Raw genomic sequence first — 64,867 nt, 5'->3', positions numbered from 1 at the left:
TTTTAGGTTACTTTTTTAAAAATAGTCGCTGTCGCTGGGCACCGTTGGTGGCCAATGACTGTTACCTATTCGCAACTGATCTAAAGTTTTAGCAATCATGGTGATTTATCTTTTCAGCGCATTGATAAAGGAAACATCACTTGATCGTCGAAGCCTATGATCAGCAGTGCTGGAAGGATATTACGGTTCGTTTTAGCAACGGAAGGGGGAACCATTAGAGACCCTAAATAGGGAGACTGGTCTAAGCTTGCTAAATCGATCTGGCAACCTATGTTTTGAGCATGGCAACACTGATAAGTTTTGCTGGGCGTAAAGGCAAATGCTCGTTTGGATACGTCAAACTCGTGTCTGTTTGGGTACGTCAAATTCACTTCGACCAGTCTCTCATTTAGGATCTCTAGTCTCTCATACTAAGTTAGTCCAATGTTTGAAAACAATATAGGGGAAATATACCCATTTTGCCGTTTTCCGCTTTTAATTCAACATTTTTAGATGTTTGCTCATTTTTATTGCTTTTATTGCTTGCTCATTTTTATTTGAGCTATTTATTACTTTGGGGCAGTCAAAAACATTTTATTTTAGCTGTAATTCATGATCAAAGTGCCGATAGGCCGATAAAAGAAATAGGCTGAGAAAGGTTATAGTTTCCCTAATAACTAAAATCTCCATCCAAACTTTGGAGAAAACTATTGAGCCAGGATAAAATGTTATTATCGTAAAAAAATGTTGACGAATTTGAAAACATGGTTTGTTTTTGTAATCGATGACATTTTTCAAAATTGAAATCAATGGAGTCGATTTTAAAAACAAAGAAGCCATTTTGCATCATTAGTTTGCCCATATAACTTTCCATACAAATTTGGCAGCCTTCGATGCAAAAATGATACATGAAAATTCAAAAATCTGTATCTTTTGAAGGGTTTTTTTTGATCGATTTGGTGTCTTCGGCAAAGCTGTAGGTATGGATAAGGACTGCACTGAAAAAAATGATACACGGTAATTTTTTTTGATGTTTTTTTATTTTACTTTTTGTTAAATACTAAAACTTGATTTGTAAAAGAACACTTTTTTTCTGATATGTTTCAGGGGACATCAAATGCCAACTTTTCAGAAATGTTCAGAACCTGGGTGCTGAATAGTGGTTCGCAAAACGAACTGTCAAAGTGGAACCAATTTACTGTTCGCCAAAAGTAAAGAGTATTGTTTTCTGCAGGATTTTTTTAATGAGTGGCTTTTGGAACCTGGAGTTGAAGTCAAAAAATCTTGAGAAAGTTGAAGGAGCGATCGCCATTTTTTATGATTATGAATGGAAATTGTTTATGGAGTCGATGCGGTTGTATCTATCCAGAAGCTGTATTTATTTGATTCCGTTTTGAAAACCTACTGGTTTAGTGACAATCTTAGCTGTTTGTTGGATCAGCTTTGCTAGAATTAGCGATGTGTTATCGTTGGACCAGGAAGAGCTGCAGGATTCCAAAATCAGCCAGGGAATTTATCTGCGACATCGCAGAATGACATTCTCGCCACAGTTCTTCGTCACCCGTAAAAAAGAAAAACCTTTTCTAACTACACCCAAAGGAAAAATATATCTCAAAATCTGCATCAGTGGATTTGCTGCAGAAAATGTCACATTTTATAACATTTTTTGCAGCAAGCCCGTAGATCATTTTTGCCCGCGTGTAAACATGTCAGCGATCTGCAGTTCTCACCAACACATATAATGCTGGTGCGTCCCCGAGCAATACTCCAAAAAGAAGGATATGTTGGTGCTCTTTCACTTACATTTCATCAAGCGTCCATGGCGTGGTGGTAGCGTGTCGGATCAATAACCAAGAAGTTGGTGGTTCAATTCTCGTTCTGTTAAGGGTTTTTTTGTTGTGAAATACAACAAAAAAGCCGTCGGTTATGTCGATAATTGTTGGTAACGGGCAAAAATGTCATACCCCTATATCGCAAAAAATGCATGAGGACAGTTTTCATGCAGATTCTGATATACTTTCATGCCGCCATGCATCACAATCATGCGACCGCCGTTTGGGTGTAATCGAAACTTGAAAACACACACACAATTTTTTAGCAAAAAATGTCAAAAAATAGACAAAATAAATCACATACTACTGGTTATAAAACAGCCCATTTATCAGTATTAAATAAGTCAGGCTTGTGCTTAAACAGACTCCTAATTTGTAGATGTAAACAAAGTGGGATCATTCGAAAATCACGTTACGCATTCTTTCTATTCACCACCCAGTTCAGAACAAGCAAAAAAACTTTGACCATGTTATGATTGTTTGAATAAATGCTGATTTTTTTTTCAAAAAATCTGAATATTGATAGCAAACATTTTTTTTACTTCATGTTTAGATGTCAAATCGAATTTGCAATCAAAAAGTAATTACGTAAAATTTTGAAAAATTTTTAGGTTACTTTTTTGAAAATAGTCGCTGTTATTTTTTTTTTAAATTAGTGTCCATGTTTGCCCACCTTTGAAAAAAATATTTTTCAAAAGCTGAGAAAATTTTCTACCTTGCTTTTTTAAACTTTGTTGATACGACACTTGATTGCTGAGATATTGCCATGTAAATATTTAAAAACAGGAAAATAGATGTTTTCTAAGTCACACCCAAAACCCACCATGTTTTGATGTCGATATCTCAGCATCAAATGGTCCGATTTCAATGTTAAAGTATGAAAGTAAGCAACATCCGTGAAATTTTCTGATCTTTTCGAAAAAAAATAGTTTCATTTTTTTAAATCAAGACTGACAATTCAAAAGGGTGTGATATTGGATGTTTGACCCTTTTGAAGTGTCAGTCTTGATTAAAAAAATGGAAAATATTGTTTTCACAAGGATGCCAGATACAAAGATTTGTCTGTGTTTCACAGACATTTGAGCTTGTGCCAGACATTTTTAGAGGTTCACAGACTTTTAAAAAACTTCATTAAATTAATATTTAGAAAAAATATCAACCGAAACTTATTTCCTTAGTCTTAAAATGCTTGAAAACGCAATTTCTGATGGAATTCCAGGACTATAAATTGATATATTTGAATTTTAGGCAAAGGCACAGACTTACACAGACTTTTTCACAGACATTTTAAAAAACCTTGTGGCATCCCTGTGTTTTCATAAAGATCGACATTTTAAGAATCCACTTACAGACTATCTTTATGTGTATCTCATACATAGGGCTAGTGATTTTTAACGGCTCAAAAATTTAAATTCCGTGGCATGCCAACAACAAAACAATGGAATTTCACGGCAATTTCACGGTACTCAAAAGTCTGCTTGAAATAAATACAAGAATATGTTATTTTAGTATTATTGTATAGAGGAAAGCTACTTTGATAATTAAAAATAGTTCAAAAAACAAAATATTACCCCCTGACACAACATATTCACTGCTATTGTTGTATGAGTTCAATTTTGTACAGTTTTACATCTGAGAGACTTTAATTTTTTTTCTCTCAAAATGACAACAATTCTTAATTAACCTAATTAACATAAAGTAAAATAATAATATTAGATTATTTTGAATAAGTTTGGGCAAAGCTCCATTTATAAAAGTTTTTGCAGCATTTGGTTTTGAGAACAACATAAAATTAAAACATTTAAAAATACTTTAAAAATGCCATTTTTATCTACATATAGTATATTTTGAAATTTAATTAAACGACTTAATTCCTACCTAAAATATTCAAATCACTATGATTTTTTGCCTACGTTATACAATGCAACTTATTCATCGTTATTTTCTAAATTTAACATAGATTTAAAAATAAAATAGCTCAAACTGGATTGTGTTTTCTTTTATTGGATCATGGCATGTTACAATCAAAGGTCATTTCGCTGTATATTTACATTTTAAAAAATGAGATAAATTAATCATGCAATATTTTTGAAGTCACTGATTCGAAAATTTACTGTTGTGGTTTGTTTCAATTCAAAAATCAAATTTAAACACTGAGGAGCAAATTTTCATGTGATTTTTCGAATTTTGCGATATTTTACGGTGTTGACCAGATTTCACGGGCAAGGGCAAATTTCACGGACTAAGCGGCTTCCATGAAATCGCGAAAAAATCACTAGCCCTACGTCATACATCTCTCAATTTCACTTTTTTAACTATCCTGTAATTTCCCAGCTACAGAATTCCCGTCCAGTTTGATCTCTATTCAGACCACCAGCGTTCAATTTACACCCCAACACCTCACAATTAGCCTTTATGAGGTGACATAATGCGAAACCGTTCCAGCCCAACTGGTTCTACGAGATGCCACCGGGCTAACATTAACTCTCTACACTCGGCTCCATCATTATTATCCCACATACCTACTTCCACAAAACCTGCCTGGTGACGCCTGGTTAGTAATGATATCATCTTTCCCTACAGCATCTCTTCTCAATGTAGATTTCATGCCAACAAGAAGAAAAAAAAAATGAACAAAACACATTAAATACGCGCATCGTTGTCCCATTTATCGAGCTTTGCCACCGAATTTAGGTCATTTCAATATTTTGTCGGACAATAACGTGGAAGCGCGAACCCCCTAATAACGGTGTCTAGTATAGTGGCGAGGACCATCTTCCCGCGAGGGACGAGCCTCTTTGCTTTTACACCCTTGTCCAAACTGTCAGCGAGATAAGGAGGTTCGTCGCCTGACGTGTCGCCGCGCCCATTGAAGTCACTCGCCTTGTTTCCTCGTTTTCCTCCGCCGCGGCTTATGAATGGTAATTTGAGTTGTTTTTCGCCTCATCTTTCACCTCTTTTATCAACGTAAGAAAGATGAAAAAACCCAACTTACATATGAATGGTTAATGGCACATGCACGAGGCATTAATCTATGTTATGACGGAACCGACCGTCCCCCCCCCCCTTCCCGATTGTTCAAAGTCGAGGTCATCTCCGGAAGGTGGCGCGGTGGTCTTTTCAAGAGCTTCTCGAAGTATTTTTTGTTGTCTTTGATGTTTCCCAGCGGAGGAGGATGGGCGTGAATTGGTGCTGCTGAAAACAAATTTGAAGGTGATTATTTCGACAAATTAAAAGTGAGTGTGGCGAGTGAGTACAATGACACCCGATATGGGACCGTTGATTGACGAGACAGTCAATCACCTGTTGGCAACAGGTTGAGAGGCTTGAGGTGATGAAGAATTTAACATTTTTGTTCATAAAGTGTTTCCCACATTATAAATGGAACATGGTTCGAATTTGAATTTTTGACCTCTTCTTAGTGAAATCGTCTTTTAAAAATTGATATTTTTCAAAAACTATCACAACATCAACATTAATCGGTTTCTAAAAGGATGTTTTTTATTTCTCCATTTAAAAAAGCAAAAAGAACAATAGCAATGATTCTTTGTTTCTTTTCAAGCGTTAGTTTTGAAAATAGTCGGAACTTATAATCTGAAGCTTTTTATAATCGATACGTTTTCTAACGCGGGTAGTTCTTGATGCGACTCCAACTCCGATTTTGACTCTGAAAATGTTGTTACTCCGACCCCAACAACCTTGTAACATTAAATCAAAAAGTACAATTTCAAGATTATTAAAAAATACACTCACTTGGTCACTTTTACGTCAAACTAAAAAGTGACAAACTGTCACTTTTTACGCGGCGCTCACGCACACTATCAAAACAAACGTTTAGTAGTGTGTGTGAACTCCGTGTAAAAGGGGTGTCAAACTAAAAGTGACCCCGTTCGTTTGACAACAGTTGGTGTCAAACCATCGGGGTTTGAGTGTAAATAGCTTAGCAATCAAAACCATCTCGATAGTTGACCATAGTGTGTACAAGTTCTTTTGTTATTGAAAATTTATATTTGTAGCCTTTTTTTATTTTATTTCCCCTGTTTCTATAAAAAAATATGGTAGGGGAAACGAGAAAACGAAAATGAAAAAAAGTGCGACACTTTGATTGGTTTTGTCTTCATTGCCTATCAGGGACTGATCCAGTTATATCAGTTATAAACCCACCGTATGATAACTGATGCCGATCGATTGGAAATCGAATTCGACTTTCCATTTGATTAGTCAACTAAAACAATCTAGCCCTCAGAGCACAAAATGGGATTTTACTTTCACTAACTAAACATAGCCAAATTGTGTGCAAAAAATGATTAAAAATAAATTTCAAAAATTGCCATTGTTAAAAACTGGGTGCAGAATAGTTGTCCGCAAAGCGGCCTCAATTTAGAACTGTCAAAGCGGAACCAATTCACTGTTTGAAAAATGATACCAAGAAGTGGCAAGTATTGTAATCGATCTATGATTTATTTTTTTCAGGAATAAAAAAGTCGAGGGCGTCGAGCTTTTGAGGTATTCGAAGTCAACAAATTTTTAGAAGAGGGTTGGAATTGAGATTGGCATAATTTGTCGCTAACATTTAAATAAGCGCTATGTCTCACGCAAAACCTATAAGGTTTTTTGAAATGTTAGCGATGAATTATCAATAGCTATAAATGGCACCAGCTAAATAATATTGAATAAGCTTACTCCGACATTATCACTGCGCTTTAATGATACAAAATCACGGAACTTCCATTCGGTTGCTCTTCAGATTCATAAAATTGCACCCACTTCTGACGCAATTGTTCGTCACGTGGAAAACAAAGATTGACTCTTTTGGCCGCCCATAATTAAGTCTACAAACAAAAAAAGCGCAAATCACTTAATTTTTCAGCGAAAACTTTAAAATCAACAGATCCAAAATGTTTCAAAACAAGTCACTTCAGCAGCAAAAAATATGTCACGCTTGAGCTTAAACCTAGCCTTCTACTTTGTTTATGTTTACAGCTGTAGTGCAGTTGTATTAGTGAAGAGCAGTAGGGATCATTCGGAAATCACGTTACGCATTCTGTCTTTTCAGCACCCAGGTTAATAAAAATTGTGATTGTAGCATACCAAACCAAAAATTATTTATGTTTTTTCCCTAAAATCATTTAACTATAATCGTTACTTATAAAATCCACAAGTGTAGTTGGAGCCTTCCTCACATAACTAAAAGATCTCGTAACAATTTCCATCTGAATTATATTTTTTTGGAAAGTACATAATGACATGAGACAGGGTTGCCAGATCTTCAATGTTTTGAACTCATTAGGAAGGTCCCTCGATTATCTATCCAACCATAAGTCGGATGATGGATCCGGGTATTGTTTACATATACACACAAAAAAATATTTCCGAAAGTTACAACATTTATGATGTAACTCTTTTGCACGTCATTAAACGTTTAAATTTAAATGCAATTTTATGTAAGTTTGCAACAAATTATACGTAAAAACATAATTTGACGTGTGATTCAACCGTTTACGTCGAATCTCAAGTTTACATCAACTGAGTTTTCATGTGATTCATTTTTTCCGTGTCGAGTAAATTCACATTTTTTTTTTCTGTGTAGATACGTGAGATCCGGCATCTTAAAAGTATTTAAATATCACTTAACTGGTCATAATTTGAGACAGGGTTGCCAGATCTTCAATATTTTGGACTCATTGGAAAGGTTTTTTGACATAGTTTACATACAAATAACAAGAGACAGGGTTGCCACATCTCCAACGTTTTGGACACATTGGAAAGATCGTTCAATTACCAACCCAACGATTTATAACATGGTGACATTTGGTACGATTTCAGTTCATTTATCTAACATCCGGATTTATGCGAAAACATTATTGACAACACATAAGGTTAAAGTTCCCCTAATAAAATCAACAACAACAATTATTGACAACACAACACACAGACGAACAGACATTTGTTCAGTTTTCGATTCTGAGTCGATAGGTATACATGAAGGTGGGTCTGCGTGCTTTTTGTAAAGAGTTCATTTTCAGCGCAGGATTATAGCCTTACCTCAGTGGGGAAGGCAAAACGTTTTCCATTTGCAAAAAAAAAAAGAAATAAGGAGCTTTATTATTAAAAATGCCGCAAAAACACTTGATGAACCAACGAACGGGCCCGAAAGTGATAACAAATTGAGTTTATTAAATCTGTTTCACACCTCTTTTCCTACGGAATTAAGCGTTTTTTTTTGTGTGTGGCTGGCAGCTCCTTTCTGTTTTATTTCGGGCGGGGTGATACAGTAACAAAAGGCGCCAATCTATGCCGGAATAAATGGGAAACAATCAGCAGCTCCTCAACCCGCTGAATAGCACTTGAATGAAATGTTGAATGTCTGTTTGTATGAACCGGTAAGTGGATTAAACGAGAGTACAGACGAAACAAAACAAACGCGTTTATCTTTATGATGGTACGTGGTTTATATATAAGTTTGTTTGAATAATTGAACTGGATTTTCAAGAAGTTTCTTTTAAATTAAACACTTTTACCCGGCCTATAAAGGCATTAAGTTGCACCAAATCGACGCTGTCGTGCTATCTTGACGTACCCGCCATTTCGACGTTCCGAGAAAAATGCGTTTTAATGTTTGTCTTTGAATACACAAAAACGAAACCACGCAATGTAAACAATAACAAACACGTTTTGTTTGGCTGACCATTATTGTCCCGAAGTTTAGTTGAAGTTGATTGCTGGAGTCCCGAGTTATAATTACAAATGTTTACGCTAGTCTAACTTGTAAGTGCGTCAAACGCGTTCTGACCTGAAATCCCTTTGGCCAGTTGTCGCATTTACATTAATTTTCAGGTAGTGACAAGATTGAAACTTATTTCATATGAAGAGCGACAACAATGCACGAAGTTTTTTGGTTTACATTGAATATCTCAGGAATGAAATCAAATTTTGGGGATCTGTGAAGGGATCTGTTGATATGGATCGAACAACGATAAACCTCTCATAATTTCTACATTACGAAAACAACTACACCAACTGTTGTCAAACGAACGAAGTCACTTTTGAGTTTGACACCCCTTTTACACCGAGTTCACACACACTACCAAACATTTGTTTTGCTAGCGTGTGTGAGCGCCGTGTAAAAAGTGACAGTTCGTCACTTTTTAGTTTGACTTTGACCAACCAACAAACTAAAAAAGGGTCAAACGAACAAATGGCCAACCACCGGCGGTTTAGTGTAAATGGTAACGAAAAACTTTTAACGCAGGATTGTTCATTATATGGGACATTCCATCCCAACTGTGCACGAAAAAGTGCAAATTTGAAAATTACCCTCTCCGATCCTGCTCAAATTTGGCAGGGCTGTTGATACTATCAAAACATGTGAGAATCCCGAATTTCATCCAAATCGAACCACCCCTTCCATTTTTGTACCTCCCCAAAAAATCGATTTTTTGGCGATTTTGGAGCGAACCTCCTAGTTTCAAACGGCGATAGCTCAGGAACCACAAATCTTAGAGGGTCGGTCTTAGACTCAATTTTGGACGTAGAATCCATTTTCAAGATCAAAATTTTGATTGATTTATTTGTTCTACCTGTATTGCGCAATTGACTTTGAATGGCCGTATCTCAAAACACGACAGAAATGAATATGTTTCGTTCCCGAGATATCGAATTTTTAGTATTTGAGATTACCTACATCAGCTTCATTTGCGCATCTGCTAGAAGCATACAGGCGCGCTATTCAACAATTACTACCTGGTGTTCTGGAAGATGATTAATTTAATTTTTACACCCAAAACTGGCAGCGCTAGTCCGAGAGAATGATGGTCTCGAGTCGAGAGAATAGTGGTACCATTCACGGACGCAGAGAACACAGCTCGAGATGGGCGATAGAACTATTCTCTCGAGGTTCATTTGCAAAAAAAGTTCATCCGCCAAACAAAAAACCAAAAGTGTCGACAACGGGAATCGAACCAGAGACCTTTGACAAACCAATCCAATGACTTAGCTGCCTCGGCCACCACAGCTTGGTGACCATGGAGAAGTCAGAAGTCGATGTATGACACTTGTTGGAGATTTATGGATTCAACTAACGAATGAACTCATTTGTTATGATGGTGTGAGTTGGTACCATTATTCTATCGATTTTGGCACTGAGCCCTCAATAAATTTTGAGAGAACGATTATCTCGACTCTGAATTTTGGGTGTATTGCTAACCGTTTTAGAATACTCCCGAGGCCATGACTAGGGCCTTTGTCATGGGCGGTAGCAAAATAGTGCCATTCAGCAAAAACCCCAAAATCTGCTTTATGTTTTTAAAGATTGATCATATTAAATCATATTAAATCGATTTTTATATTGTGAGCCAGCTCCATTTGATTAAAAGATGATTTTGGTCAAGATACATTTAATTAAATAAATCCTTATACGTGTGGACAGCAGCCGTATTGTGTTCAAAGAATCCAAGAATGATAGAAAAAAAAACATTGTTGTTCGGATGGTGTCGCAATCATCGCAACTAAATTTGGGGAATTAGACGCTTCGCCGCAGATCAAACTTTGTGATTTTCTAACATTGTTCAGATGTATACTTTCTAGAAATCCTTTTCCTACTCCTTGTGATCGTCCTTCAATAGAATACAACGTATCAACAAATTTTATTCATTTTAATTCATATGTTTTACTCAATAATGTATCGTGCACTCGATCCGTCGGAATCCAATTCTGCCCTTTACTGTGTGTTGTTATTGCTCTGTCCTGTAGGTTAGCACAGAAATTCACTTATTTTTTTTAGCAGATAAACATTTGCGATTAAACTCCAGTTTCCTACAGTGTTATACAGTTAATTTTTGCCCAATTTGATAAAGATAATTTATGATGAATTATTATTCAATAAATGACCAGGTAGCAGTTATTGATCAGACCGCCTGTGTGCTTCTAGCAGATGCGGCGAATGAAGCTGATTAAGGTAATCTCAAAACCTCAAAATTTTAAAATTCGATGTCTCGGGAACGAAACATATTCATTTCTGTCGATAAGTGATTCCTATGTAAAATTGGCCGGGGAATACGATGATGAGGTCAAATAAAAAAAATAAGTTGGGGTGTTTTGAGATACGGCCGTTTAATGTTTTCAATTGCGCAATACAGGTAGACAAAATAAATCAATCAAAATTTTGATCACTGAAATGGATTCTACGTCCAATTTCCTTCAAAATTGAGTCTAAGACCGACCTTCTATGATTTGTGGTTCCTAAGCTATCGCCGTTTGAAACTAGGAGGTTCGCTCAAAAATCGCCAAAAAGTCGATTTTTTGGGGACGTACAAAAAATGGAGGGGGTGGTCCGATTTGGATGAAATTCGGGATTCTCGCATGTTTTAATAGTATCAACAGCCCTGCCAATTTTGAGCAGGATCGGAGAGGGTAATTTTCAAATGCTGTTCCGCTTCAAATGGAATGACCCATAAGGCTTTCTAGGCCCAGTGAAATAAATATAATTTAACTCAAAAATGACGAACTCCTCGTCATAGTGTCCAGCTGTCATGTAATCATACTTTGAATGTGTTGGTGAATTTCTGACTAGAAAGCCTTATATAAGCTGGACGTTTGTTTGCATCAGGTTTCCTATCTCTTTCTAGCAAAAAATTTTTGTCAGGCGATTTCTAGCTGTTTTTTTTTTTGACTGAGTGCCCGATATTAGTCTCCAACATACTTCACAGGGCTGTGACAGCTACAGCTCGATCATTGTTTGCATCAGGACACTGTGACGAGAAGTTCGTCATTTTTGAGTTAAATTATATTTTTTTCACTGGGCCTAGAAAGCCTTATACCAACCAACCAAACATATTTTTAGAAAATATGGTGGAATTTAATAAACTCTACCTTAAATGCCAATCGCAGCTTAAAATTTACCCAACCCTAAGAGGGGGTGACATTGGGTCAAATGAAACTAAAATCAAGTTCAAACACACACGGAAAGACCGGCCAGGGCAAATCTAAGAAAATCTTGGTTAATTTAACCAACCATATTTTTCAATTTTAAAAATTTTATTTTTCGTTGTATCAACCGAAATAGTTGTGCATGCAGCAAATTATTAGTGGTTTTTAACAAAACATTTCTTAATTAAACATAATTTATGTTAGTGTCTATATATATTTTTATTCATTTAACGATACAGGCTGAGCCGAAATTCTAGCTATATTTTTAACTTATGTCTAACTTGAATACAGAAACATATTCGTACATGTAGTCAATAATTAGCTGATATTAGCAATTTTTTTTATTGAATTTGCAGTAAATTTTATAACAATGCCTCACAAATTAATGCTGGGTGTTTTTATATTCGCATTTGGCGTCATTCATATAGTACGTACGCTCTTTGGGGGGGAGGGGGGTTACCATAGGTGTGACAAGATGTGACGAAGGGGTTTGCGAGACTGTGACGTCACGCTAGGTTTTTTTTTATGATTGCATAATATCAATTTCAATTAGGGGCAGGGGGGGGGGGGCAGAATGGCCCGCCTAAGTAAAATGAACAAAAGCCAAGACACCCTAGCAGTACGCAGCCAGTTCCATACCCACACGATTGCTACCCACAAGAAGGAGTCTTCAAGGGAAACCGACGTTGGTAACTGGTTGGTAGCCGATTGGTAGCAAGGATTGACAGAAGTCTGGTTGGCGGCAATACCGTAGATGACTTGCGAAGTCAAGAACCGGGAATCGGTCTATTTGCCCGAAGGACCCGTAACCAGACAGACCGGCCTAGAAGTCTGTCGGACAGCAGGTAATTGCCGCCGTAAAACAAAGTGTGACCCAGTACTAATGTGTCCTGTGAAAAGGACCCCTCAATGTTTGACCCTTAGTGTCATCCTTGGCCGACGGAGTGCCGTCGGAGCCGGACGTTTCGGACGCTTCCGTGATGTTCCTGTGGAACCCAACAACCTCGATGTGTCCACGTCCTTGGTGCTCGATTACGGGCAATGTTCCGGCCAACCGTCAACACCGGCCGAAGTCCCAATCCGTCACCATATTGGGAGGAGCACAGGACGTTCGGACGGGTCCACCAGAAGCCACGCACATCAACCGCTACCGAGTTCCAGGATCGGGAACCGTGATCCGTGTAAGCGACCGGAGGTTGCGTAACCGTCATCCGGAGGAGATTGCTGAAAGAAGGAGAAGCTGGAAGATCGTCGAGCTGCTGGGGCCCCAAGAAACCAGAAGGAACAGGTCAGATAGACAATAAGAAAGTGGGAAAATTTAGGTTAGGAAAGGTGAAGGAAGTTAGTAGGAAGAAGTGGGAAAATAAAAGTGTGCACAAAAGATAATAAAAGTGGTGTTTCGTTTGGTAGCTCAAGTGTTTTTCCTGTGTCCGATTAGTCTAGTGTGGATAAGCGTGCCGACCTTGAGGTGTTTTTGTAGAGTCCCTGCATCGAGAAAGGTCTCGGCTGAACCACATGTTACATAACATAGTTTCCATGAAGTTAAACCACTTTTATGAAAATAGTTACTTACCAAAACAAACATTTTTGAAAATAGTTTTAATATGTTGAAATAAGACCCTATTTTTACAAATAAGCATCAAAACAACTAAAAAACCAACTAATGTTGCATTAAACGTGATTTGTGAACCTACCAGGAGCGAAATAATCCATTTAACCAAAAATTCATAACTTTTGATTGTTTTTATTAGGCACGAAAAGGGTGGTCCATTCTGCCCCCAAGTGGATTTTAATTTAACACTTCCACCACCAAGCCTCTAATTGATTTGAAGGTTCCGTTGTTGTTTGATTACCTTCGTAATAGCTCCTGGTAACATTATAAACATTGACCAAAGTTTTTCAAACAATCTAACTTTCGATCAATCCGGTGAAGTTGGTGTTTAATTCGGAGCCGGTTGGAACGCGGCGGAGGGGGGCGCAACGTGCAAGGTGGTTGAACCAGGTGGAGGAAGATCTGGAAAGTGTGGGAATTCCTCAGCGGAATTGGAGAGTAGCAGCCCAGGACCGAGTCCAGTGGCAGCGCATCTGGAGACAGCTCATGACCCGGTTGTTTGTACTAGCAGTTAAAGTAAAGTAAAGTAAGTACTTTATGGATGACGATGAGGCAGCATAACCTAAAATTTTAACTTTTTGTACTAATTTGTTTTTTTTTTTTCATGAAGTTAGGGGACCTCGTGGCGGCTTCGGCTGCCGATCCCTAAGTTGCTATGGGGCGCGGTCACAATAGAAGGACAAGAAAAGTAAATGTTTTCAAATCGAAATTGAAAAAAGGTTGACTCGATGTTCGTGCTATTTTTATGTTAGAACTTAACAGGTATCTAGTATTTTTAAAGCAAAAGTTATAGTGATTATTTTTCTTTTAAACAAAGGGTTGGAAAGAACCCCAATGTTGACAAGCGAGAAGTTAGGGGGAGGAAGTTTTGATAGAACCGAAAGAACGCTGGACCACGTGCATTCGAGATTTTAAAACACGAACCGCAAGGGCGAAACAATATGTAATGCTGGATTTCTTTTTGTTCTAATTTAGTTGAAAAAAATGTGGTTTATTCAAAGACGGTTTATTGACTATTTTTACAATATGTACACATTTTTGGTTATCGCTTACCATTGTTGAAATAAATAAATAAATAAATAAATATTAGGGATACGAAGACGGAGCAGTTAAAGAATAAATAATAATAAATTATTCTTGGGTATCTTACATAACCTTCAAGTTGACCTAAAAATCTCGACACACAGCAGATTCTCAGCAGACAACACAAGTAGAGCCACAACAAAGTTTGTATGAGATATTCATTAATCGTTTCAAAACGCACCAATTCTAACAGTTTTTTTTCCTTTCTATGCAACATTAACTCATTAGTGTGATATAAATGATTCCAAAACGCATTCAAATTTGATAACATTTCCGGTCTCGCAAACCTCCTCACCTCGTTGCGCTGTGAACGACCGTCAGAGCATCTGTTGCCGACCCATCATCTCCTGCTTGGCGTTGTGCAAATGATCAAGTGTTTTCAATTAACACCTAATCGTTACCGAAATGGAGCCCGGTTGAAGAGAGAGAGAGAGAGAGGTGTTTTGAGAAAGGGGCAACAACTGCTCGATTGGGTGTTTTATGCTTGTTTCTTTGCCTTAATTACACAACTTGAGTTCGATTCGTTTGTTGGAAATTGCCAAATATTTCTATTCATAAGTATTTAGAAACCTATCATTTTGGTTGTTCGATTTCCCTCCGTGCTTCTTGATCTTGATAAAGTTGTTTACACTTGAGTTAGTTTTGGCAATGTTTGGAGTTGTGATTTATTAGCTTTATCAATTGTTGAAGTTTGTAATCTTTTTCCTTCCTCTGTTTTAGCTGGAAACGATGTGCCAAATTTGCGCTTCTGCAAAAGGAAATTCCATCCATTACCGACCCGTTTGACTACTTTTTCTTGCACGATGTCGGTTCGTTCCTGTTTTCATCTTTCATGCATGTTCCTGTTTTTCGAGATCGAGCTTTTCCTCACTTTTGTTTGATATGTTTCTAGCACACAATGATGGTGATTTCCAAATTGCCGCTCAAAATGAAACCGGACAAAGAAAGCAAAAAATCGAGTCGATGACTTGAGGCTTGAACTAAAATCGGGCACAAGTGAGTGCAGCAAAATAGGTTGGGACTATGAAAAAATTTATCATAAGTTGAAAGGTTATTGACCTTTTGAAACGTTTTAAACTTCTCCCAAAGACAAACCTCTACAAACTCGTTAACTCTACTTGTGTTTATTCGTGTTGACGTTTGCCATGTTGTATAGACTTCATGTAACACATGTTTTAAAAATGTTTTTGCTTTCGCTCCACAAAAACAACTGTTTTCTGGTAAATTGTATGACCCTAACTCTCTTAACAAACAGCCTTAACAATTAACTCGTACCAGTTTTGTCTGATTTTTCTTCTTCAACTCTTCTTTTCATTTCACATGTTGCACTTTCATTCTTAAATATAATTGTGTGTATGTATTTAAAAAAAATACATTCGTTGTTCCTGTTTGTGGTGGAGCGCGCTTCCACACCTCATCAGTTACTGACCTCGTTTCGAGCGCGCGCGCGGTTCTGCACAATTTGCATTGCACCTGCACTCTGGTTTTGCGTTCAATTCGATTTTTTCCTTGTTAATTTCGTTGTTTCAAAGTGGCCGGAATTTGGGTGGGGAATTACGCTGCTTTCTAACAGGGCTTTCTCTGCGTCACACGTTCAAATCTGCAAGTAGAATGGAAAGAAGGAGATTGTTTTAGTACAGGTCATATTTGACAAAAAGAAAACTAAACTATCTTCTTCTCCAGTTTATGTATTTTTTTTCTAAACTAAAAAAATGCATTGAAATCGAAAGAGGTGTGCGTTCACGTAAGCACATTTGGTTGATCTGCATATTAATAAGTGTAGTGACTTCACACCCTGACACCACCCTCACCGGCACTGGCAAACAAATAAAAAAAACTCAAATCGAACCGTCGAGACTTGGTGAAATTAATGGTGGTTTGCACTCGATAATTTATGGGATCGATTCCGGAAGAGCGACAAAAGCAGACACAAAAAAAAAGGTGTAAACAAACTTGCCGGCGTTCGTCACCACATGGTCAAAATGGAAAGTGTGATACAAAACAGCGTGTAGCGACATAACGTACGCTAATTTTTTGCTTCATTGGAGCCGGTGACTTGGGTTGGGTAATTGGAATTAGGTGACGAACCCGTGATTTAGTAAATTTTAATTTGGATACGCTAATTTGTTACATCTTAAAATACAATGCTAAACTCGAAAGAATAATGATACCATCTCACACTTTCAAAACAAATGCGTTCATTCGTTATGAATTGAAAAAGTGAATCTCCAACGTAGACAACTTTTTTTTAATGAACTCTCTGTGTGAAATGTGAAAAACATACAAAAAATTAAAAAGTGGCTGCAAAAACATTAAAAAACTAAATAGACTACAAGTAATTATATGAGGTGGTAGAGTAAGCCAAAAACTATCAGAAAGAAACATAAACTTAACAAGATAAATGCAACTATAAATACTAAAAGTGAAGCAAGAAAAACATAAAATAAGAGAAGTAAAGTTTTTTTTTTCGTAGAACAAAAGTTGCCCAAAATGACTTCCTAAATACGGAAAAAATTTAAAAAAATTGGGCAGTAGAGGGTTAATAGAAAGAAAATAATACTTATTTCGTTTTGAAAGTCAACCTTCAGGCGAAATCTTCTTAAGCGCGATTGTCGTTTGTTGATTTTATTAGGGGAACTTTAACTCTAAGGGACATTCGCTCCCGTGAGCTCGATTGTAGTTATCCCAAATCAGGACCAACACGAGATTAAGGCCGAAAAGCATTTTGGCAGTTTGAACAATTTTGTATATTCCTAGACAGGTAACTTTTTTTTACAACACTCGAAGCGTAAATTTTCAAAAAAAAAAACTTTTCAGGATATCTAATTCATGAATCCACGTAAAATCAGCAAGATCAAGATGAAAAGTGTTCCGATTTGGCACAAATGTGGCATGGGACTCATCCTGCTCTGTGCCCGTATTTTTTGTTTGTTTTGCGGTTAGGATGGTTCTATCCTAAATAGGGTTGTCCCATAAAAAATGCGTTTTAACGACTCTTGCATAAACCAAATCGAAAAACTAGAGCGTCCAATTTCCCGGGAAACGGAAAATTTTCAACCAATTTCCCGGGAAAAATTTAAATTTATTAAAAATTGTTCTGATTTTGGTTCTAATTAATATTTTGCTACAAAATTGTATAGAACTTGTATAGAACAGTGCTTTTAATGGTTAAAATAAGTCAGAAGATCAATTGACAGCTTGACTGCATATAAAAAATCATACAAGAACAAGAAAATGTATATTTTGTTTTAATTTCCTAAATCGTACGATACAAAAAAAGTATCCAGGTATTTTTTTATGAGAAGTATTTTTTTATCACCGTTTTTTACAGTGAGTAAAAATGAATCCATACTCCACAACAATAAAACTTATTTAAAATTGTCTTCGTTGTTCAGTTTGAGAGAGTGTTCAGTAGTTATGTTTTTCATGACAAATTACTTTCCTAAAACAAATCATAATGGTTTCAGCTCTTGAACAAAATGGCAAAGCTTTTTAGCTTTTTTAAATCTTTAAAATGTTTTACTTCCAACAGCGACGACACGAATGCCATTGCAATGGTAAAGTGTATTTAATAAAATTAATAATAATTACTTGAAACAACTCAATGTTTTCAAAGTTTCAAGTTTTAAAAATATTTTCTGTATTTTTTGGCACCTCTCAAGCAATAGAGAGTTGTTTTTCAATGATTTTTTATGGTTTAATTTATGTCACATGATTTTTCGGTTTATAATTGACTTTGGTTGATTTTTTTTTCCAAAGCACATGAACATGATGTAAATTCTACGATAAATTAACATAATTTTAAAATCAGTCTTCCATTTTTTACTACTTAACACTCTAACACCCATTTTTGCACCTACTACCTATCTTTTACTACCTCCATATTCTTTCACTTCAAATGGTAATTTCTTCAAAACTTAGGTATTAAACGAATTGAAGTAATTCTTCATGCATAAACCTATTTGAAATATTTAACGATAACAATTCGATATTCATCTCATTTGATCACGGTAAACAAAAACGAAATAAAATCTACACTTTATATAAAATGTAAACTGCCGCTTGAATTTCGGGAATTCTATATTTTTTTTTCGGGAAATCCCGGGAATTCCCGGGAAATTTTTTCCCGGGACGGGAAATTGGACTACAAAAAACAAATCTTACCTTCGGAAAGGCTGAAACAATTTTAACTTGTCACGTTTCAGAAGAAAGTTGGGGTTTTTATGAAAAATACTGAGACATTTTGAAAAAATAGGAGTTACATACATGTAAATCGGCAAAAATGTCACAGGTTGATTGAGCAAACATTTGAACTTTTTTAAAAATCTGTTTTCAGGGCATTAAGATACACATTTTCATCTACTAACCAAACAAATTTGAAGCCATTTGGTTGAACCGTTGCCGAGGCAAGGGGTAGGACAGTGAGTAACTGAGTGACTCAATTTCTCAATGTTACTCAATCTTACTCAAAGTTACTCAATTTTACTCCTGAGTAATTTGAAGACAGGTTACGGAATTTTCGAATGCTCATTTTGACAGTTCAAATCGTTGAAATGTTTACAAACAGTAAAGCTCAGAAAAGATAAGGAAATTGGTTGATTTTGGTTGCAGTTTTTTGTGCTAAAAAATAATAATTGCACTAGGCTGGGAATGCGACATGCGTCCAAAGACGACAAAATTGCTGATCTATAAAAAAAACTGCCAGGTTCCATGATATGATAGATCTGTTAGATGCACAGAAGGAGAACCAGGAACTTGCGATGTGCGGGTGGCGGCTTATCAGAAGACTTGCACCGTTCCCGGACGGAATTTTCCTGCTAAAGAACACCTCGTACGGTTCTTGTGTGGATGAGATGGCCTTTAATCTGCTCCAGCTCAATATCCCAAAAAATATTCTCCCCAAATTCCGGGAGGTTTTCAGGCCGCTTGTGTTATTTTCTACAGCAAACGAAAAAAATCAAGCCAGATTTCAGTGACTGGAACCTGCGTGGATGAAATGAACTGGTTTTTTTCTAGATTCGCGAGGTATTCTGAATTAGAACAGCGGGTGGGACAAGACTCCAGCGAGATTGAAGGAGGGACTCAACGGGATACGGAGAATAGAGTAATGCAATAAATGATAAACAAAACTAGACCAATTATATTTTGACTAAATTTGCTCAGACCAATACAACAAAAGGCATGCCCTAAAACATACAGCTCTTGCTCGAAATTTGATTGTTTGGCCTTTGGCGTGATGCATTTTCAAGGATTGGAAACCCAGTTCCGGATGGACTTGCTGATGATCGACGAAATCGCACCTTCGTCCTCGGCGTCCTAGATGTAAATTTCCGCCGCAAATCTTTGTCCCCTAAAGAGAAACTTCCCTGTCCCCCAACATCTTTCAGGGCCGCAATCATGGGGCTATGTTGAGTGTTTTCGTCTTGCTAATAATCTCAAACTGCATGTTGAGTTCAATTTTTGGAACCATTTGATCTTTTGTTCTTAGAGCACCTCTTCCTTCGGAACCTTTTTGTTGTTGTGGTGATCTGACTGGGCGGGAAGCTCTTAAAGTCGCGGTCATTCAAAACTCACAAACTCAAGCCGACTTTAGCATCACGTACTGGCCACCACTTGGGCCCGACTTCAATTCCTGAACCCGTGTATCCGCCGCCAGCCTATTTTCAATCCTGGTCGTTTTCGTCGGAACATGGCTCGGTGCAACACTCCAAGGTGCTTGCTCACGGGCGGTCAAATATTTGGTCCTACGCACTGACCCCCAAGGGGAAATAGAAAGGGAAAAAGGATGAAGATTTTTCATGGACCAATTTTACACAAAATTGAAAACTTTGGGCCGCCGAAACACGTTTTCTGCTCTTTATGTTTTTGACAATCATGCTCGGTGACAAATGTCGATCCAAACGTCAGTGTCAAAGCGGGTTACGTCGTTCGTGAAAAACTGAACAATTTTGAGTAACGAGAGTGGCTCAATCTGACTCAATTTTTTTCAAAATGTCTCAAAATTACTCACTGTCCTACCCCTTGTGCCGAGGTATAGCTATTTGAAGTTAGCAGTTTCAAAAAACGGGTGCCATGATATCTCAACACTGCTCTGCCCAAATCGGATCAAAATTTTGGCGAAGACTCGTCAAACTATTCCCGTGTGCATGACGAAAGCCGATTTTCAAAAAGTTTATTTTAAAACAAGATAAAAAATACTTTTATGTTTTTCATATAAATAATCGTCAGCATTTGATTTAAAAAAAAAAGCCAAATTTCAAAATCGGGCTTCGTCATGCACACGGGATATGTCTTGAGAGTCTTCACCTCAAATTTCAGCCAATTTGGTCCATTCCATCTCGAGATATCGTGGCACCCATAAATCAACTCGGTGTTTAGAGGAAAACGCTAACAAAGTTTGACAGTCCGCTTTGCGCATGGCAAAATTTTGATCTTAAATCGTCTGTTACTCAGTTTAATCATGAAATACAGTCGACTTTCTGGTTGTCAATATCCAAGGGACCGTCGAGAAAGAGAATCATCAGTTTACAGAACGATGCAAAACGAAGACTCGATTGAAATTTTTTTCTTGATACCCAGCTATGGGAGAGAATCATGGCAACGCCCAGCAAACAAAAACAAATTTATGTCAAACACCCTTCAAAGCTTCGTTTCGCGAAAAAAATTTCTATGCAAGCCATGAGAAAGTGAAATTACTGACAACCGGAAGAGATTTTAAAAGCAAACAGAATCCAAGGGACCGTCGAGGAAGAGATCCTTCAAGCAAGAGAAAATATCGAGGAATGAAGAGAATTGGAGTATGCAGATTGAAGGGACTAAGGAATTCATCGATGGATGGAGCAATATTGATATCGAGAAGATCGACAGCCAGAAAGTCGACTGTATCTTCATAAAACTTTCAGGAGTGATTGAAAATCATCATTTTAGTGGATTCAATAAATTTTCTGCAAAATGAAATTTGGTGATTTTCTACATGTATGTAACCCCTTAATACACTTACAGAACAAATGGATACTTCTTTTGCTGCTTGTTAGGTCCCGGAACAAAGGGATTTTCAGGATGTTTCACCTGTTTTGTTCTCAAAGTACCATGCTTCTTCTAATAAATGAGTTCCCAGTATATTTTGCTGGAAACGCATGGTGCTTTATTTTCAAATAATGTACCGAAATACGATATTTTTTCAATTAAATTATATCTCAGAATCCTGTTTATGGATGTTCACAATTTTTTGGATATGTTACGTAAAGTGAGCTTTGAGCTTGTCCCTAGACCTTCAGCAAACAAATTTATCATTTGATTTGTATGTGTATTCAGCTATGGTTTTAACATGTCTGAGAATTTTCATTAAAAGTCCAACTAATGATCTTTCTTTTAAAACGTGGCGAGCTAAAACTGGTTTAGCCGTTCCGAAAACACGATTTTTGCGAAAATCGACGAAAAACGTTTGGTTACCACCCTCGGTGGTCGAATCGAACGATCAATGTTTAAAATTCAACTGAGTAAATATGGAATTTTTGAGCTTTTTACAAATTAAAAATTTCAGAACACAAATTGAAAAAGACGTACAACTTTGTAGGACATTTTTTCAGAGATTTATTGATATTTGAAAATTGTTCAAGTTAGTACAACTGCAATTATGTGTAAAACATTTAGTATCATGCTAAAAATATAGAAAAATAGTCTTGAAATTGATATTAAGTTTTTGCTATTTTTGCAAAGAGTGCACAAAAAACTCGAAAAATGTTAGCAAAAAAATATTTTTCTAATTTTTTTATCGAGAACTGCGTCTGTTTGAAAGAATGCACATTAGAGTGACAATAAAAAAATCGACATCAGGGATACCCCCTGAATCGTTCCTTAGGCAAAAATAAGTAACTGTAACTTTTTTTAGCGGAATCGGTTAAGGGATAAGCACTGACGAACTGACGAGCCACGAGCAAACCACTTTTGACCGCAGTTGTCTTCATCTTGTTTGGCGTTTTTGCTTCTAGCGAACAATCTGTCAACCGAATTTTCTCTCTTCCCTCTCTTCACTAGCTCTCTTCTCTCGCTTCGCGCCAATGTTTACATGCAATGTTTTGTTGAATTCAGCATAAACTGACACACGCTTTCGCCGAAACGAACAGCGCGCTCCAAAATCGTTCTGAGCGCATACTTTTTTGAAACGACGCAGATTACAAATTTAAGCATAGTCGCAATATCGAAAACACGTGTGGGAGAGAGAATTTGTTCAGCGAACCTGAAGATAGATGGAGTTGGTGTTCGCTGGAAAACTTGCGGTCAGAAATTTCTCAAAACTATGTATGGGGTGGCACGTCAGTTCGTCAGAGGGATAAGGGTCGCTTTTTATCGTTGAGGTTGGTGCAAAAAAACTCTTTTCATACAAAAACGTCTTCTTTAAATCGTAAATAAATCGTCAGGGTTAACTCGAATCGTTTTGCGGTCTTGCACAAAGTTGTTTGTCACAAAATTTTACACAACATTTGGCGTAATTTTTAAATTTTAGCTTCACCTCAAATATTTTTTCCAATTTTCCAATACAAACTTCAACGGTAAAAAGCGACCCTAAATCGATATGGCTCAAAATTGGCACAGTTACATATTTTTACCTAAAGAATCGAGCCAGGGGGTATCTCTTTCGATTTTCCAAAACTTTAATTTTTTCTTGTCACCCTAATGCACATAGACAAAATACATAGAAAAAATAATTTAAAGATATAATTGTATTTCTGGAGTACTTTTTCAAAACAACCAATGCGGCGGGGTAACCAATGTCGTAGAACCTTTTAAAAAAGTAAGAGAAATTAGATTATGTCACTTCAGGTGTGGGCTCCGGTGGTATCGCTGGCGGCGGTTGGACTCGCATTCCAAGGTCGTCAGTTCGAACCCTGAGGAGGAAGGTTCTTGGAGTAGAAAGAGGTTTGGGTGCTCTCCCCAATTCAAGCTCCTAGGTTCGAGCAGAAATTATGCAATATAGACCAATGGGGGTCGTTAAAGTGGATGGTTTGATTTTGACAGTTCCTTCATAAAGGCTTTTAGAGTTTTTTCATAGAAAGTAAGAAAAATAAGTATTTTTGGTCAAGAAACTCGGTTGGTGTTGTTTCAACACAAAGCTCAATGAGCACCAAAGAAACCAATTCCACCGTGCTCAACCCCAACCCAGACGTGCGGAACGATCGCTCTACTGAAGAAAGACTTTAAATTTCAGTGAAAAGCTGCAAATAACCAACCGTAACTGATGCATATTGCGGCGGCTGCCTTCAGCCAAAATTATGGTGATTTTATTTAGGGCAGCCATTAAAGAGCCATCCCCCACTGCTGGTCTGGTCTGGTCACTGACTGGAGTTTTTTTATGCTCTTCATGTAATGACTCCATAATCAGCCGGGGGAAAATGCCCCTCACATGGTGAGGAAAATGACTTAAAGCCGTTAAATGCTCGTTAATGGGAAGTGAAAAAGGTGCCGCTTACGAGAAGTCATATGTGGGCAGAAGGAAATTTGGAGGAACTTGGGTCGCAATTACAATTAGACTAAGTATAGGAAAGTCATAAGTGCGTATCGATTTCACCTAAATGAACCTACAATTAACAGTGTAGGAGTTAGGTAAGTTGTCAGAAAAGTTTTTTGTTATTTATCTGAGCAATCAGTTTAATTTTTTGATTTTTAAGGTATAACATTTGAAAATAGATAGTTGATTACATGAAACAATAAAAAAAATATAAACAACAAAAAATGTACTATTTAAATCAGAAAATCTTTCTCGTGATGAAGTAAACACAACATATTACACATTTTCCCAGACAACAACACTGTCGAACTAGTTCATGGTACTACTTTGCCTGACATTGAGACTGGCTGCTTCAATAACCCACATTTAATAACAATTCTCGGAAAAAGTCACACATTTCCACAATTATATAAGCAAGAGACCGATGTGGAAATGTGTAACACGCACGCCGCTGGCTTTGATTAAGTCGTTTGCCCCAGAACAACAACACAATTTGAGTGTGAGAAAGCGTGCTAAGGCTGTGTTGGTGCACCAAGGGGAGGTTGTGTTGTGGTATCAAACACCTTTGCGTGACAACATAAGTGGGTGATAATGGGAAAAAGAGACGCTTTGCGTGAGAGCACGGATGAGGAGGATTGAGTGGATGTCTTTTATACTCCGGTGAAAATGGCATTTAATTGACGTTGAAAGATGAGGTGAATTTAGATACACCGAAGTATTCTAGGTCATTTGCCCTGATTTAAAAACAATTTTAAAGTTGATATCAGTAAACACTTCCATTTCTTCGAGATATGATAGATTTGATATCCAATATCCTTCAAAACCTGTTCTAAATATAGTCAGAGATAGAATTTTTAAAGTTATCAACATTTTATGTCTAGATCTAACTAACAGTGACTAAGTGTTTTAAACGGAGGTCGGATGATGGATCCGGAAAGAGTTTTCTTTAAAGATAAGTGAGATTCAGCTTTAATAAAGCAAGAGGGTGTTGTGTCCTATCCCTCGCTTAGTCTATCCCAAAGTTCATGAAATCTGTCTGACCAAAACTGTCAGACCAAAGAATAAAGAGTAAACAATCTTGGTTTTTGACGTAGGGGAAATATACCCTTTCTAACCGAACACTTATCTTTGTCATATGGAGAGTTTGATGCTCGATTAATGCTTCAAAATACTATTTAGGCAGTACACATACCAGCAACAGCACCGCCTCGAGTAAGCATGCAAATTTATGCCTTTTACTGATCAAAAAGATCAAATTTAATGCACTTTTGAACATAATTTCTATTTTGCGAGACCATTTCTCATCATTTTGGTGGCACACACATCCACACGTAAGTTGAGAGGTTAACTGCTTAACGAAAGTCGCCATCAATATCTTTTCACTTGCGCTAACGATTTCAAAGCGCATAAGATATTAAATTGCTTCCAACTACCGGCAACATGTTCTTTTGCACATTAGTTAATCACTCACTTGAAAAATAATCCCGAACACATGTAAATAATTAGCAAGCGCCATCAAAAAAACAAACGCGACCCATTCCAATCGAAGGCTGTTTTTTTTTTTTAATTTATATTTATTCAAATTTCTTTTCCATGTACATTCATTCAGATAAAATATTATTGAGTGTCCAATCACAAACGATGACTTTTCACCTCAATTTTAAATACTAGCAACTTTCATTTATTCATGAAATATTGTAGCTTTCGCTATTCAGTGATTTCAAATGTAGGAGGTCCTACATGTACAAAAGGGAAAAGGGATACCTTAAAACTAACTTATAAACTATATAAAGAGCGGATCAATGCAGCTGAAGACTGCAATGATTTTTGTCGAAATGCATCAATTATCTTATTGGACATAACATCCAAAGTGTCAACTTCGGCTAATTGATGAAGTTCACTGGTGCTGAACCAGGGAGGAAGTTTCAGAATCATTTTCAGAATTTTGTTCTGAATCCTCTGAAGTTTTTTCTTCCTGGTTAAACAACAGCTTGTCCAGATCGGCACAGCATAAAGCATGGCAGGTCTGAAAATTTGTTTATAAATTAACAGTTTATTCTTGAGACAAAGTCTAGAATTCCTGTTTATAAGTGGATACAAACATTTAATATATTTGTTACATTTAACCTGGATACTTTCAATGTGATCCTTGTAAGTAAGGTTTTTGTCAAAAGCAAGTCCAAGATATTTCACTTGATCCTCCCACTTTAAATTTACCTCATTCATCTTTATAATGTGATGACTTTTGGTTTAAGAAAATCAGCCCTTGGTTTGTGAGGGAAAATAATAAGTTGAGTTTTGCAGCATTTGGAGTAATTTTCCATTCTTTCAAATAAGAATTGAAAATATCCAAGCTTTTGTAATCTTCTTGTGATGACACGAAGGCTTCTACCTTTGGCGGAGATGCTTGTGTCATCAGCAAAAAGTGATTTCTGACATCCTGGGGGCAAATCAGGCAAGTCAGAAGTAAAAATATTGTATAAAATTGGACCCAAAATGCTTCCCTGAGGGACGCCAGCACGTACAGGTAGTTGACCAGATTTGCTATTCTGATAACATACCTGCAGAGTACGATCCGTCAAATAATTTTGAATAATTTTCACGATATAAATCGGAAAATTAAACCTTTTCAATTTCGCAATCAAACCTTTATGCCAAACACTGTCAAATGCTTTTTCTATGTCTAGAAGAGCAGCGCCAGTAGAATAGCCCTCAGATTTGTTGCTTCGAATTAAATTTGAAACTCTCAACAACTGATGAGTAGTTGAATGCCCAAGGCGAAATCCAAACTGCTCATCAGCGAAAATTGAATTTTCATTAATGTGCGTCATCATTCTATTAAGAATTATTCTTTCGAATAATTTACTAATAGATGAAAGCAAACTAATGGGCCGATAGCTTGAGGCTTCAGCAGGATTTTTATCCGGTTTCAAAATCGGAATTACTTTGGCATTTTTCCAACTACTGGGAAAATATGCCAAATCAAAACATTTGTTGAAAATTTTGACCAAGCAACTTAAAGTTGCTTCTGGTAATTTTTTAATTAAAATGTAAAAAATGCCATCCTCACCAGGGGCTTTCATATTTTTAAATGTTTTGATAATAGATTTTATTTCATTCAGATCCGTATTAAAAATTTCATCTGATGAAAATTCTTGTTCAACAATATTCTGAAATTCTATTGAAATTTGATTTTCAATAGGACTCAAAACATTCAAGTTGAAATTATGAGCACTCTCAAACTGCTGAGCAAGTTTTTGAACTTTCTCCCCATTAGTTAATAGAATATTATCACCATCTTTTAAAGAAGGGATGGGTTTTTGAGGTTTCTTAAGAACCTTTGAAAGTTTCCAAAAAGGTTTGGAATAAGGTTTAATTTGTTCGACATCTCTTGCGAACTTTTCATTTCGCAGGAGAGTGAATCTGTGGTCAATAACCTTTTGCAAATCTTTTGAATTCGCTTCAGTGCAGGATCACGAGAACGTTGATACTGTCTTCGGCGAACATTTTTCAGACGAATCAGAAGCTGAAGATCGTCATCAATAATGGGAGAATCAAATTTGACTTGGACTTTAGGAATAGCAATATTCCTAGCATCCAAAATTGCATTAGTTAAAGATTCCAAGGCTGAATCAATATCACCTTTGGTTTCTAAAACAAAATCATGATTTAAATTATTCTCAATATGATGCTGATACCTGTCCCAATTAGCTTTGTGGTAATTAAACACAGAACTATTGGGTCTGGTAATTGCTTCATGAGAAAGTGAAAAAGTTACTGGAAGATGATCAGAATCAAAATCAGCATGAGTCACTAAAGGACCACAATACTGACTTTGATTTGTCAACACCAAATCAATTGTTGATGGATTTCTAACAGAAGAAAAGCAAGTTGGCCCATTCGGGTATAAAACCGAATAAAGACCAGAAGTGCAATCTCTGAACAGAATTTTACCATTGGAATTTACTTTTGAATTATTCCAAGATTGGTGTTTGGCATTAAAATCACCGATGATCAAAAATCGAGATCTATGCCGAGTAAGTTTATTCAAATCCCCTTTGAAATAATTTTTATTTTCCCCAGTGCATTGGAATGGCAAATATGCAGCTGCAATCATAATTTTCCCAAAAGAAGCTTCAAGTTCAATGCCCAAACTTTCAATAACTTTTAACTTAAAGTCACGTAACGTGCTATAAGTCATACTACGGAGGATAACTATTGCAACTCCACCGCCATTTCGATTCATTCGGTTATTAGTTATAATTTTATAATCTGGATCACTTTTCAAATAAGTGCCAGTTTTTAAAAATGTTTCGGTTATAACAGCAACATGCACGTTATGAACTCGTAAAAAGTTGAAAAATTCATTTTCTTTCGCTTTTAAAGAGCGAGCATTAAAATTCATAATATTGATGGAATTACTTAGATCCATGATTAAACTTCAGGGTAAGAACAACATCATTCGCAAATTTTAATCCAATCTGGATTGCTTCCATCATGGATGTAGCATTACTCATTGTTTGAATCAAACCAAACAGTGAGTTTTGCAAAAAAGTCATTTTTTCAAACGTAACATCGCCGAGATCAGAAGATCCCAAAGCGTTGCCAGCAGAAAAATTTTCAAATGAGATTTGAGGTACCTGCCCAATTCCAGAAAGATTGGTAGAGGATTTAAAATTCGTGGATGAACCCGAAACGACGTTAGCATAAGAAATGCCATTGTTGTTACCTAACTTTTCCACGGTAGGGGTATTTCTAGAATTGTTCGAGTGAGACAGCACGAACGTTTGATTTAAAGATGCAGGTACAACCTGACTTTGAGAAAATTTCGGTTTGGATTTCGGCTGATGCTTAGCACGAGAATCCAAAACCTTTTTCTGATGGGGCAATCCCAGAAATTTGATTTGTGATTTCCACCACAATTTGCACATTTAAATTGGGTGACTTCTTTCACGGGACAATTGTCCTTGTCGTGAGAAGAATCCCCGCAAACCATGCATTTTGGAACCATGGCGCAATGATCAGTACCGTGACCGAATGCCTGGCAACGCCGGCACTGGGTCAGATTCTGGCCATTACCGCCATGTTTCTTAAAATGCTCCCACTTTACCCGTACATGGAACAAAAACTGAACTTTGTCCAAAAGTTTCAAATTGTTGATTTCATTTCTGTTGAAATGAATCAGATAAAATTGTGAAGTCAAACCAAAGCGAGAAATATTCCCGTTTGATTTTTTCTTCATTGGTATTACTTGGGATGGGGCAAAGCCAAGCAACACCTTAAGTTCGTTTTTGATCTCATCCACCGACAAGTCGTTGGAGAGACCTTTCAAGACCGCCTTGAATGGCCTAGCATTCTTGGTCTCATACGTGTAAAAATTGTGTTTGTGGCTTTTCAAATAACCAACAACAGTTTGGTGATCTTGTAAAGATTCCGTCAACAAGCGACATTCTCCTCTTCGACCAAGCTGGAACGAAACTTTCAAATTGCAAGTTTCCTTGCAATTCTTCAGTTGCGTTCGAAAGCTGGCCAAATCGGAGACGGAAGTCACTACAATTGGCGGAGCCTTTACTCGTTTCTCGACGGCAGAAGGCTCAGTACGAGGAGAAGGTTCCTTGTCATCAGTTTCGGATAAAACACCGAAACTGTTTGTCAATGGAATTGGAGGATTGACCTCACATTCAGAATCAGAATCAGACCTCAGAAGAGGCTGTTTCCTTTTCTGTTTCCGTTAGCCGGTTTAGCGTTCAAACGCTTCACCGACGTAACGACCAAATCTTCAGAAGATTTGCGTTTACCTTTGTTTTGACGCATTTTGCAAGCAAAGTTCTCTTAAAAAGATGGCTTCGTTTGTAAAATACAACAAAATTTCAGGCGGGGTTAGTCTTGAAAAGACTGTTTAGAATTTTGGAAAATAACTCAGGTAGTCTTTAAAAAGACTGTGAATTTTTTTTTTGAAATAACTCTGAGCTTAGGTAGTAAAAAATACCGCAGCTCTAGTGTCCGTTCACCACGAAGGTTCGCAAGACACTGAATGACCAATCGAAGGCTGAAGAAAACCGAGCTAGAAGCGAAGGCTAATAAAGAACAGAGGGTGGCCACCAGCAGTGCATGTTGGAGTGAGCCAGTGATGCCAGGAAATTTTCTCTATAAATGCTACCTTTCGTGAGTGTTCGCTTAATATTTCATCAATTTCGACCCAAAAGAGAACTAAGTTAAAAATATGAAAATGGGCGTGGCCCAATGCACTCGGCTGATTAGAATGCATTTGGGAAATATTTTTTTTTTAAATGCTTGTAAAAGGAATAGCATAACTTTTAATAAAAGTGTAAATAAACAGAAATGTTCACTAAAAGTTGCTCTACTCGTTGGTTTACTTGGTTTTAGTAAATTTAAGGAACACTCCAAATCATCCAGCATCATTCAAACATGACTGCTTATTAGGCTTAAAATGGGTTTATTTCACCTAGGTGCAAACGGACCATAAAAAGACATTTTTTTCAATTCTTTTCCCGGTTTTGAGTTGCAAAATATTGTGTAGATCAGAAAATGATCAAATAATTCGGTGTCCTGTACACAAACAGTTAAATAAGAAGATAAGAGCCTTTTGAGACCACTTTAATTTTTGATCGCGTTATCGGTATTCATCTGAATAATCTTGAAATTAATTATGCAGATTTGCGATTTTCCTGATTGCATCATTCACTTGTAAACAAGTACATAAATATCATTTAAGTAGTCATAACTCGCGATTCGTTTTGATAGCATCTCTATTACCCATACATCGATAGGTTGGATGATGGATTCGGACATTGTTTACTTACAGATTACTGATGTCTGGCTTCAAAAAAGTACAAGTGTTAAGTTAAGTCGGTATAGAGACAGGGTTGCCAGATGTTAGGAATTATAAACTCGTTTGAAAGGTCCCTGGATTCCAATCCAACGAGAGGTTCAAAAATAGGTCTAGACATTGTTAACATAAATATAGAGGAGATCCGGTTTCAAAACTGTACATTCCGTAAACTGAAGCGAACCGAGACTATAGTCAGTCTGAATATGGACAGCACGTTTAAGAGCACTTAAGAGCTTCAAATTTGAAAAAAGATGCATACATTTTGTTGCTCTGAATCTGGTCTAACCAAAACCACTCAAAAAAATCAAAATATTAGGCCGCAATATTGCTAAAACTGCTGTCCCAATTCACCCCATGTGTCCCGATATCATTAAATGAGTAATCAAATTTTAAGATAGGGTTGCCGACTATTTGGACTCGTTTGGAAGATATCCCAATTTCATTTCCAAAGATGGATTGGATGATGGATCCGGACAGAGTTTGCAAACACGTTATTTTTAGGTATTCAAAATACTTTTCTAAAACTACTCTGCCAATTGGGTTCAAAAAATAAGCTTAAATTTGTGATACAACAATAGTTCACAACGATAAAGTATATTTTTTTGAGTGCAATAACCATTTGTACCTACGACTGCAAAGGCAGCATGAGCATGAGCATGAGCATGAGAGATCACCCATGGTTGCCCCTCCGTTGCTGAACAGAACCGTAATATCCTTTCAGCACTACTGATCATAGGCTTCGACGATCTAGTGGTGTTTCCCTTATCAACAGCATGTATGAATGCGCTGAAAAGATAAAACACCATGATTGCTAAAGCAAGATCAGTTGCGAATAGGTAACAGTCATTGGCCACCAACGGCGCCCGCCATGTCAGTTTGTAGATCTCGATTTTAAGGGACGGGAATGTTAGTTAGCGCAGGTTGCTACTAGGGCAGCTGATTTACTCTGTGCTTACACCCCACAAGCGCCAGGAACCTGAAAATTGGTTAGTAGGATAGGGTGTTTGGTCAGGATTCATCATAGAAGATGATGATGCGACCCAAAATCATAGTGTTTGTTGAAAGGTATTATGTTTTATTCTCAAGGCAAGCAATCGGATGCTGCGGATGAGACATTTCCCGTTTAACTGTTGTTAAATTTTTAATGAAATGGTTTAATCTTAGACAGCCGGCTGTGGAAAGATAAAACCAAATAATATTTGTTTATAGTATGAGGTGTTAAACGCAATGCTGCAATGATAGCGTAGTCTGATTTTTAATTATGTAATCATTTAGTTCATGAATTTGTTACGGAATAGACGCGACGAACTCAATCATCAAGTGCCTTCCTATCTTCTTTCTGTTAGCTAGATTAGGTATTGATTTTCGTTGCCTCTCGAGCTACGATGCTATGGAGAGGGCTTAACACACACACAACCGACGTCGAGCCCTCCGAGCTACGGAGCTATGGGAAGGTCTTTTCAACACAAAAAAGACTAGCGACTTACGCGATAAACCTAACGAACTCGGATCGTTTTTATCGAAAACTATATCACAATTCACGACAAAAATGCGAAACAAAAGGCACACACAAAAAAAATCACTTTTCACTCCGAATATTTTTTTACGACCACGCGCTCCCTTTGCCAATTATGCACTGATGCGCTGCATTTTCAGAGGGTAATCTTCTCCTCGCAGCGCACAATTCACGACAAAAATGCGAAACAAAAGGCACAAACAAAAAAAAAAAATCACTTTTCACTCCGAATATTTTTTTACGACCACGCGCTCCCTTTGCCAATTATGCACTCCCATTTGTACCTACGACTGCAAAGGATTTAAAAAGGATTTTTAAATCAATTTTAAAAAATTGACCTAACGGCCCTTCTTGCCGCAACAGATCCTACTTGACAGCTCGTTCATGGGGACCATAGTTTATCCATCGAGAAAAGGTTGTCTTGTGAATTATTTTTTTTTTTTGCATAAAAATGAAAATAAGTGATCAGAAATGGTTTTTAATCGTAATTTTTACCGTTGTACATCTGGGTGCTGAAAAGACAGAATGCGTATCGTGATTTCCGAATGATCCCCACTGCTCCTCACTAATACAACTGCACTACAGCTGCAAACATAAACAAAGTAGAAGGCTTTGTTCAAGCTCAAGCGTGGCATATTTTTTGCTGCTGAAGTGAATCGTTTTGAAACATTTTGGATTTGATGATATTAAAGTTTACGCTGAAAAATTAAGTTCTTCGTGCTTTTTTTGTTCGTAGGCTAAACAATGGGTGGCCAAAAGAGTCCTTCTTTGTTTTCAACGTGATGAAAAATTGCGTCAGAAGGGGGGAATTTTGTGAATCAGAAGAGCAACCGGATGGAAGTTACGAGATTATGGATTTGAAGCGCAGTGATAATACAGGAGTAAGATTATTCAATGTTATTTGGCAGGTGTCATTCACAGTTACTGATAATTCGTCGTAAACAATTCGTAAGCATAGGTTTTGCGTGAGACATAGCGCTTATTTAAATGTTAGCGACGAATTATGACAATCTCGATTTCATCTCTTTTCTAAAGATTTGTTGACTTTGAATACCTCAAAAGCTCGACGCCCTCGATTTTTCTGACTAAATAAACTATAGATCAATTACAATACTTGCCACTCCTTGGCATCATTTTTCAAACAGTAAATTGGTTCCGCTTTGACAGTTCTAAATTGAGGCCGCTTTGCGGACCACTATTCTGCACCCAGTTGTACATAAACATTTTCTTAGAGAAGCTATAAATACGTTGAACTTTATCAAAATTACATCATTTTTTTTGTCATTTTTGGTATGACCTGTGCATCATTGCTTATGCCTCAGATTTGACAACGAAATTACCGGTTCTGTAAAGGCCACACTATGGGGCATTAAATATTGTACACAACCGCGATATTAACTAAAGTAGCCCAAAATCCACGTGTGACAACCTACTCACTTTTAAATTCGTCTTCCAAAGTCCGCTTTCAACAGTGAAATGCAAAGTGATCATGGATTTATTTATTGCATACAATCGTGTTAGTGTGTACATTGTTCGAAAAGTTGTTAAATCACTTTCAATTTTCATTCCAGCTGAAGAAAATAAAAACAGTTTCAAAACCATAAACGAAAAAGCTGGAATGCGGTTTTCTTTGACCCAAATCCATCGGCGCTCTTTTGAGCAGAAGTGAACCGTTTCACTTTTAGTTTCGTTCCCGCAAACCACTAAACTAGATCCATTTTGGTCCAATAATCGCGCATCAAATTAAACAGGCCCGTCATAATGTGCCGATTGTCGAACGAATCGGATTAAGAGAGCCACCGCCACCGGAACAAAACCGGAAGTTTTTTTTTCGACGGTGGTGGCGCCTCAAATTCGTTGCACTCTGACAAAAAACTAATCAATTTTTCGATTTTGAACTTGCGCGCGCTCGTACTCGTACGTCCGTATATACGGTACGGTTCATTGGATAACCGTTTACGTTGCAAATTCGGAATTTACTTGCATAACTTGCTCGCGCCATTGTGGCATTTGGGGTATCAATGTCTGATTGCTGGGTATAGCAAACGTCCGAATTCCGAATTGGCGGAAAAACCCCCGCCTCTTTGCTTCGATTCGTGTGTGTTTATTGAAATCAAAGTAATTGACCGTACGGTACATTTTATTTTCATTCTCTCAGTGCACTCCGAAGGGGCTTACACGATTGAGATCAATAACATGCTGATTTTCCACGTGTCGAAGAGTGTAGAATCGATTGGACACGTGAGAAGTTCTTTGAAAATGATGACGAATAAATAGTCTAACTTGAATCATGTTATGGAAAATTTCACATGCTGTAAAACGCATTAATTCTTAAAAAAAAACACTTAAAAAAGTTTTAAAAACTCAACTGTAAATTTTTTTGGAACATGTAATTTTAATAGAAATTTAATGTACTTTTCGAATCTACATTGACTCAGAAGGGTCATTATTTAAAAAAAAATTTGTTTTAAAATGTGCAGAGTTAAAAAAATATCGTGTTTTACGAAAAAAAACGTTTTGAAAAGTTGGTCGTCGTTGATCATGGCCGTTCATGGTCACCCGCGACAGACATGGACGACGAAACAAAGAGAAATATAACTTTTTCAAAACTTTTTTTAAGTGAAATCTCAATAACACGTGGTTATTACAAGTAAACTCCTTTTGTTTACATGTCAAAATTGTTATAATTGTCTGCTCTAACCTTGTAGAACATTGTTACACTCTAAAAAAATAACCCCGCAAGGTTAGAAAAAACACTAAATTTTAGAATGATGTTTTTTTTTGTTCTAAATGCAAAAATGACCCTTCTGGGTTAACACTCAAACGCTCGACCCCTACTTTTTTTCTAAAAAATCTCATAACTTTTGTTAGAATTGACCAAATTGGATACTTCCGAATACAAAAGATCCAGATTTGTCTATATTTTGAACTGTCAGATGGGGGACAAATATGGTCCATTTTTAACCGGAGATATTCCTTGGCCCTCCCATACGCCCCCATATGGGTCAGTATAGCAAAATCTTTTCAATAGAACAATGCTGGAAATGATACAAAACTTCAAGGGATCATCCTAATACATCATTTTATCATAAGTTTAGGCAAATATTGCGCGTATTCCCGAAAAAGACACGCGGCATACCAGCCTCGAAACGAAGCGCCGCACTTTCGGCAAATGCGCGCTGTCGAATCCCATACTGCGCGTTTTGTTTTTGTTGATCTTCTTCTTCGAATTGCATGGCATTGTTGCCGGGTATGTTTTTTATTGCACCAAAAGTGAAGAAAATCGCTGGCAACAGTGTCTGCGGCACATTCTGAAATGCCACCATCGAGAGAAACGGACAATACTGTATGTCCTGTCATAGTTTAGCATAAAAAAGCAAACAATATCACAAACATTTATGTTTCTGGATTATTTAATCTTTACATAAGGTCGTAACTACTCGAACCAGAGAAATTCCTTGATCAACCAGTCTACAAAGCTGTTGCGAATGCTTTCGTTACAGTTTCCTTCAAAACTTCATCTATTGATTGCTTCATGATCAATTCCAGCTCAAATCAGGAATTTTTCTGGTACTTTTGTACCAAAATTCCCATAGAAGTGGCATGTATTTTGTTTCAGTGTTTTTTTCCAGAAAGCTTGTACAATTTCCTATAAGTTTTTCTTTGACCACTTTTTGATACGATGCAACGGCTTCGAGATACAGTAATTTTTAAATTGTAAAATACAAAAATATTTAAATAACTTACGCCCTTCTCAAATGTTAATTTCGAGTACTATCGGCTCCATATACACAAAAATGACTTGTTTAGGCCTAGGATAACATGTCTACAAAGTTTCATTGAATTCGGAGAGGGTCGGATACAAAAGTAGCAGAAAAATTCCTGATTTGAGCTGGAATTACTCTCATAAGCTGCTCAATCCAAATCAAGTGAAAGCTAATCGAACCGAAACGATCGATTGTGCTCCATATAGTTACGAAATTCACCTTGAATAACTCTTTTTGATAAAGGAAACACCTTCAAAATTGGCACGCTTTCAATGCCTAATATTGCAGCACACTTCACAGTTCGGTTATGATTTTTTGCTACACATACTTCCCCTTAGACTTTAATTATGCGGATGCTTATGAAGATTTTATTTTCTTCTCTGTTTTATTACATATCTTAAATTTTTTAATAGGTCCTATAAACATATTAAAGACAATAGTTTATAGGACCTTTTTATAAAAAAAAGCTCAAGGTATAGACAAATTTTCGTCGAACCTTTTTCAATAAATTTCTTTAATTCCTAATCAATTCTTCTCGTTAATTTAACAAAAAAAAGCAAATATATGTACCCACAAAACGCTGTTCAGCAAAGCACGAAGAATAATTAAAAGTTGAAGGAGTTAAAACATTCAACGCACGTGTGCTTTTCCGACCAAACGGAGATTGTTTTTACGCCCTCCTCTGCGTGGCGCATTTTCTAAACAAACCGATTGGCCGTTTGAGATATGTGCGTTCGTTGGAACATCCGTGGTAAGTACCCGTTTGAATTTAGATTTGTGAACAGTTACGTTTGCCTACATTTGAATCCAGACAGAAGCAGCAACTAATCACGCCACACCACACACTCGCACTCTTGATATAATGAGAAACTATTCTTTTTTTTGCCTTTTCTTTTCTTTCTTTCTCATGAATTTGTTTTCAATTTCAAAACGAAATTACATTCATGACTCGTGCATCCGACCGACGACGGCTGATTGATGCTGCAAGATAAAATAGTCTGCGGTCAGTTTAGCGGAAGACTTGGGAAATAAGCTGGATGCGTTTAAATTAAAACAAACTGTACATGGAAGAAATGTATAATTTAATTGAATTTAACCAAGGTTCTATCATCATGTGCTATAACCCAATAAAACGCCCTAATTCTCTATACAAACTTTGGAGAAAAAACATTCGATCCTATAGGAATTCCTCACTGAGGTAAGGTTATAATCCTGCCTGAAAATGAACTGTTTTATAAATAGCTCGAAGATTTTTTTTATTCTCTCATTTGTTTTTATTAGGTAATCTTCGGTACCGAGACGTGGTTGGGACCGGGGATCAAATAAACAAAAAATAAATATACTGCGGCAGGAGTTAATCCGCACCGAACTAGCAGGACATGGTGCCGATAAGTGCGCTGACCACGGGGACGCGCTGTCTTGTTTTTGCATGCTCATTTTCATTTCTTTTGTGTCGCTGTTTGTGTGCTTGGGTGCGTGGTTATTATAATTAAATAATGGCATCAGTAGTGCGCTGACCACGGGGACGCGTTGTCTTGTTTTTGCATGCTCATTTTCATTTCTTTTGTGTCGCTGTGATTCATATGGAGTGAGTGATTGTGGTAATCGAATAATAGCATCATTGGTGCGCGAAATCGTGATTATGCAGGTTAATTTTTTTGTGTGCTTTTATGTTGCTGTTCGTATGGGGTGAGTGATTGTGGTGATCGAATAATAGCATGACTTACTGAATTATTTGTGTCTTGAGCGTAATTTTCGTTTAGTAATTGGTGTTTTTTTGTGATTTTTTTGGTGATTTTTTTTGAGATCTTAATTAATTGTTTTGTGATTTTCAAAGCCCTTCCTATATCATCGTTGATCGGAAGGCACGGCGTCGGGTAAATTGTGGTAATCGAATAATAGCATCATTGGTGTGCTGGAAGTGGGGACGCGAAATCGTGATTATGCAGGTTAATTTGTTTGTGTGCTTTTGTGTCGCTGTTCGTTAGGGGTGAGTGATTGTGGTGATCGAATAATAGCATGACTTACTGAATTATTTGTGTCTTGAGCGTAATTTTCGTTGAGTAATTGGTGTTTTTTGTGATTTTTTTTTGAGATCTTAATTAATTGTTTTGTGATTTTCAAAGCCCTTCCTATATCATCGTTGATCGGAAGGCACGGCGTCGGGTAAATTGTGTATAATGTTTTAAATAAGGTTTTATTTTTAATGGTGAAAAAGCCATTTCTATATAATGATCGAAAGACGCACTGACATTTTGGATTAATTAATAGTGGAGTGAAATAATTGTGTGTGAGTGACTTTGTGTGTTAACCAAAAAGACCTTGCCATAGCATCGTTGCTCGGAAGGCTCGCCGACGGGTCTGTTATGAAAGTCCTCCCCATAACGTCGTAGCTCAGGAGGCATCGAAAAGCCAATACCTTATCCTACTAACCAAAAAAAAATAATCACGTGATGCTTGAAGGAGATGCTGTGGATTCAACGGTCTCAAGCGGTATCAACAAGTATATAGCGAAAAACTATGTGCTTGATGAGTCTGCAACTTCAACTATCGGACTAACATTCCTCCCTTTCGTTGAACTGCAGGCTTCTTGGGAGGGCGCCGGTATTGACTAATAAAGTAGGGATCTTCAGAGGTTAAACAGTGAACGGATGGTTGGCTCCCACTGATCATTTTTGATTCATTGTTTAACTTCAGCTGATCTGTCAATAACGGAGCAGCAGCTCATTGGCAGTCAACCATGCTCATGCTCATGCTCATGCTCACCGAACTAGCAGGACATGGTGCCGACCACCCTTTCCTGGTCCGAGTGGGTCTTGCAACTCTTCAGCCGCGCGGTGAACTCGTAGAGTCTTCCACAGGAAACACAGAGGAACATCTTCCACAACTCATCCGTGCTGTAAAGCACCTCGTCTCCTTTCGCCTCGGGTTGGCCACCGGCACCAGGGCCAGTGTTTCCTTGACTGCTTCCTGCATCAACTGCGGATTGTGGGTCTGTCTTCTTCAGTTTATCCGGAATCGGGACCGGAACCGGTAGCGGAGGGAAATCCGCCGCGGAGAACGACGGTACCACTGGATTCTGTTTGTCCTTCTTTTAAGCTGGCGGCTTCGGCTTGGACGCCTGCTGCCTCGACTGGATGAACTGCGCACGTTTGGGGCAACTACGATCCAGAGCAGTTAGCACACTTTTGGGTTGAGCTACTTCGCTTTTACACGTTTTGTGGAATCGTCCTTAGTTGTTGCATCTGCTTTTGAGATAACAATTCTTGGCTCCGTGTCCCAGGTGGAGGCAATTCCTGGTCACGTTGGGTTGCTTGTTCCGGTAGGCCTCCCATCGGACGATGACTGATGGTCTCATTTTCTACATTGCACTCAGCTTCTTGAGGTTCATGTGCCCCTTGGGAAAGAAGACAATGTAAAGGGTTTCACTCACGGTGGACTTTTCCTTCCACTTGATGGCCTTCACATCTAAAACATCAAGGTTATGGACCTCCTTGAGTCGATCCTTGATAATCCTTGATTCGTTGATCGTGTGAGCACTTTGTACTCAAGCAACAGCTCTCGAACGGTGTTAAATTCCTCCACTGAAAAAGACGTCACTTTTATTCCACCCCGGGTCAGCTTGTATTCCGGTTTCACTTTGCACAGGGCCATTAAATCCAGAAATCTATTAAAGCCCAATTTCGTTACCACCAGAGGTGGTTGCTTTTGTTTAACGGCAGATTTTCTGGGTTCTGGAACCGCCAGGGAGTCTCCTCCTCCTGCTGCACTGTCATTGTTTGTTGTTTTTGTCGCCCGCTAGCGCGCTGAATTTGTTGCTGTTGAGCAGGATCTTCTCAACTTTTTCTCCTTCGATGACGATTCCTGTGACCACTGCCGATTCCCGCGGACGGGACAAAAATTTTCCTCCTCGGAGGATTCCTCCACTTCCATCTGTCAAAAACTTCCAAGCACGCGAGATGACAACACGAGCTAAACAGGTCTTAACTTATCGCTGGCTGTCGACTCTCTGGTTGTCAATATCCAAGGGACCGTCGAGGAAGAGAATCATCAGCTATGTGAGAGAATCATGACAACTACCATCAAACAAAAACAAACTAATGTCAAACACCCTTCAAAGCTTCGTTTCGCCAAGAAAAATGTCTATGCAAGCCATGAGAAAGTGAAATTATTGACAACCGGAAGAGATTTTTAAAACAAACAGAATCCAAGGGACCGTCGAGGAAGAGATCCTTCAAGCAAGGGAAAATATCGAGGAATGAAGATAATTGAAGTATACAGATTGAAGGGACTGAAGAATTCATCGATAGATGGAGAATTATTGATATCGAGAAGATCGACAGCCAGAGAGTCGACTGTGCACTCAAACCCAGATGGTTTGACACCAACTGTTGTCAAACGAACGGGGTCACTTTTTACTTTGATACCCTTTTTACACGGAGTTCACACACACTACCAAACGTTTGTTTTGACAGTGTGCGTGAGAGATATGTAAAAAGTGACAGTTCGTCACTTTTTAGTTTGACTTTGACCAACCAACGGGGTACAAACTAAAAAAAATGTCAAACGAAAAAGTGACCAACCACCGGGGGTTGAGTGTAAATGTCTGTGTGTGTATGTAAGTGACCAAAATTTTCAATGAGTTTTCTCAGCGCTGACTTAACCGATATTGAACAAACCAGTTGCATTCTACTTGGTTTAGGGTCCCATACATCGCTATTGAATTGTTTGAAGTTTCGATAAGCATACAAATGTCATGTATAAAAAAATAAAAAAAAATGTTTTCACAAATATCTGAATGTTAGAAAAGTGGCCTAAGATCAACTCAAGTCCCAATATGTTATACATCGTTAGTCTGGAAGATAAAATTACAATCCAAAGTCTCAACATTTCAATGAAAAAATTATTTTCAAATGCATTTCACACTAGTTCAGATGTTTTGCAATCCTTAGCTTAAAAAACAAATTTCAGCAAAAAACTATTTTTCAATTTTCAAAAACTCAAGGGATGTTTGAGTAAACCCAAACATGTTAAAAATGATTCTAAACGCAGGGGAATGCATTTTAACGTGAAGACTTCCATCATTGTCATGATTTTTCGTTCAAAGATATAAATTTTGCGTCTCTTTCAATATTTTGACAAAATTCCTTCAACAAGTTGTTTAGAATAATGCCCTACACATGCTGATTCATTTTGATAACGATTATCCCATTCCTTGTAAAGTTATTAATCAATGATTGCCAACTAGGACGTCAATGACTGTGCCACGAAATTAAATAAATTTTGAAGCACATTTGATTTAAATCAAAAAATCTTTCAGTGGCTTCAAAAAGGCAACAACCGGCACATGCTGATTCCTTTTCGTGCTGAAATTCGTAAAATTGAATTTAATACAGAATATTTTATAGTGATGATCAATTTTCTTCGAAAATGATCAACGGCTTCACCTTAAATTGATTTCAGCTAATTGCACTTGACTTTCTATTGAAATTTTAAAGCCTTAAAAAAAAGTTTTTGCCCTCTGATTTTTCAAGCCGATTTTGAAGAGAAAAAAAATTAAAAACATATTTGTACCAGCCTTATAACATCAGTCTCTACCAAACTCAACATTCCATGAAGCTGTTGAATACTCCTAATAGCTCCTAATTGCAGAGACTTTTTATAACCAATTTCACCCGACACTTTCATCAGCAAATTCCGTAAAATTGTTATGATTTCGATACTCTCTTCGCAATTTTATCTCAGCGACGAACCGCAAGATAAAAACAAAAATGTCAGTCACAGCAAAAAGCTCGAAGAGGGTACGAAAAACTCGTACGGCGTTTTGCTTAGTACGAGGGATGCCATAATCGCTACTCAAGCTATTACAGCGATAAACTAACCCTGAAATTGACGCTCTTCAGGAGGGGGAGGGTAAAAGTGAACTTGGCGCACACATTAATTGCCACCCTAATTGAGACAGAAAGTGGTCCAATCGGTTGAGGGCGAGGGGAACTGCGTTAAATTTAATAATTCACCTTAACTTAAACTTGGTAAAGGTGAAAGTATTAAGATTTTCATTAATATGATGAGTTGAGATATTAAAAAATCAATATTATTTCAAATGAGTAGATTCCACAGGTTGACCACTAGGGTGACCACATGGTGGCCCGGAGTCCATCCGACCGGGTGGCCTCCTTAGGATCGAACCCACCACTGATTGGCCCCCTCAGGGGAGGAGGGGGAATCCCGTTCGGCCTAATCATAGGGGACGTCCGTTCGCGCACTCTTGGCTGTAATGAGTCAATCATAGGGGATTGCCGGTGAGAGCGCGCGCGCAAAAAAAATCATAAATCGGAAGAATTGCCAGTTAATGAGACTTTAATTGTTTTCTGCAAGTCAAATAATAGCGAGTTAATGGGTTCGGGAAATGCTACTAGCACGGGAGAGATGGAGACCCATAAATTACTGGAACACGCATGAGCAAGCGGCGCAGTGCAGCTTCTTGAACATTTCGTTCCAGTTGAGCGGCTAGCTGAGAATTGGACTACGAAGATTGCTGTCTGATGCTTCTTTTTTTATTTTGCTTAAAACATTGTGGTGCGTTCCACTTGCTGGATTTATTGCGGTGGAAAAGCCCGTTGGTTCGAGTTAAGATTTGATTTATGCTTTTTTGCAGGCTGGATTCCAAGAACTAGTCCAGAAAGATCTCACTTTTTTACCCTTTTTCGCCGTATTGAAGGATTTGAAATGATACAAACAACTGATTCCCTCCAACCACACCCTACTACTGTCAAGAGAAACATAACTGTCCCATATGAATTTAAGTCTTTTTTGCAATAATTGAGTGGAATACTTTTTTAACATCTAGTTCGCTTCGCTTCGCTAGGGGACAGTTTTAGCGGATTGCAGACTGGAATTCGCCATGTGATGTCTAAACCCAAGTTGCCCAGGAATTGATAATAGGGAATAGAACCAATTCCACCTGGACCAGATTCTCACCACCATGACAACCATCCATTGCCAGCCGCACCCATCTACACCGCGCACCAGGGACAATGGAAGGGATTTGGAAGACGGAAAGTTTTGATGCTCCACTTTTTTAAGGTGATACGGGAAAGTCTCCACGGCATCCCTAAATCTTTTTCGCTTGGTGTTGCACGGTTTTTGGGAAGGTATAAGGTCTAGAATACGCTCTAAGCAAGCATTGCAATCCTCATGATGATAAGTTCGTACACAATTAATTGATTATTATTTTTTCAACTCCGCTGTGAAACTGTCAACTTTTCCTGTCCTTCTTGAGAAACGAAACGGCCTACTTTTCCCTACCAAAAATAACTGAATGGAAAAATAAAACCTTTCAATACCATTGCTAAAAAGTTTTACTTTTCAGCACTGAAATGAGTGCTGAAAAGTTGAACGTTTCAACACTAGTATGGAAAAGTAAAATTTTTCAATATTTTTTTTTGTTTTGAACGGTGAATTTAATAAACACTTAATGTTTGACATAAAATTCAATTCAAGAAGTGTTTTTCGGAATTGCAAAAAATGTTGTAAGCAACTCGTTGCAAAACTTGATTTCAAGCAAAACAATGCCAAAGGGCCGTTGTGGGTTTGTAAACAAAGAGTGTGTCCTGCTCACGCTAGAGGGTGTTTACATCTGGCATGAAAGGGATACACTCTTTGTTTACAAGCCCACAACGGCCCTTTGGCATTGTTTTGCTAGATTTTTTCAACACACATCGTATTTTTTAAATGTATAACTCGTGCTGAAAAAATCTTCTTTTTGCAACTTGTTGCATAAACTACTATTATTTGTCAAGACTAACATTTTAAAAGGGCCAAACGGCCTTTTGAAATGTTAGTCTAGATTCCAAAATTTTCAAAACATTTTTTTCGAAGAGATCATAAAATATCACAAATGTTTCATTTTTCAAAATTAAAAATTTGACCAAAAGTTGCTGAGATATTGGCATTAGAAATGTGGGAATGTTTAGATGAGAATTGAAAAACATGATTTTTGTTGTTTCTTTTTCCTTCATCAATGAAGGAATTCGCTGTATTGACTAGGACGTCCAAATTTCCCGGGTTCTGTATATGTTTTGAATTTGAATAAACGACTTTTGAATTGATTTTTTCCATGTGTTAAATAAATTCACCGTTAAAATTTTAAAAAAATTTTTTTTTTATAATTTTACTTATTGATACTTGTATTGAAAAGTTCAAATTTCACAAAAAGGACTTTTGCAAAAAAACATATTTTACAAATTATCTTTAGGCTATTACCGCCAACTAGGCAAACAACAGGAATACAGTCTGAATATAGGTAAGTAGATTTTAGAGCAACAAATTTAAAAATATGTAGTCGAAGGTTATTTTTGCAATTTTTTTCCTTCTCTGTCTAATTCGTTCTCCTTAGTACCAGTAAACTCTCTCCCCATTTTGAACAAATCAGCTGTAGAAAGGTAGTCTAAATCTTAGCTCTGGATAACAACTGCACCAATGTAATTGTTAAAGCAACCTAATAAAATGAAATGAAATGAAATTTAAAAATAGGTGTTCTGTGAAATTGTTTTGTTCTGTTCCTGTTTTAACCAATAACCAAAACATCATGCAAACAATGGCTAAATAGGTGTCTTAATTTGTTTCATTTGTTCTGATTTGCCCCACACGGCAGTGTTTGATGAAAAATAATTTGATTTGATTTTTATTTTAAATCATAAATTTACCTAGATATCTCAATCTTTTTTTAAAGCACTAGGCATTTTGCAGATCGGTAAACTAAAATTTCAACAGTTTGCCCTAATACACCAAATCATGCTGTTATATGCCGAATACAAATTATAATGCTTTAAAATTATTATCTATTCTGAAGTATTCAACTGTTCATCTGTTTCCACAACCAAATCTAAATTTCCAGACTAAAAAATGTTTTTTTTTTTTTAATTCGGGAATTCCCGGGACAACTTATTAAAAATCCCGGTATTCGGGAATCCCCGGTTTTGGAAAAATCACGGGAATTTTGTCCCGGGAATTCCCAGGATGGACACACTAGCTGTATTCCACAACCAGAGGTCCAATGTTCAATTTCTCTTCGCCAATTTTATTGGAAATTTTCTGAACTTTAAAAAATATTTTCAGGATTGGACAATCGAAAAACGGGATTTTTTTCAATTAAAATCAAACTTTAAGTGGCTATCACGTTGCTCAAAGTACCGTTATTATGAAAAAAATGCAATCTGAGATTTTGGGGTCTAATGATTCCTTACACCAAGCGCACTTCTGAGCAAAAAATTTAAAAAAATCGGTGATGTTTTTTTTCAAGATACAGCCCATTTAAAATGAAAATAAAAAATTGCCTTACAATTTAAACATTTAAAAAAAATGCAATTCGAAACAATTAAGCCATTTGCTTCTGATAACTGTTGTATATCTGCGCCAAGTTTCTGAAGATTTGTCAATGTAGATTTTGAGTTACAGCCATTATAAAATGTTATTTCCGACTTTTTGTAAGGAAATCAAAATTTCCTTATAATTTCAACATTTTACAGAATATGCAATGCGAGATTTTTATGCCATTTGCTTCAGATGACCGAAGAGTATATCTGAGCCAAATTTCTGAAGAATTGCTGATGAGCAATTCTCTGATATTTCGATCATTTGATTTTTTTGTATTTTTTAATCCGGCTGAAACTTTTTTGGTGCCTTCGGTATGCCCAAAGAAGCCATTTTGCATCATTAGTTTGTCTATATAATTTTCCATACAAATTTGGTAGCTGTCCATACAAAAATGATATATAAAAATTCAAAAATCTGTATCATTTGAAGGATTTTTTTGATCGATTTGGTGTCTTCTAATGCCCAAAGAACTAAAGATGTAAAATGGTTTCTTTGGACATACTAAAGGCACTAAAAAAGTTTCCTCTGGATTAAAAAATACAAAAAATAAAATTAATACAAAAAGACCGATTTCGTAGAGAAAACTGCTCTGATGTAAATTATGAGTTCTTGTTCATCTTGTTACAGATTTCATAAAGGTTATTCTTATGACCTGTGGCAAACTAATAAATCTTTTACAATAAAATCTAAAATAAAAATTAAATTTTATTAAATGAAACTTCCGGTTTTGTTGGAGAACTGAGTCCTAAAATAAAGCTAAAATTACTGGCATTTTTGTCACAACAACAAAGATTTTAAAATCAATTTTGAAATTTAACATCGCGGCCCTTCTTGACAGAAAAATTCCTACATGACAGCTCATTCCAGAGGACCATAGTTGATCCATCAAAAAAAAAATTTTTTTAATAAAATATCAAAAGTGTTATTTAAGCATGTTTTTGACCGTTTTACCTAAAAGGCAGCAAACGCTTCATGACGAGTCATAAGGAATCATGGGTTTACAGTACTTGTTCGGTAACTGGGCTGAACAAAAAATAACGAGGGGACCACCGATGCTAAATACTTTCCTGATGATCTAATCTAATCTAATCTAATCAGACCCTAGCACAGCCAATCTTTCGAAGGGATCCTGGAGAGTGCCTTAGGTTAGATGACGCCTAGCACTCTTCTTGTCATTTATTAACATTTGTAGTGCGCCATTGCATTAGAATGCATTGAGACATCACAAGCGTTAAAGCGGCCAGGCCTACTGCGTAAAGCCGTATCGCAGAGATGACTCGTAATTGGGTTGAGTTTGAGCACTGAGTGTTCGAACAACAACACAATTCTGAATCGACAGGGGAGGAAGAAGCGTGGGGACACACCACCATACGCTCCGAGATTTGGTTGTATTCGTTGGGAGCACCATGCTAAGAAGGTTTGGTACTCCGGGACCCTCTAGGATGGGACACTGTATTTCCACGAATGCCCTGGACTCTATTTGCCGTGGTTATAGCGCCACAACTCGCTCGATGCTAAATACTTTCCTGATGAAATATAAAAATAATTGTTACTCAAATTTATTTTCAAAAGCTTGAAATAGTTTTTTTTATTTATTGAACATGATTTATACATCCATTAACCTCTCGGTCATTTCGGTTTGTTTTGGTTTTTTGACGTTTGTCTGCTTTTTAACTGGGCTACGGCCCAGTTATCGAGCGCCCAGTTACCGAACAACTACTGTACACCATTTCGGGAATTTATTAGACAAAGTCAGTGCAGCAGTATAAAAATGCCTTATTTTGTGTAACGCGATCTTTGCATTTACACAAATTTGAAACTTTCATTTTCAACGCAATTTGATTTACTTTCCAAACACGAGTTTCTTCACTGATATAGATATTCAAATTTGCAAACAAACAAAAAATCAACCCAAATTTCTCACCTCTTTTATTTGCCTTATTAAAGTTATTTATTTTACCATATTCTGTCGCACGTGCTTCCCCGAGTGCAGCCAGGTTTGGTGTGATTTGCGGGGGCTGCCTGCCAGCCCAACCGACCATCGAAACCATGCGGAACTGTGTCGATTACTTCCGAGACCCGGCATGGCAGGTGGCGTGCGGGCGGACACCGGCGCGGCGGTCCCGCGCAAATAGTGACCCCGATTTCTCCTTTTTATTCTGCCTGCAGAAGAAGATGATGTCGGTCCGAACCGGTGCAAAAAAAATGTGACAATCATACTTTGGCTGTCTTTTTTTTTTTAATTTTATCAAATTTTATGGAAAACGGGGACAGTTACAGAGGCCTTCCCCTTAACAAAATGCTTCCTCCCAACTGGTGGATGGTGTCAACTTGGAAGCAACCACTTTTTCACTTCTTTCTTTCCTTAATTTGGTTGCGCATCAACTGGGAATGAGGGTGCTGACGACTCTTCTGTGGTGGCCATTCCAGGCCGTCATCATCGAAGTGAAGAACATCTTCCGTTATGTACAGTATGTAAAAAAAGTATTTACACCCCTTGGGCACTATGCACATTTTGTGATGAAACATGTAAAAAATTTAAAGTTTGACAGGAACCTAGGACTACGTTTTGTTCAGAAACTCATGCCAAACATTTTTCTTCAAAAAGCTCATGAAAAGATGATTTCTATAAAACGTTATATAACAAATACTATTACGAAAATAAAAAAGGTGCAAAAAAAGTTTGTACACCTTTCGAAAAATTTACATAAATAATGTTATTTGTTGACAAATCACCATAAATCCAGTCTCCCAACTCCAAATAGGCATCCTTGACTGATTAAAAAATAATTTGGATTGAATATAAAGTTTACTAACTACTTAGTATAAAAGTTTATATAACTCTGGAAATTCTATAGAAAACTTATCTTAACTTAATTTTGAAATCTTCTAATTCAACTAAATGTCAATATATTACCATAGAATTGCAAAATAAACATTTGGGAGTGGGTATAACACCGTTTTGGGGTCTTTGTATCGCTAGAATAGATTTTCGTTGGAATTTCGTAACAACCCGGAATTACGTCGTCGGAAAATCCGCCGGCATCCGAACCGGTCCACAATTCACAAGTCAACCTATGTGGAATCGGAAAGGGCATAAAATTTCCGATCTTTTGATACCCAAACATCTAGGTTTTCTTTAAAACCTACGTTTTTAAATACCTGGGCAAAAGTAAGTTTGATCCACGAGAACAAAAATTACGAAATTCCATACATTTTTGACAGGTTGCTCAAACGAAACCATAACAACGTTTTTGCTTAGGTATTTAAAAACGTGGGTTTTATATAAAACCTGGATGTATGGGTATCAAAAGATCGGAAATTTTATGCCCTTTCTGATGCCACATAGGTTGACTTGTGAATTGTAGACCGGTTCAGATGCCGGCGGATTTTCCGACGACGTAATTCCGGGTTGGTACGAAATTCCAACGAAAAATCTATTCTAGCGATACAAAGACCCCCAAAACGGTGTTATACCCACTCCCAAATGTTTATTTAGCAATTCTATGGTAATATATTGACATTTAGTTGAATTAGAAGATTTCAAAATTAAGTTAAGATAAGTTTTATATAGAATTTCCAGAGTTATATAAACTTTTATACTAAGTAGTTAGTAAACTTTATATTCAATCCAAATTATTTTTTTAATCAGTCAAAGATGCCTATTTGGAGTTGGGAGACTGGATTTATGGTGATTTGTCAACAAATAACATTATTTATGTAAATTTTCGAAAGGTGTAAAAACTTTTTGCACCTTTTATTTTCGTAATAGTATTTGTTATATAACTTTTTATAGAAATCATCTTTTCATGAGCTTTTTGTAGCAAAATGTCTGGCATGAGTTTCTGAACAAAACGTAGTACTAGGTTTCTGTCAACATTAAATTGTTTAGATGTTTCATCACAATATGTACATAGTGCCCAAGGGGTGTAAATACTTTTTTTACATACTGTATTATGTTGTCACGGTCCGGCTGCAAATTGGGAGATTGGTGAATAATAAGTTAAGCTAATAACGCTCGTTTTCACTGACAGAGAGTCTCCTCCCGAGGCGTCAACGATCTCTCGAATGCGAGTAGCTAACAAGAAAAAAAAACTAGACTAGAGAGTCATTTGCAGCGGCGCAAAAAAAAAGTAGAAACAGAAGCGCAATTAATTCATCAACCCAATTTGCTGGGTTCGTTAGATTTGCTAATGGGATGAGTTTTTTTTTTGGTTTTTGAGGTGGAATGCAGAAAAAAATATGCAAGATGAAAGTGAATCGAAATTGGAACCCAGCTGTTATTTTTTTCAGGTGTGGTTTGGATGACCCATTCCTAGAGCTGGGAAAAGAAATGTTCCGGTAAGGTCCACAATGACAATGTCAAGCGAATTAATTGTGGATTGTTGGGCATTCCCATGACCTGTGATTAATTAGCGAAAAGGCAAAATTTTCTCTTCTTAATTCAATCAGTTATCCCCAGATGCGCATCAACATTGGAAATAGAAGTTACTTGATTTTTTCTTTTTTTTAAATTTTGTTCGAAATTGAAATGCAAACCGATTCAAGATTTATTTTTTTTTTCTAAAGCAAACTTGGCCGACCGGGACCGGGACCGGGTATTGTCCGTTTCTTTCAAAGGTACACGCCGCGCGGCATTTCAGAACATGCCGCAGACATTGTTGCCTGCGAATTTCCTGCACTTTTGGTGCAATATAAAACATACTTGGCAACAATGCCAGGCGATTCAAAGAAGATGATCAACAAAAACAAAACGCGCAGTATGGGATTTGACAGAACGCATTTGCCGAAAGTGCGGCGCGTCGTTTCGAGGCTGGTTTGCCGCGTATCTTTCTCGGGAATACGCGCAATATTTTGTGGCCCGCGAAACAACATTTCTGGAGTTTTTTTTGAAAAGGTCCTATAAACCAAATTTTCAATTTTTGCTTTTTGGGTGTTTTTAGAACCACCTTGAGTCAGGGGTATTCAAAAACACAAATTCCCCATTGGAATCCCCAAGCAAAACATTTTGACCCAGGACGGTACAGAAATTCTTAGCACGGAAAGTGAAAATTTCAAATTTCAGTCTAGGGACTCGTAATCGGGCTGTAGTGGACGAAATTGGATGCTTCAAATTGCAAGAGGTGGGTATTTTTGTCCTCTATCTGACCACCACAAAATTTCCCCCCGAGGGGTTAAACCGGTTCCGGGACAATCCGGATTGTTTGACGGTATTGTTCCGAAACAGTATTTTTGGTCGAAAAATGACAATAAAAAAGATGAAAACATTGTATATTTTGAACAAATATTGTTGAAACTTGTTCAATAGAGACTCTTACAACATATAATAGCAATTTTATAAAAATAGTTGTTTATTAACTAATGTTTTGATAAGTTTTACTTTAAAAAACTAAATTTAAACCAATTTTTAATATAAACTAACTAAACAAAGTTATCAGAAGTTCAAAGTTGTCACAAACTGGCTAGAGGTACTAGTAGTTGACACAGAAACCACATTTCATAAATAAATTCACTTAAATCGATCAGATTTTGTACTTTTACTAGGGGTACGGACAATTATTTGACCTCTTTTTTTTCAGAAAACTTTTTTGTATTTTTTAAGAAAAAGTTTTTTGCAAATCCAGTGACAGTATCTTAAAAAGGACATTCTGCCGCGTCGATTGATGTATTAAACATGGCACTTTTGTCGAATTTTATGTACTTTTATATCACAAACATTTTCTGTATGGGGGGTACGGACAAAAATTAGACTCACTGAAAAATGTGATAATTTTTAAAAAATAAATCAAACTGGCAATCGAAAAGTACCGTTTTGAATTCTCACTTACTTTTTCAAAAGGTCCTATGTACATAGGAATCCCATGGCACATTGGCTGTTTTGAAAAAGTAATCTAGAATTTTTTGTAACATGTCGCTTGCGTTTTCTTCGCCTTCCTCCCCAAGGTAAGGCTATAATACTGCTCTGTAAATGAACTTTTCATTAAAAAGTTCAAGATCCACCTTCATGTACATATCGACTCAGATGTAAACTATGTCGGATCCATCATCCGACCCATCGTTGGTTAAGTAATCGAAAGACCTTTCCAACAAATCCAAAACATTGAAGATCTGGCAACCCTGTCACAAGTTATGGCCACTCAAGTGATATTTGTGTACTTTTTAATTCCGGATCTTACCAAAAATAGATGAAATGATTAAGCATTTTTTTTTTTGTTTTCAATTTACTTGATGATGGAAAGCTACACCCAGAACTGGGTATCGGCATTCGAGAGGATAAAGAGCACGATTCGGTAGTAAAATGGTACTGTGTGCGGACGGAGAGGATAAATCCAGAAATTACCGAGAGTACTTTACTCATGGTTCATCTTCAAACAAAGTTCATCTATCAAAAAAAAAGTACCGGTACCGAGACTCGAACCCAAGACCTTCGTCATATTGAACCGTGCCTTTGCCGTATGGGCCATCTTGGTTTGGTAACTAAACGGCGGTCATTTGTCCATATAAGCCACTCAATAGGATGAACTGTTCCAATGAACGAATGAACACGCGAGAGGACTATACTCTCGCAAAATAGCACTTTCCTCACGTTTCTTTTCGTGAGGACTATCCCCTCGTTCTTTAACTTTGGGTGTACTTTAGAGCAGATCTCTCAGATTTCGGTCATTCGATTTTTTTGTTGTATTTTTTAATCCGACTGAAACTTTTTTGGTGCCTTCGGTATGCCCAATGAAGCCATTTTGCATCATTAGTTTGTCCATATAATTTTCCATACAAATTTGGCAGCTGGCCATACAAAAATGATGTATGGCAATTCAAAAATCTGTATCTTTTGAAGGAATTTTTTGATCGATTTGGTGTCTTCGGCAAAGTTGTAGGTATGGACATGGACTACACTGGAAAAAAATGATACAAGGTAAAAAAAATTTTTGGTGATTTTTTATTTAACTTTTTATCACTAAAACTTGATTTGCAAAAAAACACTATTTTTATTTTTTTTTTCATATGTTTTAGAGGACATCAAATGCCAACTTTTCAGAAATTTCCAGGTTGTGCAAAAAATCTTCGAGCGAGTTGAATTTTTGAATCAATACTGATTTTTTCAAAAAATCGAAAAATTGGTCGCAAAAATTTTTCAACTTAATTTTTCGATGTAAAATCAAATTTGCAATCAAAAAGTACTTTAGTGAAATTTTGATTAAGTGCACCGTTTTCAAGTTAAATCCATTTTTAGGTGATTTTTTTGAAAATAGTCGAAGTTTTTCATTTTTTTAAATTAGTGCACACCACCCACCTTCGAAAAAAAATATTTTTGAAAAGCTGAGAAAATTCTCAATAATTTGCACTTTTGAATCTTTGTTGATACGACCCTTAGTTGCGGAGATATTGCCGTGCAAAGGTTAAAAAAAAACAGGAAAATTGATGTTTTCTAATGGCCTATCTACAATCACTTAGCTTAGAAAATTTCACTTAGCTTAGGAATTTGAATCAATGGAAATGAATCTGAGTTTCTACAATGGAAAAGTAATCAAATTAGAAACTGACGTTTGGTTTGGAAAATTTCAAAATCTACGGTAAGTTGACGTTTCCATATCAAAGGTAAACAAACAACTGCATAGCAACGTATATCAGCCCAGCAAGTTTTCTAAGTTGATTGTGGATGACGAACGTAAGTTGCAGACTTTCCTAAGTAACTACTTTACTTAGATGTTCTAAGCTAAGTGATTGTAGATAGGCCATAAGTCCCACCATTTTCTAACGTCGATATCTCAGCAACTAATGGTCCGATTTTCAATGTTAAAATATGAAACATTCGTAAAATTTTCCGATCCTTTCGAAAAAAATATTTTCAATTTTTTTAAACCAAGACTAACATTTTAAAAGGGCCAAACATTCAATATTACGCAAAATGGCGCAAAAATTTCAGTCGGATTAAAAAATACAAAAATTAAAATTTAAGAAAAAATACCGATTTCGTAGAGAATTGCTCTTTTGTGAAAATTTTGTGATATAAATAAAAATAATTGCAATTTTTTTGAATTTGGTCTACAATATGAAAAGAGGAAAAAATATCTTTTTAAAGACCTTTTAAAAAGTTATGTTTCATTAAAAAAATGTTAAAATTATTTTTATTTAAAAGTTCAGAAAATTTCACAAAAATATTAAAGTATCATATTTTAACAAGGAAAATCAAACAAATAGTTTCCGAGATTGCACCAGTTGAAAATTATTATCGATTCAAATTATTTGGAGAAAACTGCCCTGCATAGTTAAATTTAAAATATTTTAAAAATTTTGTCTTGTTTATCAAAAATTGTGAAACAATGATCCAATAAATAAATAAAAATATTTAAGTGTTGTTTATTCACTCGTTTGAAGCCGGATCTCAGATACCTGTAACAGGTCATTAGTTAGATAATTGAAAGACCTTTCAAATGAGCCTAAAACATTGAAAATCTGATAACCCTATCAAAAGTTATGAACACTTAAGTGTTGTTTACACACTCTTTTGAAGTTGGATCTGAGATATTTCGATGGAAACGTTGTCCGGATCGGATTAACCATGCGACCTATCGTTGGATGCGTAATCGAAATACCTATCCAACGAGTCCATAAAATTAAAAATCTGACAACCCTAGCGAGTAATGAGTACCGACATCTGGGGCGAATCGGGACTATAGTCTGAATAGGGACAGCGGTGTTTAGAGCATTTACTGGTTTTAAATATGGCATGGTCTTTTTGTTGGTCTGAGTCTGTTCTAACTGAAACCAACCAGAAAAATCCAAATATTGTGCTCCTACATGGTTAAAACTGGTGTCCCAATACGCCCCAGTTGACGGTATATGAAGTTTTCTTTTGAGAACATTTGTAGGTAACGTTTCCGGAGTATCTCATGAAATTTTCCAAAATTTTCAATTTTTCTTGTACCTCTAGTGTACTCTCAATCCACAATCCACAATTATGGGGAAGTATAATTTGAATCAGATAAATAACTAATATTTTTAAGATCAGATTGATGACTGTAAACACTCTTTTTAGCATGAAAAAGAACCATTCCTTTTCAATCATCAATTTCTGTCCATTCAGCACTCACAAATTGACTAACCTGCTCGTAACGTGCAGCACTTCCTCGCGGGGTTCTTCCGGTCTCCTGCAACACCACCACCTTACAGCCCGTAATCCCCATCGCCACCCTCGTCGCTGAAGATGTCCAGATAGTCGTCGGCCTCCTCGACCGCGTTCGGCGGCACAAACGCTCCCCCGAACGCCGTGTCCAACCGGTCTTCGATGCCCATCTGGGTCGCCAGCCCGTAAACCAACCGCATCAACACCAGCCGGACAAAGTTCGGGGTGTTCGTCTCACGGGCCTCGTACTCCAGCTGCTTCAGGGTTTTGTGCGAGGTCAACGGTTTCCTGCGGCTACCGGACGGGTACCTCCGCCGGCGGGCTTCCGTCGCGGTGGCCATCACGATCACCAGGACGAGGAACAGCGCCACGGCGGCGGTTCTTCGAACTTTGAACATTTTCTTTGGGGTTTTTTTTTTCTGGGGTTACTCTAAGATCTCACTACCAACTCAAAGGTCTTCTTCGCCGAATGTTCCGCAGATCTTGCTCTTCAATCACAACCGGGGGTCTGGCCAATTACGTTAATTTCGGTTGGTATAGAGTTCTGCCTCGTACAGAGGAAACAACACACAAATCAATTGGCCAAATCCGGGGGAGCCTGATTAATCTCTTTCTTCGGGGGTTCGCGATCACCAACTGTTTCTTCTACGGAGTCCACGCAGTTGGGGGTCCGTGCGCAATTTCTACAAACTGTTCACGGGGGCTCGACGATTTCGCGGAATCACTACGGGGTGGAGAACTTCCTGGAGAGTCTTGGGAGCGACCTTCAGCACACGTTGGCGGTTGCGCGGTGAATGAAGTCTGGTTTTGCGCCGTTGATGCTCCACGGGTCTCTTGCGCAGGCCTTACCCCGGTAACGAGGTTTGGGGAGGGAACTCCCGCGGCCAGAGAGGGAGACAGAGCGAGAGAGAGAGTGAGTTAAGAAAAACCGTTTACATTTTTTGCGCTCACTTTACTCTTTCTCGCGGTGATTTTGAGGGGTTTTCTTCAGCTTTTTATGCTGTGATAGTTGGGTAGATGATGCTCGTAAGATGTTGAGCATAATGAAGTGTCTTCTCTGCGCCGGAGACATTGTATGCTGTGCTGGCGAACACTTCTAGCGAGAGTGAAAAGTGCTTGAAATAAATGGATTAGAGTTGGACAAGAGGGAAATTCGGGTTTCAGCATAAAGTTATTTTTTAGATCTGTACATCTTATGGAGATGCATGTTAAACTAATAGAATTCAATATCATATCCCTAGTCTCGATTTAAAACTATAACAATGCTTGCTTAGGGCGTATCCTAAAGTTTATACCTCACATAAACCGACCAACTCAAAGCGAAAGTTACTTGGGGACACCGTGGAGATTTTCCCTTGTCCTCTTAAAAAAGTGGAGCATCAACACTTCCTGTCTTCCAAATCCCTTTCCTTGTCCCAGGTACGCGCTGGAGATGTGTGCGGCTGACAATGGAAGGCTGTCATGGTAATGGGAATCTGGTTCAGGTGGACTTAGTTTTATATCCAATTATCAATTCCTATGCAACTTGGGCTTAGACAGTCATCACATGACATGGCGAAATCAGATCTGCAATCCGCTAAAATCACAGTCCCCTAGCGAAGCGAAGCAAATATGGCTAGTCTCGATTATCTGAAATTAGATTATCCGATGGTTTGTATAGGACTTCGGATATTCGAATCATGAACAATTAGGTAGTTTTGTTTTATTTTATTTTATTTTTTCGCCTTTATTAAATTCCAGTAGTTTGGGAGTCATTCTTAAGCTGGGCAGTCATTATTATGACAACGAAAATATTTTGTATCGTGATTTGATTATCCAAAGATTCGAATGAAATTTTTCCGAGGCTCGGGGATAATCGAGAATCTGTATTTGAGTTTTTCCCTTAAATAAAGCGAATTTTTACTTTTTATTTTAGCAAAGAGAATTTAAAGGACGTGAACAATCCAAAGTGTTTTTGAAGTTCACTATTCATAAATTGAAGGAGAATTGATCGAAAAAATACAAACAAATTAACAAATAAATAAACATGCCAAAATTTCAACCTTTTTTATGCAAAAAAGTATGACGTTCTAGCAGAGTTCTTACAAAGCTGGATATTCTTATAGCTGTTGTTGTTGTTGTTGTTGATTTTATTGGGGGAACTTTAACCCTATGGGTCATTCGCTCCCGTATTCTTATAGCATTCTAGTAGAAATGTTCCAGAGCGATTCTCTACGAAATCGTTTTTTTTTAGGATTTTAATATTTTTGTATTTTTGATTCCGACTGAAACTTTTTTTTGTAACTTCAGTATGCCCAAAGAAACCATTTTGCATCATTAGTTTGTCCATATCTGGAGTTAAAGGTCTAATAAACCAAATTTCCAGTTTTTGCTTTTTGGGTGTTTTTGAAACCGCCTTGAGTCAGGGGTATTCAAAAACACCCAAAAAGCAAAAACTGAAAATTTGGTTTATTGGACCTTTTCAAAAAAAAAACTCCAGATATAATTTTCCATACAAATTTGGCAGCTGTCCATAAAAAAAAATCAAAATCAAACCATCCACATTAACGACCCCCGGGTCTTTTGTGGTCTCTACTGCAAGTTTCTGCTCGAACCTAGGAGTCCGAAGGCTTGAATGGAGAGAGCACCCAAACCTCTTTTTACTCCAAGGAACCTTCCACCCCAGTGTTTGAACTGACGACCTTTGGATTGCGAGTCCAACCGCCGCCAGCGATTCCACCGCAGTAGGCTTGGTTTGGTGTGTTGTTTGTACTTATGGCATGGAGACAACTCCTACACCTGGAATGACTTAACGGCCTAACAACCAAGGCCGGGACCGACATTTTACTTCCTCATCCGATGGAAGGTTGCAGCAGATGGGAATCGAACCCAGAATCATCCGCTTACAAAGCGGACAGCGTAACCATTCGGCCACGCACTGCCACACTGTCCATACAAAAATGATGTATGAAAATTCAAAAATCGGTATCTTTTGAAGGATTTTTTTTATCGATTTGGTGTCTTCGGCAAAGTTGTAGGCGTCTTCGGCAAAGATAAGGACAACACTGAAAAAAAGCAATGCAATCCACTTTCACGACCTGACCGGCCTGTGGCTTAATGGCTACGGCTCCCGCCTCATAAGCGGATGGTTCAGGGTTCGATTCCCGACCGGTCTCCTTGAAACTTTTCGACTGTAATTGAACTTTGAATATGAACAAAAACGCATAGAATCAGGTGGGATTTGAACTCACACCTTTGGATTGGAAGTCGGATGCTCTAGACATTCGGCCACCAAGGGATTAATACTCCTTGAGTGAATTAATCCGTAGTGGTGAAATAATGTCACAAGTTCATTTACTATATAATACATCAATCCCTTCCCCAACGATTCCCCTACACACCACACACCATTATAATCTAAATCTATAAATAACTCGAATCGGTTGGTACGGTATGTCCCCGGCTTCTTCTTCTTCCCCTGTTGGTTCTATGAAATGTGGGATCCGTTCATAGAATCTGTCTCATGCGGTTAATGCAACGCAGTAATGAGTGTAATACACTTCGGGGGTTCTCGAAAGTACAGCAATCATTAATAATGACAAGAAGCAACTTGAGGCGTAATCTAGCCATAAGTTCTTCCCGGATGCTTTCTTCGGACTGGCTGCGCTTGTGTTCGATTAGATTAGATTAGATTAGAAAGCAATCCACTTTCACGACCCCCGGGTCTTTTGTGGTCTCTGTTGCAAGTTTCTGCTCATTTCTAGGCGTCCGAAGGTTATGTGTGGTGAGTCACCCAAAACCTATTTAACGCAAAAGGGACTTTACTTTTACTTCCCCATCCGATAGAAGGCCAGGAGGATGTTTTTCTTTAAAGCTATACTTGATTGAGTGTTTGGTCTGCGCCCAGAATATCTGTACGTGTGGCAAGCCTGCCACGAGGCCCTGCTGAAAAAAATGATACACGGTAAAAATAATATTGGTGATTTTTTATATCACTTTTAGTCACTTAAACTTGATTTGCAAAAAAAAACACTATCAAATGCCAACTTTTCAGAAATTTCCATGTTGTCAAAAAATCTTTGACCGAGTTATGATTTTTTTTAATCAATACTTTTTTTTCAAAAAATTGAAATACAGGTCGCAAAAATGTTTCAGCTTCATTTTTTGGTGTAAAATCAAATTTGCAATCAAAAAGTACTGTAGTGAAATTTTGATAAACTGCACCATTTTCATGTTAAAGCCATTTTTAGGTAACTTTTTTGAAAAAAGCTGCAGTTTTTAATTTTTTTAAATTTGTTTGCCCACATTTGAAAAAAATATTTTTGAAAGGCTGAGAAAATTCTCTATATTTTGCTTTTATGAATCTTTGTTGATACGACCCTTAGTTGCTGAGATATTGCCATGCAAGTGTTTAAAAACAGGGAAATTGAAGTTTTTTAACCTTCCCTTGGTATTAAAAAAAAATCACACATAAGGTATTGGGGTCCTTTTCGACCCCAAACTTTAAAAAATCGTCAAAAATCCAGTTTTTGACCGATTCCGGTTCTTTTGGTCACAAACGAAAGCTTAGAACGTCCCCTTTCCGAAACCGACCTGGAAAACCGGATTTGGTCACTGTGGCCACCGGGAATCGGCTACAACCGAAAAAGGACCTTTTTTGAGACACCAACTTTGACGACCTTTATCTCCGGCAAATTTCAACCAATCAGGATGCTCCGGGTTGCATTCGACAGGTATTTACCTGTACTTTGACCACAAATATTAATATCAGGGCCAGGTGACCTACCGGTTCCAGAAATCCGGAACATCCGAAAAGTTCATGTGTTCCTGTTTTTCACATATATGTTATACCAATACTCTCATGATAGTTGAAATTGATCCATAAAACTTACTTAAAACACAATACACGATTGCCAGAACCACTCTGGAGTGTTAGTGGCCACTTCCGGGTAACCTGGAACCGGTTCCCGGGTACCCGATGAACGGCCAACTTGACTTTTTTGGTGAAAACCTATCATGTTGCACATCAAACTCCATGAAATTGAAAGATATGTCCATATTTGGTAATGCCGTTGTTCGCTGAGCCATCCTGGCCAATCTGGAACCGGTTACCGGTGGCCCCTTGGGGACACTTCCGGAATATGAGAGAAACCCTATCATCCGACATATCAAACTTCATAAAATTGAAAGATGTGTCAATCTACGCTCATGCTGTTGTTTGCTGACCCATCCTGGCCAATTTGGAACCGGTTACCGGTGGCCCCTTGGGGACACTCTCGGAATATGAGAGAAACCCATCATCCGACATATCAAACTTCATGAAATTGAAAGATATGTCAATTTACGGTCATGCCGTTGTTCGCTGACCCATTCTGGCCAATCTGGAGCCGGTTACCGGTGGCCCCTTGGGGACATTTCCGGAAAATGAGAGAAACCCTATCATCCGACATATCAAACTTCATGAAATTGAAAGATATGTCAATTTACGGTCATGCCGTTGTTCGCTGACCCATTCTGGCCAATCTGGAGCCGGTTACCGGTGGCCCCTTGGGGACACTTCCGGAATATGAGAAAAACCCTATCATCCGACATATCAAACTTCATGAAATTGAAAGATATGTCAATCTACGCTCATGCTGTTGTTTGCTGACCCATTCTGGCCAATTTGGAGCCGGTTACCGGTGGCCCCTTGGGGACACTCTCGGAATATGAGAGAAACCCATCATCCGACATATCAAACTTCATGAAATTGAAAGATATGTCAATCTACGGTCATGCCGTTGTTCGCTAACCCATTCTGGCCATCATGGAACCGGTTACCTGTGGCCCCTTATGGACACTTCCGGAATATGAGAAAAAACCTATCAAAAATCATGAAATTGAAAGGTATGTCAATCTACGGCCATGCCGTTGTTCGCTGACACATCCTGGCCAATTTGGAACCGGTTACCAGTGGCCCCTTGGGGACACTTCTGGAATATGAAAGTTACCCTACCATCAGACATATCAAACTTCATGAAATTGAAAACTACGTCAATCTATGGTCATGCAATTGTTCGCTGACCTTTGGTTGAAAAAAAGCAAAGCAATCCACTTTAACGACCCCCGGGTCTTTTGTGGGCTCTGTTGCAAGTCCGAAGGTTATGTGTGGTGAGTCACCCAAAACCTCTTTTACGCAAATGGACCGACGTTTTACTTCCCCATCCGATAGAAGGCCAGGAGGATAAGGCGGGAATCGAACCCGCGCCTCATAGCAACTTAGGGATCGGCAGCCGAAGCCGCTAACCACCGCGCCACGAGGCCCCGAGGTCCTTTGGTTGACATATCCATGAATTTCATGAAGTTTGATTCGTCGGATAATAGGGTTTCTCTCATATTCCGGGAGTGTCCCCAAGGGGCCACCGGAAACCTGTTCCAGAATTGCCAGAATGCATAAGCAAAGAATGGCATGACCGTAACTTGACATATCTATCAATTTCATAAAGTTTGATATGTCGGATGATAGGGTTCTCTCATATTCCGGGATTGTCCCCAAGGGGCCACCGGGAACCATTTCAAAATGGATCAGCGAACAACGGCATGGCCGTAGATTGACATGTCTTTCAATTTCATAAAGTTTGATATGTCGGATGATAGGGTTTCTCTCATATTCCGAGAGTGTCCTAAGGGCCACTGGTAACCGGTTCCAGTTTGGCCAGAATGGGTCAGCGAACAACAGCATGACCGTAGATTGATATATCTTTCAATTTCATGAAGTTTGATATGTCGGATGATAGGGTTTCTCTCATATTCCGAGAGTGTCCTAAGGGGCCACCGGTAACCGGTTCCAGATTGGCCAGAATGGGTCAGCGAACAACAGCATGACCGTAAATTGACATATCTTTCAATTTTATGAAGTTTGATATGTCGGATGATAGGTTTCTCTCATATTCCGGAAGTGTCCCCAAGGGGCCACCGGTAACCGGTTCCAGATTGGCCAGAATGGGTCAGCGAACAACAGCATGACCGTAGATTGATATATCTTTCAATTTCATGAAGTTTGATATGTAGGATGATAGTGTTTCTCTCATATTCCGGAAGTGTCCCCAAGGGGCCACCGGTAACCGGTTCCAGATTGGCCAGAATGGGTCAGCGAACAACAGCATGACCGTAAATTGACATATCTTTCAATTTTATGAAGTTTGATATGTCGGATGATAGGGTTTCTCTCGTATTCCGGAAGTGTCCCCAAGGGGCCACCGGTAACCGGCTCCAAATTGGCCAGAATGGGTCAGCGAACAACGGCATGACCGTAGATTGACATGTCTTTCAATTTCATAAAGTTTGATATGTCGGATGATAGGGTTTCTCTCATATTCCGAGAGTGTCCCTAAGGGGCCACTGGTAACCGGTTCCAGTTTGGCCAGAATGGGTCAGCGAACAACAGCATGACCGTAGATTGATATATCTTTCAATTTCATGAAGTTTGATATGTCAGATGATAGGGTTTCTCTCATATTCCGGAAGTGTCCCCAAGGGGCCACCGGTAACCGGCTCCAGATTGGCCAGAATGGGTCAGCGAACAACGGCATGACCGTAAATTGACATTTCTATCAATTCCATGAAGTTTGATATGTCGGATGATAGGGTTTCTCTCATATTCGGAAGTGTCCCCGAGGGGCCACCGGTAACCGGTTCCAAATTGGCCAGGATGGCTCAGCGAACAACGGCATTACCAAATATGGACATATCTTTCAATTTCATGGAGTTTGATGTGCAACATGATGGGTTTTCACCAAAAAAGTCAAGTTGGCCGTTCATCGGGTACCCGGGAACCGGTCCCGGTTTCCCGGAAGTGGCCACTAACACTCCAGAGTGGTTCTGGCAATCGTGTATTGTGTTTTAAGTAAGTTTTATGGATCAATTTCAACTACCATGAGAGTATTGGTATCACATATATGTGAAAAACAGGAACACATGAACTTTTCGGATGTTCCGGATTTCCAGAACCGGTAGGTCACCTGACCCTGATATTAATATTTGTGGTCAAAGTACAGGTAAATACCTGTCGAATGCAACCCGGAGCATCCTGATTGGTTGAAATTTGCCGGAAATACAGGTCGTCAAAGTTGGTGTCTCAAAAAGGTCCTTTTTCGGTTGTAGCCGATTCCCGGTGGCCACAGTGACCAAATCCGGTTTTCCAGGTCGGTTTCGGAAAGGGGACGTTCTAAGCTTTCGTTTGTGACCAAAAGAACCGGAATCGGTCAAAAACTGGATTTTTGATGATTTTTTAAAGTTTGGGGTCGAAAAGGACCCCAATACCTTTAAAGTAACTTTTTATATGGACGCTCCCCTAGGGGTCGTCCAAGGTTTGTTTGTTTTGTGAAATGTGTATTTATACTATAAATTTAATGTCAGAAAATTTCAAGGCTTTAGCATGTATATAGCAAAAGTTATGGCAAATTAAATTTTCAAAAAGGCCGAAAAGGACCCCAATACCGTAGGAAGGTTAAGTCTCACCCAAACAACCCACCATTTTCTAATGTCGATATTTCAGCAATTAATTATCCGATTTTCAATGTTAAAATCTGGGTGCTGAATAGTGGTTCGCAAAACGGCCTCAATTTAGAACTGTCAATGGCAATGTGGAACCAATTTACTGTTCGCTAGAAGTAGAGAGTATTGTTATCGATCATCTAAAAAAAAATTTTTTGTTCAAGAATGTTTTTTTTTTTTTGGCTTTTGAGGACCTGAAGTTGATGTTAAGGAATCTTTACAAAGTTGAAGGCGAGATCGTAATTTTTTATAGTTATGAATTGAAATTGTTTATGGAGTCGATGCGGTTATATTTATCCAGAAGCTATCTTAATCTTGATTTGATTCACACACACAAAATTATCCAGCAAAAAATATCAAAAACTAGCCAAAATCAAACACAAACAAAGTGGGATCATTCGGAAATCACGTTACGCATTCGCTCTATTCATCACCAAGGTTAAAATATGAAACATTCGTGATATTTTCCAATCTCTTCGAAAAAAATATTTTCAAAATTTTTAAACCAAGACTAACATTTTAAAAGGGAGTAATATTGTTTTTTACTAAATTTGTTAAATATAAAGAGAGAGTTATTAAATTAAAGTTAATCCTTGGAAACAGTGGAAACAGCGAGCGCGAGATAGAACTTGTAGTATTTTTCTCTTCTCGCTCGCACTCGCATTTTCGTTCGCGTTCTCGTTCTCGCCGCTAGCGCCTCGTGCTAGCCGTGCGTCCCAAGCTATCAATTTGTTTATCAGGCTTATGAATGCGAACCAGACAATGGTATAGAGGTGTTATTTCAATCGCTGTGTTGTTTTTGTTCGTTTCTAACACGTTCAACTTCTCGCTAACGGGCAATTCTGGCTCGCGAGGAAGCCCGTTCGCGAGCGGAGGAGAGCACGGGCAATCGGTGAGTTTCTCTCGGCAGCTCGAGACTCGCAACGAGAACTCGAGAGAGAGGATTTTTTCTCGCGTGAACGCGAGAATACCAACACTGCTTGGAAACGAACTTGATTTTCAATAAATATGATTCAAAGATTTTTTTAACTTTCATTTTTTTAAAGGGTTTTAATGGATAAAAATAAACATTTTTATGCATGTTTCTATTGTGAAATTGTCTCAAGAATACGAATATGATAAAATTATCACCGAACATTTGATGTAAGGTTTCCCCAAGCAAAAAATTACAATCAAAAAAATCACTAAATGACTAAGTGTCTATTTAATATGTTAAACTGCCTTACCCAAAGCATTATCAGTCTCAGATGGTAGTCCCAGATGTCCCCTACAAACTTCAGGTCGAATCGAGTTGATATCTGGATGGAACACTTTTTCATTTGAGTTTGAAAATTGTCCTATTTTTTCAATAAAATTACAATAACTCTCTTTAGATTTAACCAATTGAGATGTTTCATCCTGCATTTTGTTGCATTTTTTAATGCAGTTTTGAAATTAAATTGAATTTTGCCGAAGTTACACATTTTTAAGATTTTTTACGTTTTTGAACCTAAAAACTTTGTGTCCCAATTTGCTTCACTTCCCGTGGACCTAGAGTGCTCATTTTTAGCTCAGATGGTGGTTTTATATGTACTAACAACCTCTGGAAATTTCAGGCCGACTCGCTCCTAAGTCCGTTCAACAACAAGTGATTTCAATGCACCGCAGGCGACAAAACTGTTTATTTTTTCAAATATATATTTATAACGCGTTACTTATTCTCCCTCACTTTCGGAAACGTCGTCCACTTCAAGTAAGGTCGTGTTTCCCGAATCTTCCACCAAATCGCTGCACC

General features: G+C 37.8%; 3 protein-coding genes across 4 annotated transcripts in view; 1 reads left to right on the top strand and 2 right to left on the bottom strand.

The window, feature by feature from the left end:
• Positions 1–12,431: 12,431 nt before the first annotated feature.
• Positions 12,432–13,147, top strand: LOC119770224. Its single transcript, XM_038264675.1, has 2 exons — positions 12,432–12,583; positions 12,639–13,147. The coding sequence occupies exon 2, from the start codon at positions 12,719–12,721 to the stop codon at positions 13,040–13,042; it is 324 nt and encodes a 107-aa protein (XP_038120603.1). The 5' UTR covers positions 12,432–12,583; positions 12,639–12,718; the 3' UTR covers positions 13,043–13,147.
• Positions 13,148–15,153: 2,006 nt separating this feature from the next.
• Positions 15,154–55,363, bottom strand: LOC119770601. Its single transcript, XM_038265815.1, has 2 exons — positions 54,560–55,363; positions 15,154–16,033 (listed from the first exon to the last, which is right to left on the bottom strand). Exon 1 carries the CDS (start codon positions 54,975–54,977, stop codon positions 54,621–54,623), a length of 357 nt encoding a protein of 118 aa, XP_038121743.1. The 5' UTR covers positions 54,978–55,363; the 3' UTR covers positions 15,154–16,033; positions 54,560–54,620.
• Positions 55,364–64,625: 9,262 nt separating this feature from the next.
• LOC6046894 (structure-specific endonuclease subunit SLX1 homolog) overlaps positions 64,626–64,867 on the bottom strand; it is an 11,952-nt gene continuing 11,710 nt past the window's right edge. The window contains exon 4 of one of the 2 annotated variants that reach the window (XM_038265942.1): positions 64,626–64,867. This exon is cut by the window's right edge and continues 547 nt beyond it. In XM_038265942.1, the coding sequence (XP_038121870.1) occupies positions 64,788–64,867 (80 nt within the window). In that variant the 3' untranslated portion in view covers positions 64,626–64,787. The other variant, XM_038265940.1, reaches the window with a different exon arrangement.

The sequence above is a fragment of the Culex quinquefasciatus genome, chromosome 3 (assembly GCF_015732765.1).
Source record: "Culex quinquefasciatus strain JHB chromosome 3, VPISU_Cqui_1.0_pri_paternal, whole genome shotgun sequence".
Lineage (NCBI taxonomy): Eukaryota > Metazoa > Arthropoda > Insecta > Diptera > Culicidae > Culex > Culex quinquefasciatus.
This window is presented reverse-complemented; position numbering and strand designations above follow the sequence as displayed.

What these genes read in the sequence shown, in the direction of transcription:
- LOC119770224 (XM_038264675.1), top strand. Translation starts at nt 12,719, where the DNA reads ATGTTCCTGTGGAACCCAACAACCTCGATGTGTCCACGTCCTTGGTGC.
- LOC119770601 (XM_038265815.1), bottom strand. Translation starts at nt 54,977, where the DNA reads ATGTTCAAAGTTCGAAGAACCGCCGCCGTGGCGCTGTTCCTCGTCCTG.